Raw genomic sequence first — 72,089 nt, 5'->3', positions numbered from 1 at the left:
CCATATAAAAATTTTCAGTATTAAAATTAATGATTAAATTTATATTTTTGGTTTATAACATTTTAGACTTAAATGCAACGAATATGTATATTATGTTGAATGTTATGTTTTTTGGTATTTCAATAACTGAATATGTGTTTGGTTGCTTTCTGTGCGTAAAATGGATCCTTCAATAATTGAATTTGATCAGTTGTCAGAATATATATATATATATATATATTGTTCACTTAAAATTAATATTTATATATTAATTTAGTTCATATCTTACTAATCTTCCCACAAAAAATCATCACTTTCTTAATATGTATTGTTTGAAAATTGATTCGACTAATTAGATAAAGGCCAAAAGACTTTAAATTAAGAGGGCAACTCCAAAGATGATTTTTTTTTTTTTTTATCTTTAGGTTCAGGATTTTAAACTCCCATTTGTTCGACACATGTATTTTTTTTTTCTCAGAAAATTCACACTATTATAGTCAGTTAAATCTATGAAGTGACTTTTAAGTTAATTATTACAAAATCATTATAATAGCAGTGTGATATACCTTATAATAATTTTCTTGTGAAATATTGATAGTGCATGATTTGTGATGAGTAATAGCAATACTTTGTAATTTTCTCATACGGCACACTTTCCTTTTCAACATGCGTGTACAAAGTATTGTTAAGTGATGGTGTTTAAGATAATGCTCATATTTCCTATTTACATTGATGTTGTTGTTTAAACTTAACAGAAGACAAAACAAGTTAACACAACATGATGTTTTTAATAAACATGTCAAAAATCCTACATAAACTATAAATAAAATTAATTTATATATATATATATATATATTATATTACAAGTTGATTTTTAAAATTGAATTAAACTTAAAATTAGAATTTTAAATCATAATTTGTAATAAAGTGTAAATTACATCTTTTAAGTTAAATTTATAGAATTAAATTAAATTTAAAATCTACATTTTTGTATACATGTCCAAATTTAGGTGAGAGATAATCAAATAAAGAATAGATACACGATGTCATTAGGTGTACATGTTTCATTGGGTTGTTTTCTATATATGGTTAAAGAATGGTGCTAATAAAAATAATAATAACAAATAGGAATACATTAGTTTGAATTGAACACAAATTATGTATATATACATGCAAACTCTCGCAAACATAGGAGAGCGTTTTATGTTGGAAGAATTTTAACAAGTGTTCTAAGTATATTAGTTAAGAAATAATAAATCCACATAAATTTTATTATTTTTACATTAAAAATTAAAATAATTAATTTTATTAATTAAAATAATATAAATATATAATTGATTTTATAAAAACAAAAATATTTTTAAAATTTTTAAATTATAAACATAAGTATTTTATAAATTTAATTACATTTTAGATTGATACTTTAATTTTTATTTTATTTTGTTATAAATTTTTTAAATGTTTAATATTAATTTTTATTGATTTTTCTATTAATTTAAACTTGTCTATATTTAATTATATTTTGATTGTTAATAACATTAAAATATAATTATTTTAGTATTTAATTATTTTTTTAATTTTATCGATAAATATCAAATAAAATATTATAACAATCGTATAATATTTATGAATATTTTTGTCTTTTTAAAATGATAAAATTGTATTAGTTGTTATTAGATCAAATTTTATTTAATATTATAATTAATTATAAAATTTTATAGATTTTAATGTATATTTATTATTATTAACTAATGTTCTAAAACACGAGTTAACAAAATTCTTTATATTATACATGAATCATATGAGAAATGAAAGAGAAACAGAGTAGTATATATTATTCCAAAATGATTTTTTAACAAAATTATTAAATAAAATTGTTTTATTTTTTATAAAAATGTAATAAAATTTTAAGATTTCTTTTACCTTTGTTTTTTTTCAAGTTTGTTAAATATAACTTGGTCAAAGTATTCTGTATTCTTTATATTATTAGCAGGCATGGCGAACAATACTAAAGCAGACCCAATATTCGGAGCAAGTCACAATAAAGACACATGGAGACTTGTGCGTAATTAGTAGTTGAATTTTGTTTTGGATTTGTTTGGTTATTTCTTATCTCCCAATTTGTTTTTGTTCCTTATTCATTGGCAATGTTTGTACAGTGGTGATAATATTCAGAATCGATGCAATTGTGGTCGTTAAATTATTAAACTTTTCGAATGTTAACTTCTAAACCTTAGTTCTTGAATTTATGGTATTGAAAAATAGAAAAAAACAAAACACACATAAATGTTCAAATATATATAAAGATAATCAAAGTTTTACACTGATTATTGTTTGAGGTGACATCGCTCACCAAATTTTAAGTGTGAAGTTAGCGATTATGAAAATATTATTAGTTGTATGATTTATGATTGGGTTTCAAAAAACTTCATTAATAGTAACAAACACTTTCTGCCATGACCAATAACCCTAAACACGTTTTAGGACTATTACCAGTAACTATTCATTTCGTCATTTCTCCAATAATTACTAATTGGATTGGATTGCACAACTTTTTTTTATAATTTTTCTAAGAAATTATATTTATTTTATAAATTTAAAATTTGTCTATATTTATTTTAAATTCGGATTATTCAAATTTGATCTAGTTAAACGGTCTGAGTTTTAAATATTAATATTAGATTGTTCTATATTAATAACATTAAAACCGTGTCCAATCCAACCGTGCTTTGCCAAAATTGTGAAACTTTGAATATAAGAACCTGGTAATCTAAGATCAGATATCATTACTTGTGGGAAAATGATAGCTCCATTAAATTTATATTTGTTTAATTTGAGGTGAATTTGTTGCTACGATCGAGACTTTGGGGGTGGTAATGCTTTTAACTCTTTTGCTTTTCATTTATTTACTCTATTTTTTTTTCTCTTTACTTTTTGACTTTAGACTTTGTGAGGTAAAGTGACAAAGTGAAAACTAACAAATAAATGAAACTGAAGTAATTCAAATTAAAAGAAATAAAAACAAGAATAACCTTTTTAGTATGAATCATTTTACGAGATTTTTTATTATTCATACATTGTGATTTAATTTTGTTTCCTATATTATAAAGAAATTGATTTTATAATTAATTATGTGATTATTTTTAATATGAGTTGAGATTAAAAAAATACATGATAAATTATCTTGTGTTATTTTCATACATTTGTATGAAAAGATGTTTACACCACACCTTCTTTTATTTCCAAACTTTCATCTTCTTTTTATGGATTCAAACCTAACTTTTTATTCTCATTTTCTTTCTTGCTTGAAATCAATTAAGAAACAGTATGTGTAATTACACATAAAATAATATTTTTTTCATTTGACTTTTGACCTATTTTAATTAAATTTAATTACTTCTTTAATAAACTTAAAGTGAAGATAATACTTATAATAAATACATAAATAATATTCATATAATAAAAATAAATTGTTTTTATAATAGTTATTGGATAAATAACAAAATTTATTATGTGCTTATTATGCAATCAATTATTATAAAAATAAATAAACTTAACCTTGAAAAATATAATTAAACTTAGCAAATTGGTTTGCATCCAATGTTAATTTACATAATTATAGTTTAGAGAATATATATATACTTGTTATAACATTCCTCTCAAGGTATTTGTGTTCTCAACTCAATTGGGTTCCATCAAATATTTAAATAGATCATTGTCTACTAAAGTTAGTGCACTTTTATTATGAATGTTTACTGCACATTTCTTTATTGTACAGTTTCATACTTTTCTCCTTCTTATAAATATTGCTTGAATTGAATAAATACAGAAAATTATTTTTAGATTTTTTAAACCATATTATTAGTTTAAAATAACTAAATTTTTTATTAATGATCAGTTTTTATAAAAAGAGAATACTGGATGATAATATTTAATGAACTGTCATTTTTTAATTTACAAATTTTGAAAATTTGTATTTAAAAAGATTGAATCGCTTCTGCATATTAAAATTGGTTTAGCTCTAGCTTCTGTGTTTCTCTTTCTAATAACAAATTATGTATCTCAAGTTGTGATAATATTTTTTAATAAATTTTTTAACAAGAAAAATATTTTCTTATAAATTATATTAACTTCTTCAAATATTTTTATACAAAATCTCTCATATTCGAAATCATATTTTTTTATTTATAATTTGAATAATTATAAAATAATTTTCGTTACCAGTGTTTAACGTAAATAATATAACAACTATGTTATTTAATTAATTTATAAACATTAATTAAGACAAAAACAATTACTATATTAACTCAAAATAATTTATAAACTAATTTTAATATTACAAAAAAAAATTGCTTAACATATCCGTTAATAGTTTGTTCATTTAATATGAAGAAAAAAAAAATAGAAAGAAAGAGAGCTTTGGGATTATTAAAGGAAAACAAAATGAAATAGAAAGAAAGAAAGCTTTGGAGTGTAAAGAAAAAGGGGAAGGAGAGAAAGGAAGTGAAGAGAATCTTTGTATTGTGATACTGAAAAGGATGCAGAGAACAGTAAATTAGGAGTAATTATGAATAATATGATTTCCATTGTTAATACTTCAATATTTCAATTATGAATATCTTTTATCAACCTTCTATTAAATATTTAGTTTTATGTATGCTACAAGCTTTAATAAAGAGAATAATAAATTGTTTAAATATGAAAATAAAAAAGAGAAGAAAAGAAGAAATTGTTAACTGCTTGTAGGCTTTAGTATACAAATAGTTTCCTTTTGCATGAATATTCTCCCAGCCGACTTCAAAAGTGATGTGAATATCTGAAGCTGATTAAGTTTTTTTTTTAAATGATTTAAAAATAAGGAGTTTATTGTTTTCTATAAAAAGGGAAAAGTAGAGAAACGCGCGGCGTGAAATGAATCTCCCAATGTGCTATGTCAGGACTTACGAAGGAGTAAGCATCGATAGAGTGCATGTGTACTCTGTTCCGTACATTTTTTAACATTCTTTTTACTGTTTTATATTCTCTCTACTATCTTTTTTTTTTCTTTTTCTCTGTTTTTTTAATGGATAATAATATTTTAATTTATTATTTTAATTATTATTAAATTATCATATTATATTATTAAAAAATTAAAATAAATAATTTAACACTAATTACAATAATAAATTAAAATAAATAAAATAATATGGATCAAAATATCATTTTCTTTTTCTAATATTTGCACAACCACCGACAAAAAGTCCTTGCACACAAAAGCATATGGACACACTATTCTTCTACTAGCTTCTACCATATTTTCTTTATTCGTGCTTTCATGGATCACTACAAAGCTTGTTGGAAACTTTTTATAATCGGTTTTCTGTGACTATGCCCATCAAAACTAAGAATGATGAATGATCATATAAAAATACATTTTTATCTTAGATCTAATTCAACTCCATTTACTTTTTAGGAGGTTGAAATTATCTAGGTAAAGTAATAAGAGAATATTAAAAGTTTTAATTTTTAAATATTAATATGTTTGAGATCATATTGATTAAAGATATAATGAAATTTAGGATTATACGAGAGTCACTTCAAATCTATTAATTATACTTATAAAGTTAAACTTCAAAATATATATTTTTTAAAATCAACATAATTCATTACTTAACTTATATAACAATAAGTTAAATTTAGAAGGATCGGAATTAAATAAGTTATAACTAAAACCCAACCTAATCTTATTATTTGATTGAATTAAGTCAGATTAAGTTATTAAATAATTTGATTTAATAAATACTCTTAATTAAAACTAATATGATCCTTAAAAATATAATTTATTACAAACTATAAAACTGCAAGAGTTGAATGATTTAATAAAAAATTGAATAACCAAATGAATATAATTTAAATAATTATTAGGTGACATGACCTGAATTAATAAATTATTTCTAAGACCATCAAGTGACTAGCTGCTTGATATTTATTGGATGGCATTATAAACATGAACCTCGCGTATCAATTTATATTCAACCAATCATGCTAGAGCTTAACTTAAGAAAAAAAACATTGAACATAATATAAAACAAGGAAAACAAATGTGATAAGAAAAGATTCCAGGTACTTTTTTTATATTTTTATATTAGTTAATCTTAACAGTAAATTACATTTATTTTTTACCGACTTGTTAAATTTTATTAAAATGTGAGTACTTTTTTAATTGTATTTTTAATTAAGGATGTCAAAACGAATTGATCTAGTTTATAATTCATATCAAATTAAACTAAAAATAAGTTAATCCAACTCAATTTACTTTTTGATGAGTTAAATATTTTGTAACCGATTCAAATTATGTTAAGTTGATGGATTAATAGGTTAACTGTAACATCCCATTTAATAGTTTTTCACGCTATCAAATAAAACATTATATTATGATTATGCACAGTAGATAGTAAGAAGAACAATCATATAGAATATACAGTTGGTACAGTCATCCAAAACATATTCTATGAATTCCTTATGAAGAACATAGGTACTCAAACATACACCAAACATCTCAAAACTCCATGGTATCTAACTCACGAGAACTACCACAGAACCACTAAAGCACCAGTCAGCTCCTGTTAGGGAGAGGGGCATCTTCATCTGGACTCGGTCCTGCTCACACCAACAGCAGGTGATCATAGCAAGGAGAAAGCACAAGGAAAAACAAACATAAACAAGAAGGGTGAGCTAACTGAAATCAAGAGAAATCATACAATTCATATCATAATCATCAATCACACACATATCGCAATTATATATATAATTCTAGACTCAATATCTGGATCGTATAAGTGACATTGGAGCTCTTGGTGGCTTGCACCTGTGATGGTTCCCAAACTCTGTAGAGTTTGGACATAAGGGGTTTGATATCGCTGTCGTTAGGCGATCAAATTACCACTACTTTAGCAACTTCAGTATTGCCAGTTTGTAGTGAAGAAAATAGTTAAGGTTAAGATAACCCTGAGTCGTCTCACAACGAATACGGAATTGATCTCAAATATCTGATTCTCAAAAATGCAATTTAAAACTAGCAACTATAAAAATAGGGGGTTTTGATATGCAAAGAAAATGACACGGAAGATTGTAAACACAGTAATAGTAAATAGGTCAATTCCACTGCTTTTTCTAAATAAGATTCTTCATTGGTTATCTAGAGATTATTGTTAAATTAATTATTGTTGTTGATTTACAAATAAATCAATGTAAAGACTCAATTCATTTGTTGGCTTCCTCACTTTTAATCAAAGTACAGTCTCAATTAAAAGTGAGAATTGTTAGATTGTCCATAGTAAATTTAATCAAAGTACAGTCTCAATTAATTTTACTATGCCTAATCATGTCTATTCCTTTGTTTTTTTACCAAATAGAAAACTTAATTAATCAAAGTAAAGTCTTGACTAATTTTAGTTAAAGTAATTACCTCTAATCAAATTAAAGTCTCAATTATTGGCAAAAACTTATCTAATCAAATGAAAGTTTCTAAACAAAATCAAAGTAAAGTCTCAATTTAATTTAAAAACCTTTTAATTCATATGATTAGCATGCATGTAGATTTAAAATCATTATTTTCTATTCGATTAAGAAGCAAAGGACATAGATAAACAAAAACCACAACAATAATCAAAATAACAAAACATATAAATTCATCTAACCTCAGAATCCATTTAAGAAATTACAGTGGAATCAACCCTAAAAGCTTAGCCCTCCATGGCTTTGATGGAATACATGATGATATGAAAGAAAGAAAATAAAAGAAAGAATGAGAGATGTGGTGGAAACGGTATCTGCCAAAACCAGAGAGTTCTAAGTGTCTAAGCTGTAAGTTGTCAATTGTCCGTCGTCAGTCCCCTAAGTCTCTTTATATAGGTTTCCACTGGACTTTGGGCTTTATCTGTCAGTTGCTAAAATCTTTTATTTTTATTTAATTAATTAGCAACTTAATTGTTGTCCAATTTCCAATTCTGCCCCTCTCTTTTAACAATATTTGCAGTTTTGACCAGAGTTGACTGCTGACTTTGACCAGTTGACAAGAGTTGACCAGTTGACCAGTTTGACTGTCCAATAGCAGCTTGACACGTGGCGCGTCTCTCTCCAGAACTAGGGTTTCTCTCTCACACTCTTCCTTGGCTGCGCGGCTGACGGCGGCTGCTGTGTGAGGGTGGAAGGAGAGGAGAAAATTAGGGTTAGGGTTTTGGGAGATGAAGGTGATGACGTGGCAGAATCTGATTGGTTAATTTGGTGAGGGTAGGATTATGACACGTGGCTTGTTCTGGTTGAGTGGAGTTTAAGTGGTAGGAGGGGTGCAACTTAGTGAAAACTGAGGGTGCAGAACAGGTTTTTGTGGTCCACTTGAGGGAGGAGTGTGCAAATAAAATCTGGGGGTGCATTTAGCTCCTGTTTTATTCTTTTTCAGAATTTCTTGATTTTGGACTTATTTTGTAACTTTGAATATTTTAAAATCACACTATTAATTGACCAAAAATAAATTCCAGCTGCATTAACAAACGTTAGAATATCCAATAATATTTTATGCAACTAAAATCAATTTTTACGCCACTTTTACCAAACTTACTCAATAAATCCAATAATCACAAATCCTAATTAAATCAATCTTTAAGCACAGAAAATTCAATTAAATCCCCAAATTTAAATATTAAATGAGGGCAAAAATTTGAACTCATCAGGGTTATCACCCAATCACTCATAGGGTAAGTCCCCTTCGCGTCTAAGACTCGATCGAGTCCAAAGACTAGGACCTCCTACTACTCCTCACGACATAATCCATTCTACTCTATATGAGCGTGAATGATTATTGGAGTTTTAGGATGCCATCCAATACAGATTCCTCATGTCCTTACACACACTAACAAGCTCACATGAATTTCCCTTGAAATTCCATTCCAAACACAACATCTCATAATTCATATTCATCAACTTATCAATACTCACTACATTTAAATAACATTTCAAACATACAGGAGATTAACTGCACCAAATTACAATACTACAAATCACTTCACTCTTTAGAACATGGCTCTAAGCAATCCACTGCAGTGGCCCTCGCTCAAGCTAGAAAATCTAGCCTAGGCGAGAGGCTGTCTCGCTTAGGCGAGTCAATCTCGCTTGGACGAGGCTCTAATAGTGGCAAAATTAAAAACCTGGGCGAACTCTCGCTCAGGCTAGGCTGGTTCGCTTAGACGAGGGTAGCTCTCACTTAAGCGACCCCAGCTCGCCTAGTCGAGACTTCGCGCAGGAACATGGGTGATTTTCCTGGTGTTCTCGCTCAGGCGAGAGCCACTCGCCCAGGCGAAAATACCAGATTGCAAGCCTGTTCCCGCATGCAAGAGTCCAGGTTTACCACAAGATCAACATACACAGAAATCATGCAATTCAATCATCAATTCAATACTTAAACATGCAGTTCAGACTCATCAAAACAGATTTTATACTATTTTGAGTAAAAATTAGCTAGCTCCCTTACCTTTGGAATTTCCACAAGCAAAGACTCTTCACCAAAGGGGACACCTCAATCTCCCAATCTAAGGCACTGAATTACAATTGCCAATGGTGAGAACAAATCCTACCACAACCCAGAATGATGGAATTACCTAAAATTCGAAAATTAGAAGACAAGGGAGGAATACAGGTTGACTTACGCGTAGGGAAGGAAGGCTCAGCTTGGGGAAGTGGTCCTAATCTATCTTCAATCCCGAATTCTGCAACAATGAAAAGGATTTTAGACCTTTGGATGTGAATTTAGGTGATTTCTGGTAGAGAGAAGGTAGAGAAGGAAATAGAGAAGAAGAGAATGTTAGGGGAAAGTGTGGGCTGTTTCAGTGAAGTGGATGGCAGAGAGGAAGGGTTCTCACATTAACCCAATTAAAAATGTTTTATTCTTTTTATTTATTTTATATATTTATAACAATATAATTGTAGTGGATTAAGGACTATTTTCTTATAACATTACAATTAAATTGTTCATCTATTTTATCTAACTATTATAAAGATAATAATTTAAAACTAAGTATTAACTTACTTGACAAAAATAAATAAATTAAACATTCAAATATTATTAAATATTATTCTATTATTTAGAAAGATCAAATTAATAATCTTCATAATCATAAATAATTATAATAAAAAACTTATAAAAAAATAATGAAAAGTTGTCAATTATTACACTCAACACACCTTAGTCTCTACTCTTAATATAATGAGTATTATTTTCTTAACTATGTTCAATATAGTATTAACAATAATAGTAATAACTTTTTTTTATTTTTTCCAAATCAATCATACAAACTTTTTCATGTTTTTGGCAATGTACGGATATTATTTTGTACATTCTTATCTTAGAAGCTGCTAAAGTGTTTACAAAGAAAAATATATAATTAATTAAGTATACAAAATCTCGGAATACAAAATCATTTCTAGTTATATGATTAAAATAAGGGAGAAAATGTTTAAAAAAAAACTATAACTAGTTTTTGTTCAAGACTTCTTCTATTTGTTTTCTTCTTCCTTTTAAGTCTTCCATCTATCTGCCTTAATGAATGTTAGAGGTACATTAGATATTCTACGTGAAACATTATGATGTATTAAAGGTTGTTGGAATGTGGAATTTCTTTTTCGAATACTTCATTTATCTTTTATTAAGCAACAAGATAGCTTCCTTTTTCGGTCTATGGTAATGCATTAAATACAATAATGATGTTTTCTTTTATAGAGTGCAAGTCTTTTGATGCTCTTTCACTTTGATATTTTGAATTTCAAACTTTAAAAGCAAACACAAATATCTTTTTAAATAATTATCTGTAGTAAATATTGCATTGACTGTTATAAAATCCATGTAACACAACAACAAACAAACAACTCATGGAATAAATAATTGCTTTTGTGGATTTTAATCCAGGTGATGGCTAATTATTGTTTGCATCAATTCAAACTTGTCTTGGAACTAAACTTAATAACTTAGTCCACATTAAAAAATTTAAAAATCAATTATAAAAGATTAGAATTAACTTAACACCAAAAAATAAAAATCTCACGAAAAGAAAATGAATCCACCAGAACGATAATGTGTTTGTCTGGATAACTTTTTTAAAGGAAAAAAAAGTAATTTTTTTAATAAAATAATAACTTATTAGTGAACGTTGAAAAAAAAAATTGCTTTATTATAATCACCTTTTTAGAAAAAGAGAAGCAAAGTGAGGAAATGATGGAGTGGTGAATCTTCAATTCCTTCAATCTTCAATAGATGGATATATTCTTAAAACAACTTGAAGAATCCCTTTAATTATGCCATTTCTTTAAATATTAAGTTTTATATAGAGAAACATATTTACAAATATTATTGAATATAGAGCTTCTTTTGGTTCAGATTTGGAATTGTGTATAGTTAGTTTGGCAAATGATTGATCACACAAATTATTTTCAGAATCAATTTTTTTTTATGTATATAATTATATTATTTTTTGGATTTTTTTTATTTCAGTTCAATCCTTTTGGGAGAGGGATAATTGGTCTCAGCAAAAAGACGAAATTTAGTACAATTATGAGACTAGAAACTAGAATGATGAATAAATAGATAGGTGCTATAATCACAATAAATGTGAAATTTAGATATTTTAGATTTAAAGAGTTAAAAATGTAATTAATTCATAAATCAATTAACCTAACTGCACAGAAACAAAAGCAATGTTGATATTAATTTAAGTCCTACCATACCAGATTGGTCTCCTTTATCAAACACTTTTCTTCACTGATGGAGACGCACATTTTGTCACTCATTCCTTCTCAATCATATCAATCCAATCCAGAAAAAATCAATGGTAGCATGAAAACAAATACAATTACGCCATAAAATGTTCAATAAATATACATAGAGGGTTAAAAAACTAAACTGCAACATCATTAAAAACTGTGTATCAAAAATATATTTTATTATTTAAGTTTTAAATATAATTTTATATAATTATGATTATTTATATTAAATTTTATTCATCTTAGCTACTATCTATTAATTGATTTATATGAATTGAGGTTGAGTAAACACTTACGTAACCTATGTTGGGAGAAGATAGATCTCCCTTTTGGTGTTGATGCATTTTTTCTCATAACCAATTATTATAGGACTAAATTTCATTACTTTGCTACCTAATACACTCAAAAGCAACCTTATCCATCTAATTATTGTACTTATGTCTCTAATAATGCCAAACAAAAAGAATTTAGAATTTTCACAATGGAACAATGACTCAAATATAATTAAAAATATTTAACTTTATACAATTGTAAAATCTTATTAATTAAATTCATTTGATTTTTTATTTCGTATAATTTTTTTTCTTTTTTAAAAATTCTTAATCAATAAGATTTACATAATGTAGAGTTGAATGGGTTAAAATAATAAAAAACATTTTTCATATTATATTCTTAGACAAACTCTTTTTTTTTTTACTTTCAAATCAAGAAAAAAATTATAACTTCAAAAACTATGTAACTTTTAGTATATCCAGAAAAAACTCTACTAACGAAAAAAATTATACATTAAAGAGTCAACAAAACATATAAAAATATTAAAATCAACAAAACTATGTAACTTCTTTTTCCTATTTAAAAATATTAAAATCAACAAAACATATAAAAAAAACACTCTTTCTAAAAAAAATTATATTTCAATTCATAAAACTCTTTTTTCTTACATTAGAATCCCGAAAAATCTTTCTCATTTTCTTTTCAGATTTTCTCCGACAAACTAGCCATAACAGTAAACTATATTCTTTCTTAATTTGTAGATAATTTGTTGTCAAATTGAACTCATGTTATAGATATTTTCTTCATAGTTATTTAAATTATATAAATTATTTTCATATTTAAGTAAAATTATGCATAAATATTGTTGTTAACTAGAAGGAGATATTTGAACCACATTATGATTCTTAAATATTAGTATACAATTTTGTCACTATATTTTCTTTTCCACGATATGAAATTGTGAATTTAGAAAAAAAAAAAGCCTAAATATCATAGCGTTCACTATATGTGCAACATTGTCATGGAACATGTTTAACTTGTTCTTGATGTGATGTTACATTGTTTTTTGTTTGGGGCGTGATACTTGTGCTTACTACTGCTTCAATTTGTCCCGGTGCAAGTCTCAGATTAAGAAGGTTCCAGCTTCATACTAATGGAGCAGTTTGGCAAACCTAACACAAAATTATCATTACATTTACCTCTTTTTCTCATACATTATCATCATTATATGAATGTAGAAAATGCAAACTTGGTTTTGATGCATCCATCATATAACATTGTTTCATTGTCTAATTTGGTATTGATGTGATGTTACATTGTTTTGTATACGACAGCACATGTTCTCACTACTGTAAATGTACATATGCAATTGCAAGTCTTCAGAAGGCTACAGCTTCTTCAATCTCTGTTTTTGAGTAAAAACCATTATAATATTTAGACAAACCCCGCGTACACAACTTCCTTCTATGATAGAATTGGGCACTTTCTTCTTACACCCTATCAAATTTCTTCCGGAATAGGCTTGAGTGGGTTTTCGGAAAGATGAATGTCTTATAGAAAATTATTTTCAGATTTGGTCCAATGTTTTTCGGAAATAAAATCTGAAAATTCACATATAGATGGGTGCTTGTAGAAATTTGATAGATGCAATAACAAACAGCTATTAAGTTAAGTGTTAACTCTACTTTTTTTCATGAGTTTAATTTGAATCCATTAACAATGTAAATTACTTTCATAACTTATTACATATTCTATGAAAGAAGTTTTCTAGTTTTATAATAAATATCTTAGAAGTTATCTAAAATTTATTTTTATTTATTTGAGCATGTAAAGAAGATTACACTTACATTAAACTCTTTGTTTACATTTACGTCTATTCCCCTCTTATCCAATCTCTTATCCAATAGGATAGTGAAATTATCTTTATCTTTACGTTCATAATTGTTGAATGTGTGCATTAACGTGCATCAGATATTTATTTAATAATTTTTTATTTCATGCTATTTAGCCTGCTTTTTAAGTTATGTTAGTAGTTATTGTTTGTCTAAGAATTTATTATTGTATTTCAGATACAATTTGTTAATAGGTTGTTGTTACAATATTTGTATTTAAAACAGATCATTATTAAATAAAAATATATCTTTCCTACTCCTGTGCTTTCACCAATAAATTGGTATTAAGAGTTTTTTTTTGTTTAGAGGGACCTGTGAGTAACCCACCACAAAAAAGCCCAAAACACCTTGTTTTAATCCATCAGTTAGATAGATTCTGAAACACCATACACAACACTAGCACCCCCAGTGTTTAATGGTGATGATTATTATATCTGGGCAGCAAAAATGAGGGCACATCTAGAGTCAAATGATGTCTGAGAAGCTGTTGAAGAGGACTATGAAGTTCCACCCTTACCGGACAATCCAACATTGACACAGATGAAAAATCACAAGGAGAATAGAGGAAGAAAGTCAAAGGCAAAAGCCTCTTTGTTGGGTGTTGTATAAAAAGACATTTTCATTAGAATTATGACATTTGATTCAACATTTAAAATCCAGAATTTCCTGAAGGGTGATTATGAAGGAGATGATAAAATTAAGGGAATGCAATCCCTAAATTTGATTTGAGAATTTGAGATGCAGAAAATGAAGGAGTTTGAAACAATTAAAGAGTATCCTAATAAATCCTTTTGGTGGCATTGCTAATAGAGTAAGATTGTTTGGCTCTCAATTTCTCCACTCACAAATCTTTTAGAAAATATTGGTGACTGTTCCTGGAAAATTTGAGGCTACTATTATTTCCTTGGAGAATACAAAGGATCTTTCAAAACTTACTTTGACACAACTAATAAATGCTTTGCAAGCCCAAGAACAAAGAAGGGTGATAAGAGACGAGGGTTATGTGGAAGAAGCATTACAGGCTAAATTGCAAGTTAACCAAGAAGAGAAAAACAAGTGGAAGAAATACAAGAAGAAGAACTTCAGCACCCAAGACGCAACATGTAACAATAATGGAGACAAAAATAAAAGATTTCCTCCTTGTAAGCACTGTAGCAAATTGGGTCATCCACCTTTCAAATGTTGGAGAAGACCTGATGTTAAGTGTGAAAAATGCAACAAGTTAGGACATTATGTTCAAATTTGTAAAGGCAATACTTAACCAAAGGATGAGGCTCAAGTTGTAGATCAATAAGAGGAGGAACAATTGTTTATAGCAACATGTTTCTCAAGCAGCAGCTCAAGTGAATGTTGGTTAGTGGATAGTGGCTATACTAACCACATGACTCGTGGTGAATAGCTTTTCAAAGAGTTGGATAGATCACAGGTGTCAAAAGTTAGAATGGGCAATGGTGATCTGATTGTTGTTGAAGGAAAGGACACTACAGCCATTGAAAGTTGTGCAGGTACAAAATTAATTCATGATGTTTTTTGTATATACCTGAGATTGATCAAAACTTGTTAAGTGTTGGTAAACTGGTTGAGAAAGGATTTAAAGTCTTCTTTGAAAATAAGGATTGTTTGACTAAAGATGCCATTGACAAAGACATTTTTTAGTATCAAAATGAGAGGAAAAAGTTTCTCATTTGACCCAATGCAGAAAATAGTACAAAAATTTGACACAAGAGGTTAGGTCATTTTCACCATGTCGCTGTGTTGAATTTGAAGCAAAAGGAGTTGGCTTATGGCTTACCTCACTTGGATTATGTGTTACCAAGTTGTGAGGCCTGTCAATATGGGAAGCATACAAGATTACCATTTAAACAAGCAACCTGGAGAGCAACAGAAAAGTTACGGTTGATCCACACAGACTTGGCTGGACCTCAAAGGATTCCTTCACTCAAGGAGAGTAAATATTATACATCTTTATTTATGATTTCACTCGAATGTGCTGGATTCACTTTCTCAAGTCTAAATCAGAAGTTGCAAGTGTCTTTTGGAGATTCAAGCAATGGATTGAAAAGCAAAGTGGTTGCATGATTAAGCTCTAGGGTCTTATAATGGGAAGGACTACACTTCAGGATAATTCACCATGTTTTTGTGAGGAAGCAGACATTGAGCATCAATTAACAGCACCTTACACTCCTCAACAAAATGAGGTTAGTGAAAGGAAGAATCAGACAATAATGGAAATGATGAGATGTATACTTCATGAGAAAGGACTACCAAAGGAATATTGGGCAAAGGCTGCAAACACTGCAGTATTTTTGTTAATAGACTTCCTACCAAAGCAGTTGATGGGGAAGACTCCATTTGAAGTTTGGTATGGCTATAAACCCTTCTTGAAAAATTTTAAAGTGTTTGGATGCTTGTGTTTCACTTATGTGCCACATATTAAGAAGAGACAAGCTAGACAAGAAAGCTGAACCTGGGATTTTTTTTGGGATACAGTTCAGTATCCAAGGCTTATAGAGTTTTTCAACCTTCTACAAGAAAATTTCTAATAAGCAAGGATGTATACTTCATGGAGGAGATCAATGGAATTGGAATGATGCTAAAAATATGTCAATAGTTGACCCTTCATTAAATCAATATGAGCTAGATGATGATGCACCGGTAAGACATACTAGATTTCTTTTAAATATCTAGGGTTAAATATGTTTTTGGTCCCTCAAGTTTCAGTGAATTTTGGAATCGGTCCCTTTTCGAAAGTTTGACCAATTTAGTCCTTCATCTTTAGAAATGTATGCATTTAGTCCTTTTAACTAGATTTTGTTAAGTTTATTTAACGTTTCAAGTGCATCTCATGATAGTATTTGAATTGTTTACATCGTTTGACGCATTTTCGCTTAAATGCTAACTCAAATATTATCATAAAACGCGTTTGAAACTTCAAATAAACTTAACAAATTTTGATTAAAATAACTAAATCCACGCATTTCTACAGACGAATGACTAAATTGGTCAAAAGTTTCGATGAGGGACTAATTCCAAACTTTACTAAAACTTAAGGGACCAAAAACATATTTAACCCAAATATCTATGACAGATGCAATGTAGCAGTTTTAGAACCTGGAGGTTATCGTGAAGCAATGAAGGATCCCAAATGGATAACTGCGATGCAGAAAGAGCTTTCCATGATAAAAAAAGAATCAAACTTGGGAGCTTGTTGAAAGGCCTAAAAGCAAAAAAAATCATAGGAGTGAAATGGGTGTTCAAAACAAAGTTGAATGCAAATGGTTCAATCAACAAGTATAAAACAAGGCTAGTCGTGAAAGGCTATGCTAAAATTTTTGGAGTAGATTACTTTGACACATTTGCACTAGTTGCAAGACAAGATACCATCCGGATGTTGCTAGCTATTGCAGCATAAAATGGATGAAAAATCTACCAACTTGATGTCATGTCAGCCTTTGTTGAGCAACCTAAAGGGTTCTTGGTGAAAGGGCATGAAGACAAAGTTTATTTATTATAGAAAACTTTATATGGTTTGAAACAGGTCCCAAGAGCCTAGTATAGCAAAATTGATAAATTATTATCAAAACTAGACTTTGTTAAAAGTCTTAGTGAATCCACTTGATATATCAAAGGTAACCAAACTAATTTTGCTGTGATTTCCTTGTATGTTGATGATCTCCTAGTTACTAGCAGCAACCCTGAACTTATTTAGCAGTTTAAAGATGATATGCAACAAGTTGTTAAGATGACAGACTTAGGAGAAATGTCATTTTTTCTTGGTATGGAGGTTAAGCAAAAGAATGGTGAAATTTTCATCAGTCAAAGGAAGTATTCAAAGGAGATCCTGAAGAAGTTTAGCATGGAAAACTGTAAAAGTATGAACAACTCCTATGTATCAAAAAAAGAAGTTATGCAAAGATGATTTTTCAGAACAAGTGGAGGAAGCACTCTATGAAAGCTTAATAGGTTGCTTAATGTATCTCACAACAACAAGACCTGACATATTATATGCAATAGGTGTACTTTCAAGATTTTTGAATTGTCCCAAACAATCTCTTTTGAAAGCAACAAAGAGGGTGCTAATATATGTCAAGGAGACTTTAAATGAATCACAAGATTTCAAGTTGCAAAGTTACTCTGATAGTAATTGGAGAGGATCTTTAGATGGCATGAAGAGCACCTCAAGCTATTGTTTCAATTTTGGATCGGAAATATTCTCTTGGAATTCAAAAAAGCAAGAAATTATTGCACAATCAACCGTTGAAGCTGAATTCATAGCAGCCACAGCAGCTGTAAAAGCCTTATTACTAAGAAAAATATTAAGTGATTCACACTTGGAACAAGAGATGACAACAGAAGTAATGGTGGACAACCAAGCAGTCATTGCCATCTTAAGAAATCTTGTCTTTCATGGAAAGAGAAAGATCAAGTTATTTTTCCTTAGAGATGTACAGAAAAATGATGCAGTGTGCTTGAAATACTGCAAGACCGAAGATCAATTGTGAAATATATTCACCAAAGCACTTTCAAGAAACAAGTTTGAGTCACTAAGAAAAAAGCTTGGACTCATTGATCACTAATGCAAGGAGGAGTGTGAAACGTATGCATCAATGTGCATCAGATTAACAAGAATACGGAAAATAAAAAATTTATTCTTTTACTTTCAACCAGAAATACTTCAAGTTCAGTTTGTCCAAAAATTATTGTCTTCTTAATAAGATGATGTTATATAGGCCAAACTTAGATAGAGAGAAAATGGGTACATGGAGTCCACACCAGTGTTGGACCACTATATTTGTGCACGGTCACATTAACACCGTCAACATGCAATATCAATATAAATTTGCATGGTTTCCACCAACTTACGCATAGAACAAAGGTGGTATTATAAGTTACAAGCCCAAACCTTTTCCTGAAATATAAATAACATTGTGATGAAAAACGTTTCAGGAAGACAGATTATGGCACATTAACACCGAGACTGTTGAACAAATGCCACAATGCTTACCAGTTACAACAATCAAAGACTTTGGTCAGACAAAATGAGGAAGTTTCAAAAGGTTTCTAGAACATCTATGTATGCTTCTATCTTGGACGATGAAGTAGTCACAACAAGGATGTACCTACAAGCCATCCCAACTCTTGCTTTCATCACATTCTATTCTATCCACTCTAATCCTCAACATGCTTGTAATATGGTCATTACATCAGTTACAGTGAGCACAGGAATGCTATGCATTAGAACTGTAGCTGTTAGCACTATTGCTAATTGGATGGACTATGTCTATGGCTAAATTAACCTAAGAGCTTTGTCAATCTCTGCATGCAGCATTATTTCTCTGTTCCCAAGTTTGCTTTTTTGAAGACACCCCACAAATAATATTTAGCTTCAAATCCTGCCCAAATGACAAACGAGTTAAAATGTAATCTCAAGTTAAACAGACAAAGCTATATACTGAAATGAACCCCTAAAGAGGTAGAATAAACGAAGCTCACTCCAATAAGAGATTGGGAGGTCGGTGGAAGGAAAAATTAAAAGCTCTGTATTTCTAGCCACAAATCTTATGGCATGTTCATGGCAAATGACATCATCAACCAGAGCGTCGAAGACCTTCTCAGTTCTGCCAAGGAAGAAATATTCAGGTACATCAAACTAAAGAAAAAAAATAGTAACGTTATGTAAAAAGTGTCTGAGAAAAATCACCCTTCACTGTCAGGAAAGAAAAAGAGAGCAATGTCCTGATCAGTTGGCTCCCTACTCTTGAAACTTTCAGGCCACACAATAGATCTTGGAACCAATTCTGCATGAAGCACTTCTGGGAAATGTCCTGTCTCCTCTACAGCTTTGGAGCATGCTAAATTGGACACATGAGCAAGAAGTCCACTGACAGCACCAATAGTTTCATTGCTGAAGTATATACTTCCCCTATTAACCAGAAAATTCAACTTCAAATGATATTCACCACAACAGCTATAGAAGTTCACCAATTTCAAATGAAGGTAGTAAAACAACTTTTGTACCTCCAGATCGGATCAATTAAAGGCTGTGCATAAACACGACCATCTAATTCTATACAACTTAAATCATTACAGGTAGCTCCTTCAGAAAATGGATCAGATTGGAGACCTAAATCAGAATTAGTTACATCCCTTGGAGCTGCTTCACACTCATTCGTTACCTCACATTCTTCTTCACTGCTGATCATGCGTTGAGGATGCTGAAGCTCGTGTGAACTGGATAGTACACCCTTTGTTTCATCCACGAAGGCAGAGTTGACTTTTCCTTTCTCATGTTTCCTTTTAATCTTCTTTTCTAGCAGTTTATTCCGTTTCTTCACTCTCTCTTTGCAATTTGCAAGTACTCTTGTAGTTTGGATTGCATTTTTTTCTAAAGTTGTATGGCTTCTTGTTAAAGATGAGAGAGGTGTAGATTGGTCAAGAGAAGGTGGTAAACTTAGCTTTTTTACACAATCATCACAAAACCATGTAACAGGATCAGTAAAAATCACAGGCCCCTTTAAACAGTACCTGATGAAAAAGGACAATTAAAGAACATGAAATCGCAGCTTTACAAATTGCAGTTTTTCTATTTTTGTAAGACATTGGGAGAACAAAAGATCCAATTAAAAAGGGAATTATTCAATGATGATGCATATCTATTCAATAATCCTTCGGTTTATCCAAACCAGCTATAATGGGAGCACTCCCTGGTCACACCTTCAATACCAATAGAAATTTCAAGATTGTGTATGGCAATAAAAAGAGAGGCACTATCAGCTATGTACCAATGCTAAAAGCTGGCTAAGAAAGTAAATCATAATCTTAAAAGCACTTACATTAAAATCCAAAAGCACATCTATGCTTTACAGAGATGTGATGGATAAAAAAAAATTGCTACACACTATAAAAAGGATCAGGGTATCAATACTAAGCAGTGAGTATCCTTCGAATTATTTTTTGGATTTTCAAGCTATAGAGAGTAGTCTTAAATCCTTCGATTTTACTCCAGAAGTGTTCTACAAATGTTCAAGCAGCATTCAGTAGTAGTGGCATTTCAGCTAAATATGATAAAATAAATTGCTATAAGTGCATCCAAGAAGACAGAAAGAGAGCACAGACAATAAGTACCTATGTAGCGCATAAACCTGACACCCAGAGCAAAAAACCAATGCAACTTCAAAGCCTTTATCACCACACAAGAGACAAACAGTTCCCTACAACAATGGTTAAAGATTTAACAGAAATGGTTCACAATATCACAAGTGCAATTCCTATCACGCCCTCTTCCATAAAATATTATAATAGATACATGCATACAAAAGCCAAATCATATATTATATTTATCTTCTGAGTCATGTATCTATGAGTTGATGTAAAGAACAATTCCAAAAACTAATAACACTTGCCCCTTTTCAACTCATGGTCCAATATCTTAGCTAGAGATCACAATACCATCATTTGCATTGCCTGTTCCACAAACCAACAACAGGAATCTCCAAAATGGTAACCAAATCAAAAATTCCCAGACTATAATCACAAGTATTCTACAGAGCCAGAATGCTATGACCTAGGAATTGCCATTTATAACACATTACTCTTACCAACCAAATTAACAGCACAATGAAACAAACAACGTCTCGGCGGAAGAAATTACATCACCAAAAACAAAAACCACTTACCTCGCACCTTCAAAGACAGAGACCCACTAAACAAACACAATAAATTTCAATTTTTATTCATAAGGGTAACGTTTTTTATAGCCCGCAGAACAGAAAACCTTAATCCATCATCGCATGGAAAAGGGAAAGAAAAAAACTGACCATTTTGATGACAATAAGTTAATGTTGGAGCTGCGCGAAGGGTTATAATGGGTTGTGGAAGAAAGATTGTTGATGTAAGAAGTGTTGTTCTGATGTGAGAGGGAAGTGTAGCTGAAAACTAAATCATAATGGTGGGTAGAACTGGAAAAGAAACCCACTCCTTTGGATTCCGCTTAACATGCAAAACATTTTCGTTTTGCGAACCTTTTTTTGCTCCTCTCTTCTCACACTTCTCATGCTGAAAAAATAAATAACATCTGCAGAATAAATTAGCACATTATCACAAAATTAAATTAAATTAAGCAATGTATTAAATGTATTAATTTTAAATTTAATGTAACATAACTCGAGTTCAAATATTAATTTGTTAAAGATTAATTTTGACCACCTATAATATTAATTTTTAACTTAAACATTATTATCTCTTCCCTGGAAGATACAGTAGTATTCATAGTAGTATTCATGTAGAAAAACAAATGAATTTAAGTTTAACAATATAATGAAAAATCCCTTTTCTATTAATATAAGGTATAAAAAATTAATAGCTATAATTACCTGTCATTTTAGAAGAGATAGTTGTCATCATGTTTTAATTTGAAAAACAATAACATGAAATTTAAACTCTTATTCATAAATGAAATTTATGTCATTTCTATTTTTTATTAGAGATTAGTCTTCATAGGCCAAATATTTTAACACATTTAATCAAACAAAAGTATGTTAAAAGTAATTTTTTTAAATGTTTATTATAAGAGTAAATAATATCCTATGTTATATCATCAATAAAGAGTGAATAACTTCCTGAAATCTAGTTTGTAACAAGTTTTTCTCATAAAAAAGAGCGAATTTTTTTCTTAATCTAGCATGTTAGTTAATTATTTTATATTTGTCCTAATATATTTAACTATTTAGCTCAATATATTTGTCCTAATTAGATTATTTAAAAATGAATATTAATAACAAAACATATAATAATAAAAAAAACTTCTAAATATAAAACGTTTAAATAATCAATTAATTCAAAGTTAGCGTACTGCATTAAAAAGCATTACAATATATTAATTAAAATTATACATCATTAAAAAAAAAATTGTTAAGACCCTCAATCAAATACTATCACAGCCTTTGCTCTTATTAAAAAAATAATATATAAATTTAAATAAAAGAAAATTAATATTATAATCATTAAAAACTTACAAAATAATTGGATAAAATCAAACATAAATATAAGCTAAAGATATTTGATCGATAAGAATTATAATACAGCATTATATATATACAAATATTCACAGTTAAATATTCTTACTAAGTAATATTATATTAATAAAAAAATATAAATGATAAAAATTACTATAAAATTTAAAAAAAAAATGCTAAAATAGAATATTATTACGTATATCATATTTATATTTAAATACTGACCACCTCTCTAATATGATCAATATTTTTCTTTTAAAACATCAATTATGATAGTTCAATCCATTTAACAATAAAAAAAGTATTGTGTATTGGATATTCATAATAAATAAATTGAAATTACTTTTGTAATAATTTTAAAAAAACTAATTTATTTATAATAATATAATTATATGAATTGATTAAAAATATAATTTTAATTTATGCACTCTTACAAAAAGTTATTCTGAGAAAATAACTACCGTATAAATACCTAGTATATCAAGAATACAAAAAACTGCAGTTAAATCAAAATTTGTTATGTGTGATAAACTGATAACTTTTCTTACATTTATTTAGTTATCTTAGTTTCCTTGTGAAGGTTGGATAACGGTATAGCCCACGATAGAATAAGGAATAACGGTACTTCTTTCTTCTTTGGTTTGGATAAACTAAATTAAAGGAAAATCCAAATTGAAATATGCTGAGAGGAGAGAGAAGAAAGTTACTTCTCCCAATATTAAATTATAGTTATAGTCGTTGATTTTAACTCTTGCTTTCGGCATTATGTGTTTTTTTTTTACTTTGTATGCCTGCATTAACGGCATATAAAAATTATCTGAACTAAATATTGGAGATTTTTTGAAACTTTTAATACACATTTAAAAACTCTTTGTTAAATTCATATATTAAGGTTGAAAATTGAAGTTGGTGATGCATTTAATTGTGTTTAGTGTTATACATATTTGTACCTGTACAATGCACTGATATTTTTATAACTGGATTTGATATTTGATAATAAAAATACATTTTGTAAAATAGATTAATTTATATATTATAATTTGAATAAAAAATATATATAAAAATAATTATAAAAATATTATATTTATACATATTAATTGTTATTTTTATTAAACATATTTTTTATTATAATTTGATATAATGTAATGTGTTAAGTTTGAAATAAAAATAAAAAATAAATGATTTTATTTGAAAAAAATTATATATTATTTATAATAAATCATTCATCATTTATTGGTAATAAATAATTAGAATTTTCAAATAAATTCAATAATTAAATATAATATATAAAACAATGTATATAAATTATTTTAACAAGTGATGATTTGAAATATTTTATTTGAAATTTGCGTTGTAAAACTAATACTTAAATTATAGATAACTTGTAAATATTTACAAAGCATTCAAATATATAGTTATGACGTTGATTTTAATCATGTTTTCACCTTTTTTACTATACATGTGATTTTTGTCACTTCGATAAATTTATGTATTAATTTATAAAAAAAATTATTGGTAGGTAAAATAGATTTTATTATGAATAAAAAATTATAATTTATCTTTAAATTAATAAATAAAATATATTTTATTATGAATTGGTTTTTAATTATAAAATTGATGTTTAAACATAATTTTAGTCATTAAAATTTGTCATTATTTATAAATTTTTTTTAATGATTATTAAATTAATCAATTGAAATGTTTTTTTGCAAAAGCTAGATCAAATTGTATTAATAGATTATGTTATTTACTTAATGGGATTAAATGATGACTTAATTAGTTTTGTTACTAAATAAATGAAACAAGGTTTAAAATTGCATTAACCAAATGGATTAAAGTTTGATTAAAATTAAGTAAGAGAGATTTTTTTGGCTTTACGCACTAACACTAATATGGATCTACCTAACACACCTCTTATATCACTTGCACATTATAAAAAGTAACTAATTAAATATTCTTCTTTGACATAATTAAGAATTGTGTCTCTTATGGATAAATGAACAATTTAATAATTAATTAACTATTAATTTTCTCAATTTTTCTTAATATAAAAAAAATACAATCGATTTAAATTAGGATGGCAAAACGGGCTGGGCCCAACGGTCCAGCTTGTCAACTCGTACTAAAAGGAACGGGTTGGGTTGAAGATTTCAACCCGTCAGCCTGTTCTGGCCCGTCCCGTCCAGTCTGTCAAATTTAAAAAATAAAACTAATTAAAAAATTTGAAAACTAATTAAATAAAAAAAACTAGATGGTCAGCCCGGCCCGGTCGTTAACCCTTCCTATACGGGACGGGTTGTGATTATTGGCCCATTTCTGTTTGACGGGTCAGTCCGACCCAGCCAATTTTTTGACGGGTCACATACGGGCCGGACCAAAACGGGTCGGACTGACCCGTTTGCCACCCGTAATTTAAATTATAATTGAATGCATTGTACACCTTATCACACTATTGTCTTGTATTTAACTTTTATAATATATTTCAAAGATAAAATGTTTCAAATCATAATTTATTTATTGTTAATTAATTTGATTTTCATCAAAAGTTAAAACTTAAATATTGTTAATGTAAATAACAATTTTAGAATGATATAATTAATCCATTTATAATAAAGCATACCAAATAAATAAAAAAACATGTATTCAAAAGTTCTTATTACTATATTGTTTAATCGAGTACTAAAAGTTACTGTTAACAAATATGATAAACATGTTTATTTTTAAAAGATAACATTTGTATGCAGACACATAATTTGACCATATACAATACTGAGATGATGTTTAACAAAGAAAATTTGTATTTAGTATGGATATTGTACCTGTATGTATCGCAAGTTAGTAAGATTAAAATTAAAACAATTCACGTATTAAACCAACTCTTCTCACATTAAACAATTGAAAAAAATACATGTTTTATTTTATTTTTCTAGTAAAAAAACATTAGTTTATATAAAAAAATGACAAACATTTTATTAACAAAATCACTAAATAGAATAAATTTTTATTTTTTATGAAAGTTACAAGAATATAATAAAAAATTTAAAGTTTTTTTAATAAAAAATAATTGTTTCTCAAAATTTATCAAACAAAACATTTTCAAAATATCATTTATTTTTTATTATACATAAAGGTTGGTATTAGTTCTTTTGGATTTAATTGAAATACACTGGTAATGTAAAACTTTTTACATTGTTATCTAATCAGGAATACTAACCATCTTATTTGCTAATTTTGTGATTACTCCAAACCAATTTTCAAACAATTAAAATTGGATCTCTAATTCCTTCATTTTATTCCACACATTGGATACCCAAATTCTGACATAGATTCTTCGTATGAAGAGAAGAACCTGTCATTTTTTTCTCTAGAGCTATCAGTTTTTGAGAGGTTATATGCAGTCATGTGAATGTCAGACTAAAAGCATATCCAATGGGTAGATTGTTAAAAAGAAACTACTGTCAATAAAAATATTATTTTAATTTGAATTTTATCAATATATTTTCTTAAAATTGAAGAGTGTAATTTATAGTTAACTCTTTTAAATTTTTAATAACAGGGTCAACAATAAAATAATTATGACTGTCCTTTTAGTTTAATTTTTTAATGTATAAAAGAGATAAATTGTAATGTAAAACGTTGAGAAGAGTGAAGTGGCAAATATTAAATACGACTCTACGACTTTACCTTTTTTTCAAACAAAATCGTGAATACAACTTAATAATTTCTGTAATACTTTAAAAATTGGAAAATTATGTTTTGGAAAATTTTTTTGAAAAACTTGACAAAGTTTCTATAAATAAAATTAAAATAGATTAATTTTGTAGTTTTTAATCAAAATAAAATAATTAAATAATACTTTTTTTATTTAAATTAGTAATTTGTTTGTTAAAAATTTACCCATTTCTTTAAATTTGAATCGAAACGTCCCCTAAAAAAAACCTCAATTCTCCCCAATCCTAAGTAAATATCTCGTTGCTCAGTTTCTTTCTCTCTCATTTTCTAGTTTCCTCCCATAAGCAATTTTTCTTTTCATTATTTCACTATTCACTAAATACACGTAATCTACTCTATAAAACCTAGGATCTGCTTTCCCTGGTCATAAAGGGTTTGAAACAAGTATAGTTTTGGGGAAATTTGAGTTGATTTCAAAGTCTAAGAATGGATATTGTTATTAAACAAAAAAACAAGTGCTTTTCCTTCTGACTCAGATTCCTGAACACAAAATGTTTTCTCAGAAATGAAGAATCTAAAATAATCTGACATGTACGTTGAAAATCCTAGTTAAACTGGCTTCTGGGGGTCAAATAAGGAGCCTCATCTGTGGTGATGCAATCTCCATCAACATGGTGTGTTTCAGGTGCAGTAGCATGATGATGAGGACAAATAGCCCTAATTCTCAACCTTGGTTTCATGGGAGGCAAAACAGCAAGTGGTGCTTCCTTCTTAAGCATTCTTGCTGCTTCTCTTACTGTTGGCCTCTTCTCATCATCAGGGTGCACACATAGAAGCCCCACCAATAGCATCCTTTCCATATCCACTGCATCAAATTTCCCCATCAATCTTGGATCACCACCCTCAATCAGTTTCCCCTTTTCCCACAAGCTCCACACATAATCCACAATCACACTGCCATCATCTTCCACAGGTTTCCTTCCAGTTCCCACTTCCAACACCACCACCCCAAAGCTGTACACATCGGTCTTCACAGTAGGAACACCAGAATAAACATACTCAGGAGCAAGATACCCCATTGTCCCTGCTGGTATAGTAGCCTCCCTCGTGCTGCAACTGTGCTCATACACTTCCGCAAGCCCAAAATCCCCAAGCTTTGCATTGAAATCGGCATCAAGCATTATGTTGCAGCTCTTCACATCCCTGTGAATGATTTGCCTCTCACACTCTTCATGAAGGTATGTCAGAGCAGCAGCAACCCCAAGAACGATATTCTCCCTTTGCCTCCACGAAAGAACAATGGAAGAATTGAAGTTCCTGTGTAGAACCTTGTTGAGACTCCCATTGGGAAGATACTCGTAAACCAGGACCAACTCTTTTCCCTCACAGCACCACCCCTTAAGCTGAACCAAATTCTTGTGCCGCAGGTAACCCACCATGGTGGCAAACTCAGTGGCAAAAGGGTTATGCAAACAATTCAAGTTCTTTTCCCTCTGAAATCTCTTCACTGCTACATCCCCTCCGAATGGAAGATACCCTTTATAAACCTTGGCAGATGCACCCTCCCCAACAAGCCTATCACGATTGAACCCCATTGTGGCAGACTTAATCTCCGAGAGTGATAACCTGGTCGGAACTTTACTCCTCTCAAACCCACAACTTCGCCTTTGCTCTATATTCTTCCGAACAACGCCTTTCTTCCTTGCCAAGAAAACACACACCACAATCATCGCCGCCAAAACCGACAGCACAAACGCCGTCAACCCTCCCAACCCAAGAGCCAACTCCGTAATCTTTTTCTTCCTCTCAATCTCTCTCATGTTTGAACCATGACCAAAACCCGTGGAATCCCCTTCGTAACACAAGAAACAGTCACCTTCATCGATCACGTCCATGGAGCGAGAGTCATGGCCGAAAGTCGTGAACTGCCAATGATGAACAAGGTAATCACTTGACCCTTCCCCATTGGAGGCTGTGAAACCAACGTGCATGAAGTCTTCAAGTCTCTCAGAGAGGTCTATTTGGGAAACAAGAATGGGAATGGAAGGTCTGGTGAAGGAATAAGCGAGCCAGACACGTACCATCTTGATTGCGTGACGGTACTCCACCCATGCAGTGATGAGTTTGCCACTCTTGAGGTCGATGCCGCGGGAGAAGGCGTCGACGGACGCGAAGGAGGAGGCGCTGTTGACGTCGAGGGCCACGTGGTTGTCGTTGATGTCGCCTAGGGAGGGGTCGAAGGTGGTATCGAACTCGACGGCGAAGAAGGAGGTTGAGCTGGGGGAGGGTTGGGGGAGACCCATGGAGATGGCGGGGAAGTGGGTGGAGGAGACGATGAGGAAGGCGAGGCCTTCGCCGGAGGGGCAGGAGGGAGAGGAGAGGATGGAGAAGGAGAAGCGGGAGGAGAAGGAGGCGGTGGAGTTGGTTTGGGGGTCAAGAAAACGGAGGGGGTAGATGAAGAAGGCTCTGCCGATGGAGGAGGAGGAGGAGCAGGTGGGTTGGTGGGTGGTGAGAGTGATGGCTTTGTGAGAGAAGAAGGCGTCACCGTAGAGGGTGAGGTTGTCGGAGGGGAAGAGAGGGAGTGAAACTACGGAGGGGAAGAGGAAGAAGAAGAAGAAGAAAAGTGGTGGGGGAGAGTAACAAGGCATTGCAAAAGAGAGGTTCTTGAAATACGGTGTTGCTTTTTGAAGAAGTTGCAGGTTTCATGGTAGTGCTACTTTGTTTTGGGGCTTTGGTTCTTGAAAGGTAACGAGTGGGGGATAAAATGGTGTGTGTGGGATTCATATCACAATATAATGCTTAAAGAGTTAAAAAAATACCATTTGCTAATTAGAACGTGAATTACAAGGTTATGAAGAAGGGTGAGTTCCATTAATTAATGGGTTGAGAATTTTGCGTAGTCCACATAGTTTATGGATCAGCAAAGTCCAAACAGTAACAAAGGTCCAATAAAATATAATTGGCCCAGTTTAATTATTTGTAGATGGGTCGGGCCATGTTTATAAATGGGTTTTTAGATTAAAAGGTCTAACAATTGTTGACACTTCTATTTTCATTTTAAACAAATAATATATGGGAGAAGCTCTTCCCTCATGGTCTCCACATGTTGGATCTATTATGTAACTGTACTTCCATTAAATTAACCATAATCTTTTAAAAAAAATTATCAGTCAATTTGTTCTTATTTTTGTCATGAACCCTCTTAAATCTTGCAGTGAAACTTCCATTTGCTATTGAGTATAATCTTTATAATTGTTAATAAGAAGTTCGGTCAATAATGTTCACATACATCACATGTTTTCTTATTTATTTACTCTAGTCATCATATTATTTTATACGAAAAATTTTAAAATAATTACTGAACCCATCCATGGAGGTTTTTTAAATTTAATATAATTATTCGTTGCTTATTCCCACATTTATGTGTTTTTCTTAGATAATTGGAAATGAAATGAAGAGTGGCATACGTTTTTTCAATAATAATATATTTAATGGAGATGTTTAATTAAAATATAAATTAAATTATTCAATACAAGCAATTACAGTGTAGTTGTATAAAATAATAGAATTGACAATGTATAACAGCTCATGATTGAGATAATTTCTCTTTTACACCCTTTTTTTTCTTTTTTGTTGTTGTCGAATTGGCCCATATTTTAAATTTAAATAATAAATTACATGCGAGAGGTGGAAACTATAACAATAAGAAAACAACATATAAAATGTGGGATTAAACATGATAAAATAGTCCGATAGTGTGGTTTGGATTAGTTCTAATAATAATAATAAAGTTGAATTTAAAAGCGAAAACATGAAATAGTTATTTATACTTTTTAAAAATGTTTCAGCATGATTTCATACACTAAATGGATACCGGTAGTTTCCGAAAGTTGAAACACACTATAAAAGTACTTGGTGTATGACTATTGAGTGAAATGTACATATAATTGTGTGTTTGAGTGGCGTGACAGATTGTACTATTTCTTTTTCTTTTTTTCGACTATGTTCATGGTTGATCCAAACATGGTAAAGGTAGGTCACATAAATGTTCCATCTATGTGGAAGCACGTTTACCACTTATTCCTACCCCACGTGCCCCACCATTAGACCCAATTTACACATAAGTTAAATTTAGGGTTCACGTAATAGATTTAGAATCTACTGAACAAGGAACAATGTGTTATTATTATTCTTGTTGTTGACTATGGCAACCGTGACCTATGATGAGTAAGACAAAGAATAGGCAAAACCTGCCAACTATTTGTTTGTTTTAAAGTAATAGGAACAAAGAAATTATAGGATTCATGTTAGGAATGTTGCAAGCACACTGGTTCGGTCCCTCAACGCAAAGTTAAGTTCTCTCTCTTTCTTTCTTTCTTATGTCTTTGTTCCAACTGGGTCATGGAAGCGAAGGTTTGGTTGAGGTGGGAGCTGAAATGCATCACAAAAGGAACAATCACTTATTATGCATAATGGTACTAAAGAGAAAAGGCAAGAGGGGAAATAGTATAAAGTGATTCACGTGACGTGATATTCTTGTTTTGGGTTTACACTCAAAATATAAATATACACATTTTTGCGATTCATGATAGAATCGAATATCTATCACTAAATTAAAAGTTATAGTTATTAGTCAGGACATAACTCTTTTTATTTAAGAGCATAACAGTCCAAACATTACAGTTTAATTATGACTTGGCTGACTTAAACAATTGATGTCACGTGAAACAATTCAAAAAAAACTTTTTGTATAAATTTTGAGAGAGGGGAAAAATGATTAGGTTATTGTTTGAAATTGAAAGAAAGTGGTAGGAGGAGCATAGCATAGCATGGAAAGAGAGGGAGGAAGGGTAGTTGGATAGTGTGATAGTGTTAAATGAAGTGGGGACCTTGGGCATATAATTTTGGGTTGTTGTCTCCAAAGAAAAGCCTTTGGATTTTGGAACCATCTTCATCTTCATTCTCTCAGTTTCTCTTTTTCATCATTCCAAGCTTTGCTTCTCTTGCATCGAGATTTTACTCACTTTTTCTCGCACCACAAATCATACCAAATCAACAAAGTCGGCTTTCAACCTCATCATCTTCTTATTATTGTAATTCTCTAATTATTTCCATTAACCACCTACTTCCCCACCCTCTTATTACACTCTATCAACCTTCACCATTTTCAAAATTATAAATAACAAAATTTTAAATCATCACCACATGCTACACACAAATTTGAATTTTCTACTTTATTATTTTTCTGATGTACTTTAAAAGTATACATGTAAACACTAAACAAACTTTAAAGACTTATTTTAAATTTTGGTTAAAAAAAATGAACTAATGGAATATTTTAACTTTTAAATTATATTAAACTATTTTTTAAAATATTAATATCAATGCGTTGTTAATCTAGACTCTAAATGAAATAAAACAAAAAAAAAACAATAGTTAAGCCTAAGAAAATGTATTATTTTGAAGAAAAAAAAAGGTTAAAAGTTTCGATTAAATCAACAAAAATTTGATCACTATTATTGAAACGTAGTGTTATTAATTTCGGGATACGACAACTTTTTCTTTTAAAAGTGACAATTTATCTTCAAAAGCGTCTTAATTATTTAGTAAAATCATATAACAATTAATTAATTTAAATAAAATTGAAATATAATTATCAATATAAGATCGAGACTGTAAGCAATATTATCAATAAGGTCATAAATATTATATTTACAAGATCTTTTTTTTAAAAAAGTCCCGCTCTTTGTTGAGTTTATTAGATTTAATGGCTTAATATAACTCAAATCAAGCATAATAAATTCAAACGAGTTTTCTTTCCAATTAACACAATCTTCTCCATGTTAGATAATAGATTTTGCAAGTTAACTAGATAAAAAAATATAAAATATTTATTATCCAATTTACTTCATTATCCTATTGGTTAAATTTATATTTTTTTAAATATTTAATAATTAATTAATATTCTAAACATGTAACATTTTTTTAAAATCCTACTTTTATAAAAAAAAAAATTACCAAAAGTGATATATATCTAATTGATCCAACTTGATTCAATCTAAGATTTCTTTTTATTAGATTAAGCGATAGGTTTGTCCAAAACTCAACCTTTGCATATCCCTACTTACTAGGTTGTAGGTGTGGTCAACTTACATTTACATAATTTTTTACAATTAAAATTACAAAAAAAAAATGATAGTGAAGGTAATACAAAGATATTAATGATGACAAACACAATAGCAAAAGTTGTATAATCAATAATGACAATAATAATGAGTGGTGACCCAGTAACAAAAAGAAAAGTATTATAAGAAAAACGATGATGATAAGAATAAGTCTGATGAAAATGGATGGTAAAAGAGTAGAATAAATAAGTTCACTATATTATTATGTTGTCTTCTAACTTAAACTTCTTATCGATATAGAAAATAAATAAATACGAACACCAAAAGAATACAATAATCAATAGAATAAAAAAAAAATATATATCATCATCAACTATGCCAAACAATTAATAACAATTGGTTATAATAATAATCATCCTTTCATATTATATCCTCATCTATAGAAAATAAGTATATTTAATATTTGATAATATATATGTTTTCTTAATGTGATTTCAACATAAAAAAAGTGTTCATAAAAAGTTACGTTGGGTTGAATTTTGTCTAAGCAACAACATATAAATATAGAGAAGAATATACATGAAAAAGGATAAAGAGTATGTGTTCATAAGTTAGAGTATTTCAAATCACCAATTCTTTTTATCGAATCTTTTAAACAAATATCACTTTAACTATGATCAAAATATTTCTTTAAAGAGCATTCATGAAAAAATTTACAACTGATTTGAAGTTGAAATATGATTTATTACACTAATACAAAAATATGTAATTCCTGTCAATTTTTTTCTTAAAAAACACTTGCAAATTTTATTATGAATAATGATTCATAAGAATTTTCTATCAACTTTTTTGTAAAATATTTTTCACAAAATATTTTTCATATAAAATTTTGTAAAAAATACTTGTAAATTTTATAACTTTGTATGAAATAATTATCCACTAAAAAATTACTTGTCAATTAAAATTTGTAGGACAATAAAAAAAAATCTTGTAAAATTTTATAATAAATTTACAAAAATAAGGGTTAAATATGTTTTTGGTTCCTTAAGTTTCAGCGAAATTTGAAATTAGTCCCTCATCAAAAAATTTGACCAATTTAGTCCTCCATCTCTCAAAATGTGTGAATTTAGTCCTTTTAACCAAATTTTGTTAAGTTTATCTGACGTTTCAAGCGCATCTCATGGTAGTATTTAAACTATTTAAATTGTTTGACACATTTTTGCTTCAATGTTAACTTAAATATTATCATGAAATGTGCTTGAAACATCAAATAAACTTAACAAAATTTGATTAAAAGGACTAAATTCACACATTTTAAAAGATGAATGACTAAATTGGTATAAAGTTTTGATGAGGGACAAATTTCAAAATTCACTGAAACTTGAGGGACCAAAAACATATTTAATCCCAAAAATAATTATAATGAAACATAAAAATTTATAATAGTGTTAGTCTATCTAATTAAAAAGCACTTCAGCTCTTCATGTCCTTGTGGCATCAAGTTTATCATTCAAAACACTAATTGTGCTAATGCTTAATCTCAGTAGAAACATTTAAAATAAAACATTGAATGGTTTCTTAAGCTTAATGAAAGGAGAAGCAAGAATTTTGATATGAGAAAACATATTTATCCAAACATCTAATCAGAATGTAGATATAAATAAAGGCTGTATATTCCTTTTCAGTGGCTAGTTCTCCCCAACCAACAATCATGGAAACATCGTCCACACATACGGTTGCTCACCTAACAAATCACAAAATTTGGTCATGTCTGGCTTCACAAAAAGCAAAGGAAGATGCATTGAACTTTGCTTCAATACGTAATAATTAAGGAAAACGGAATAAGTTTAATGATTTTGAGAGCCAATTAATTAATTAGTCTTAGGTTGCGTTTGGATTTGTGGAGTGAGAGAGGTAGCTATAGTTGTTGATTATGATCTGATATTGATATTGAGAAAGAGCATTTGTGATGACCTTACCCAAAAAGCATGGAACATTGTTGGCCATTGCAATGTCCATTGATGATCACACATTGTCGTTTGTTGTTAGATCTAAAACCTCTTCCCAAGTAACGTCGTTTCCAACAGTTTTTCTTTATCATTACTGTTCCTTCTTAATTTCACTCTTATATGACAAATAGTTTTATCGCTTCCTAATCTTTCTATTATTCTCCTCTCATTTCTTATAGGGATCTTCCAAAAACAAAATAAGGGTATTTTACATTTTAACTACCAATATTTTGGTGAAGTTTAGCTTTAACTCGTAATGGTTTTAGTGATCAGCTAAGGAAGTTTCACAATTTTTTTTTTTCAGATACAAATCATTGTTGGGTTTTATCGACCTCAGTGGACTTTTAGGAAATTTTTTTCACACACTAGATCTTTCATTGTTTTCTTTTTCTAAATAAAATTTCTTTTTCGAAAAACTAAATTTTCATAATTAATACTTTTTTTAAAATTTTCAAGTTTTTTCTGCTATAATCATATTTGTTGAGGCACAAATTCTTAATAACATTTTTTTTTGTAGTTTATAGATTTGTATATTTATTTATAATAAACTGTTCTATTAAAAATTTATAACTTTTTATAAACTCAAGTCAATGTAAATTTAAAAGATATATTAATTTAATATTTATAAATTAATCGAGAATTAAAATAATTGAAGAATGATTATAATAAATTTAGATAAATAGAAAATTTATCATAAAATATTGTAATTATGGTTACTTTTTGTAAAATTAATTTTGAGATAAATGTATAATTATTTGGTTAAAATAATTTGTAATATTTTTTGTGTATAATAAGTTAAAAAAATAAAATTAAATAATTATATGATTGGATGTGAAAATACTTGAAAAGAAGTTTAATGTAAAGTTAAAAATTAGTAATATGAATGTAAAATATTTATATTTATTTATAAAAATATTATTTAAAGTAAACAATAAAAAAATATAAAATTTATTTTTAAAGTTTTATTTACAAAATATATAGAAATTTAAAATACAACAAAATATAAAAGTTCTTAACAGAATTTCGTAAAAAAACTTAAAATACAAAGGGTGTAAAATAAATAATTTAAATTCAAATTAAATAATTATCTGTTGAAGTTATTAGTTATTTACATTAAATTTAATAATTAGAGAAAATAAATTAATTAGTACTGAAATTTGTAATTTTGAAAAAAATAATAATAATAGATATTTAGTAAGCAAAGGACGAAGAATAATATGAATTAAGAAATTTGACTTGAATTAAATTTGACAAATGTATATTTATATAGTTATCATTTAAGTATAAATCAAACTCATAAATAATTGAATGAAAGGAAAGATAAATATCAAATAAGTAAAAATGTATAAAATCATAATGGGTTAAGAATGTTTTTAGTTTTTGGACTTTGATCTAAAATTGAAATTCGTCCTTGCATGAAACTTCAATATATTTTGGTCCCTAAACTTAAAAAATGAATGAATATAGTTCTTTTAACTAAATTATGTTAACTTTTTTTAAGGTGTCGAACATATTTCTCAGTAGATCTTGAACCAAGAATGTGTCAAACAGTGTAAAAAACTTCAATACTAATATGAAAAGCGTTTGACACGTCAAAAAAAATTAACATAATTGGGTTAAAAGAACTATATTCATTTATTTCTAAAGTTTAGAGACCAAAATGTATTGAAGTTTCAGACAATGACGAATTCCAATTTTGGGTAAAAGTTCGGGGACTAAAAACATACTTAACCCAATCATAATTGATTACATCTTGGACAAAAGGAAGTTTAACTACTCATTGAATATTACAGTACAATTTCAGCAACATCTACACATAAGATTTACAATAAGAGCATCTCCCTCAAACCTCATTGGCCTTATTATCTCATACTACTATGTTTCTACACTTCACTCAATGCCTAGAATGAAAATATGACGTATTTATTTGTAGGAAATTTTGGACAGTGCTCAAACCAATTTTTGGTGCTCAGCCACAAGGGTTTTTTCATAAGTGTGTTTCCTTCTCAACTTAGTCCTTTGTCCTGACTCTTGATGCTTAACACTTGACATTTCCTTCTTATGAGAGTTTTTTTAGTTGCTCAGCCTCATGGATTCGTGCTCCAGGTTTTCTTGCAAAGAAAGTTTTCTCATGAAGTTTAGCTTCACTTGTTGTGCTCAACCAAAAAGTCAAAATATGTTGTCCTATATTTTCTACTCCCATGGCTCAGTACTAATGACTGTAACTTAGATGCATACTTGTTATTTTCTCTTATATTCATTGCAAAACAACAAAATATCCAAAATATCATTATAATTCGTACAACTCTAATTCTCACTACATCATTTTCTATCTTAAGTTAATGATGTTTGTTTTATACACAACTAGCACCATTTGATACAAAATAAGTGTCAATTTAAAATGGAAAATTTATTTATTTTTGACACTTATCACTTTTTCAAATGAAAAAACTTTATATCAATCTCTAAAGTTGGAACTATTTTGTTAATCAATTTAATTTATGTTATGCATTCGTAAAATCTATTTTCAAACTATGTTATTTTTAAACTAAATAAATAATTATTTTTTTAATGTGTTCCATTAAACGCATTTTAATCATCACTAAAAAAATCTAATGTATTTTCAATATATTTATTATTAAAGATTATCTTATAATTAAAATATGAACTCCTTTGTTCTGTACTATTTTTTAATTCTTAATTTTATCTTCTTATATTTTATTATCTATTATCATATATGAAAAGAATATCTACTATCTACTATAACCTATTATCAATTATCTTATTGACATGTATTTTAAAAATTAGTTTTTTATGATACCAACATGTCTATATACTTATTTGTATTTATAATGAATATATTTTACGAATTAATTTTTATATAATTTATCTTTGTATCTTTAAATAATTTTCTTTATATTTTTTATATGTTATATCTTTGTATATTTACAATATATATATATATATATATATATATATATATTCTAAACTTATAAATATTTTTCACGTTAATTCTATTTATAATTTAATTATAAACTTAAAATAATAATAATTTTCTTAAATATTTTATGTAATATGTTTTAAAATGTTTTTAATATAATATATATCTACTAACATAAACACACACACACAAAGAAACATAGCCCGCGCTTTAAAATGACTTAAAGTAAATTATGATTTTTTGTTTGTCTAATATTTTTTCACGATGTAAATGACTTAAAGTTAAACAAACTCGTAAATTTAGGGATCTATTAATTTTTACATAACAATAATTACTTTTTTTTAAATAAAATAAGATTATTTAAAACAAAATACATATATACATGTATGTATTAAAGCTTATATTTATTCATATATAAAATTGTTATACTTAAAGTTTAAATTTAAAATCAACTTATGACTCAAGTTTTAAAATATTTTTTGGATTTTTATTTTAAATTATTTTATTTAAAAAATAAATAAAAGAAGTCAAAATAAGCAGTTGGTTAACACAGGACTGAACGAAGTGGAAAATGTGGAAAATTACAGTCCATTTAAAAATAGACAGAATTAACATGATATAAATTTTTTATATGGCCAATCAGACAAGACTGTACCGACCAGTCAATTTAATATTTTGAATTAATTAAGTGAGAAAAATATTATAAGCATGAATATATTTCTTAAAAGGAAGATAAATGGGCAAAATAATTTATGTTTTAATTAAACCAAGAAAATATAACATTATTAAAAACAATGTGCAAGAATAGTTAATTTTAAGTGAAATCTCATTTTTAGGAACAAATATTTATCAATTAGATACTTAAATCACTTATATTAGGTTTATATGAAATAATTCATGGAAGTAGTTTATTTATTTGGTGAATTTAAACACTTGCATTCTACCCTACATGTAAATCATTAATTAAAGACATAAAAACATAAAGTTACACTTGCGTAGCCATCTATTGAATATAGTTATGTTCACTGAATAGTTTTTTTTTTTTTTTTTTTTTGCAAATAAAAGCTTTTCTTTAATAATTAAAATAATCATACATTGATAATTGAAATTCAAACATATTATAAAACTAAAACAAATTAATTTTTGTTGATGTCATGGTGATAAGAAACTCTCTATACGTTGTCTAGATGGATAACAAATATATTTTTCAGTCATTAAAGTTCTTCTCAAATTAATTATAAATGCTTCATAGCACATCATGCTGTCTCATTGACCATTTAATATGAACAAATTGATAGCTACGGTGACAGTGTTATTCAATAATATAATATATATATATATATATATATATATATATATATATTATTCTCTGTTATTAAATAAATATATAAATGGAGTAATAAGGTGGCTTGGTTTGTTAGATGTAAGTGAAGGAAGAAAAGATTGTGGTTCAAATCTTATGAATAATTTAGAAAGAAGAGTTAAAGAGGTTGTAGATTTAATTTTTTATAAACAAAAACATTTGCCAACATGAGTGTATATATGTGTGGCAGGTCTTTAACGTCTAGCGTAAAGTATTAATAAAAAATACTTAATTAAGTTAATTTTTTAAAAATTGATATTTGATTGAAAAAAAAAAGTGAGAATCTAGTTGTAACTTTTTAACCAAAATCAAAATCAAATGAGTAGTTAAGTCAAATATTTATTATTAAATATTTATTGCAATTTTATTTTTGTGTACATATTTTAGTGAATGACTTGTGTGATCCGATATTTATATTTTACTTAATGATTATTTAATATATGTAGATACAAAACGTCCTCTTATTTATTAGTGTAAATACAGACGCGATAGTTTGAATATGCATGATATTATATTAATAGTTGATGATATTGTAATGTTATTAAGTTAATAAACAAAATAAATTTATATTTATAAAAATAAAGTGAAATGTAAGGAGAAAATATGAGAAAATAACTATTAATGAATAGGAAAGAAAAAAAAAAGAAATGAGATAAATAAATAATTTTATAAAAACTTATAAAAGTAACAGTTAATTTTTAAAATTTTAATAAATAATTATATCGTAGAGGATAAAGTTAAAATTATGAAATATAGATAGAAAAGAATGAATCATCTCTTTATATATAGTTATAGATAAAAAATGATAACAATATATGAAAATTGATCAATGACATCCACCGGTTGGAAATTAAATTGATTATGCGAATCCGACATGCCTCAATTTGAAAGAAAAATAATTATCATGAAAATGCATCAATGACTTGCATCAGTTTGCAAAAAAATATCAATAGTAAGAGCCTTTCGATACCACACGTTGATTTGAAAAGAAATCAATAGTAAGATTGATTAATGGCATGCATCAACTTAAAAGAAGTATTTATATTAGAAATCGATCAATGACGTCCATTGATTTGGAAAAAATAAATATCATATGAAAAAAAAAAATCTAAACTACGAATTAGTCAAAGTTGAAATATACTATGCCACATCGAGTGTGGCTTGAATTCATTGAAAATATACGTCGGGAGGCACCGAATAAAATAAAAATGTTTTCAATAGATAAGAGTGTGAGATTGAAGGAAAGAAAAAAATTTACAATTGATAATAGAATTTTTTTTATGCCATATTTTGGTATTTTTATAGAGAATAAATATCAATGAGATACACGTTCAATATACATAAAATATTGACATCTTTTCCGATCCAAAACTTTGATTAAGATAATAAATTTTTGAGTTTTCTACCTTATAAGGTGCTCAACTTTCTTATTTTTATCCAAACACGTGCATGAAACTATTGTCAGGAAGATTTTTAATATAATGAATCCTCATATAAGATTCTTCATCCATATTGTATTTAGTCTCAATTTGTCACAAAGATGAACCATCGACTTTGATATTACTGATTGACATTTTGAGTAGAGAATTCATCAGGAAGATATGGTACAAATGAGACACAAATTCAATTCACATGAGAGATTGACACTACTTCTAACACAAAATTTTAAACAACGAATTTATGAGTTTTTTGTCTTATAATATGTTCAATTTTCTTATTTCTACGATTATATATACATGTAATAAGTTATGCATGTTAACATGACTAATTAATTGATTATGTATGTTAACATGATTGCTAATGCAAGTTTTTTTTTGTTTAAGGTTAAATATGTTTGTAATCTATAAATTTGGACACAAAATTAAAATTGGTCCATATCTCAAACATTGATACACATCCCGGAATTTTAAAATGAATGGATAAAGTCATTCTAACCCAATGATGTATTTTTTACGTGTTAAATGATGTTTTAGGTTTGCATGTGAAAGTGTCAACATTGTAAATATCTAAAATGTCAACGTGAAACATCTTTTAACAAGTCAAAATGTTTTAATACTATTGGGTTAAGATACTATATTTATTCATTTTTAGAGTTTGAGGATACACTATATATAATTTTGAGATATTAACAAATAATTTAAGGTAACATATTTAACCATTTAATTTAGAATTGGATATATTTTTAATTTCTAAACTTGAACGTAAAATTAGAATTTATCTTTGTCTCAAACTTTGATACATTCTGGTCTCCTAAATTTAAAAATTAAATAAATACAATATTTTTAACCTAATGATATTAATTTTTTTGAGATTGTTAAGCAATACTTCATGCTGATATTTGAGCTAAAATGTGTCAGAATGATATAAACAACTTAAACTTCAATAACAAGTGAAAACAATTTAATGTAATTGAGTTAGGATAATTATATTCATTTATTTCTAAAGTTTAATAATAAAAATATATCAAAGTTTGAGATAAAAATAAATTTCAATTTTTCATCAAATTTAAGAATTAAAAATATATTAAAGTTTCATTTAATTATATAATTAAGAAGGTTGGAATAAAGAATGAAATATAAGTTGATGTATATGCGGATGAGAGTGGGTTAGGTTTGGTCATTAATTAGAAGGACAAATCTTATTCAGAAGCAACACTTGCCATAGAATGTGCATTTGGTTTCACTCAAACACTACATTACATTCTCCTTCGTTACATCTTTCTATTCCCTCATATTGCAAACTCCCGCAAAAGCCGTCATCACCTTTTGCTTCTCTAATATTTTCTTTAATTCTTGTGTTTTTCCCCTAAAAAAAAAAAACTCTTTCATTTAAAAGATGAAAAAAGAGGAGGAGGAGTTTTAGGTAAAATGAAAAGGCATGAAAATAAGATTTATAGATATTGAAAAATAGGCCATTGAAATAAGATTCTCTTTTATTTTTATTCATATTCAACAGAATAGAGTGTACAAATGGACTTATTTTTTTTGTTAAAGTTAATGATTTATGAATATATGTATAACACAATTAACTTATACTAGAGTTGTAAAAATAGGTAGTCCGGTCCGACTCGACTCGACCCACTACAAGTTGATCACTTAGTGAGCCAATCCAACCGGTTCAATCTGGCTCACCACAGGTTGGTGGGTTAAAATGGGTTGGCTCACGGACTCACTTAATTGAAAAAAAATACAATTTTTTATTTTTTCGGTCAAAACTAAATTATAATTCTAATTAAAATCTAAATAACTTTAATACAATCCAAATACAAACCAAAATCACAAAAATACAAATTATTTATGTGTTGGCTAAAAAAATAACTTAGCATGATCCAAATACAAATCCCAACTTAACAAAAAACACTTGTGTGACCTTTTATTTGTGGGTTGATGAACCCGTGGTGAGTCAAGTTCTAGGTGAGCCGGATAAAAAATCAGCTCGTATTTAAATTTGTAAAAAATTTTCAACCCAATCCGACCCAAACCCGTGGTGAGCCAGATTGACTCGCGGATTCCAACTTATTTTTATAGCTCTAACTTATACTATTTATTTATTTATTTATTTATGTTAGGTTATTTTATTATATCTAAGGGCGTGTTTGAATTTATGGGAAATCATCCAAATCAAATTACAATACATTATTAACTTTTAATTCTATAGCTCAATTTAATTTATTCACAAAAATTCAAACAAAACCTTTTTTTCTTATTCTAGATGTTTAGTATAACACACTAATATATATTTTTGTCCTCTCTTTTTTCTCTTATGTGATACATTGATATGTCTGCCAGCCTAAAATGTAGTGTGTCTTTCTAAACAACTAAGTTATACCTGGTTTTTATTTTTATTTTTTTATTTTTATTATAGTTGTTCTGTTTCTAAATTATAACTAAAATGACTTTTTAATATCGAAAAATATTTTGTACACTGACAGGGTAAATAATTAAAGTTTTATTTATTGTTTGATTTCATAGCCTAAAAGCAAATGTGAATATGACAATAACCATTTAATTTTTTCCAAGATGTAATGACATATAAATATTGTCCTGGGTAGTGGATAAAAACTATAAGGAAATAATACAGAAAATTTAACACATTTTTTTTCGTAAGAAACTTATTTACTTTCCCCCTCGTTTTGAGTTAACTCCTCCAAAAGGCATAATATGCTCAATTAATAAGAAATATAATAATTTAAACATTCAAAGCTTTTTTCTTTTGTATATGACAACTTTAATTAATGATTACATTCTAATTAAAAAATATAATAATTATTCAATGTCATTTAGTTCTCACAGAGTGTACTTTTTAGGTTAAATATCTCAGCTATTAATAAAAAACATAATTAATTTTCATTAAAAGAGTACACACATTAAAAGGTAACTGATTTCCTCAGTAAAATAGATTCAGCATAAATAGAAATAGGTGATTGATGTAAATAATGCATAATTTTTTTTAAAGTCTTAAATTTATGGCACAAAAATGGAACAATTATTTCACTATATTTTAGATATTTTTAATTTTAATAAAATGTTTTGTATAAAGAAATAGCTCAGGGTAAATCTAGAAAAAAATGTCAGTAGCACCAATTTTTCTAACACAAATTATCAATTAAAATTCATGTAAATTTTATAACTCTTAAAATATACCTGCTAAATTTAAAATGAGACTCGTCATATTTAGTAAAATTTGCATATATTTTATCTTTTGAATAGAGACACAATCATGTTTCAAAATACTATTTAAGTTGAATAAACAAACGATAATTTTTCTTACTTTATGTTGAGACTATAATTTAAATTTAAATTTAATCAATCTTAGATGAATTGATTCGAGTGTTTTTGGTGGGTAATTTCATCTAACTGTACAATGCATTTTTTGCATAAAAAATAATTCATTTCCTTTTTTAGAGAAAAACCAAAACTCAAGTGAAGGGCCTTTTTGCCATTTTCACCTTCATTACAACCTTAACCAAACATTAATCTTTAATAACCCACCTTGTCCCCCGCCAAATTACCAAACCATCCTTCTTACCTACGTGCCTCTTTTCCAAACATAAAAAACAAACAAAAAATAAATAATTAAACCTTCATAATTAATTAGTTAATTTGTAATATTTTAATTAATTTTAAAAAATAGGAGTCAGGCTTTGGAAATGTCTTCTCATTTCTTTTCAGGAGAGTTTCTTTCTGCTTTTCCTTATTATTTAATTTAATATTCCCACATAATAAAGCGTTTGTTTTCAATTTTTTTTTTTTTTTTCTTCTCATTCTTTCTTCTTCTTTTGACTAGTTGTACTTTTGCAGGGTCGGATACTCTCTCTCTCTCTCTAAAACTCTTTCTCCCTCCTCTGCCCCTCCACCCCTGCTTCGGCGACGACGCCGTAACCCGCATTCTTCGCCGGAGATTATCTTCAGGCTCCAAGAAACACCTCTTCTGACGTTCCAACTGAACCGGGTTGATCGAACCCGTTTGTTTCCTCACCCGGTCCAAGTCTTTGCATGAGTTGAAAAGTTTGCGTCTTTGACTTGGAACTGCGAATGGGGCTAGCGGGGTTTCGGGTTCTGTGAAAAGGAATAGATCCGCGAAGGTTTTTTGGCATTTTGAGTGAGAATAAGAAGTGGGTTTTTATTCTCAGAGAAAGTGAAGAGAGAGAAAGCGAGAGACTGAGGTCGAGGTTTATGATGTACGGAACTTTGTGCAGCGATCGCAGAGGGTGGTGGCGTTTCGGTGAATCTCTCACATGGAATGGCAGATCTTGTTAGCTACAGGAATGCCGACCGTGACATCGACCAAGTCAGTTACTTGTTTAATATCAAAGTTTTGTTTTTTGAGTTAAAGTTTGATTCTTGCTTTAAATGTTTGGTAGAATTTTGGAACTGTTTTTTATAAGGTTTCTTTTATTTTTGGGGAATGTGATGATTGTGATCAGGTGCGCGCGCGTGTGTGTTTCTTTGTTGGAAGTGATTGGGAAATAGTGGGAGGTGAGGGTGCAGGAGTGAAGACATGGTGATGGAATTTATGTATAGAGACTATTTTGTTATGGGGATGCTGGAATTGGGATGAGATTTTGATTAGAGATTTTATATTGTTATTGTTGTGAATTGGGTCTGTGATCCATTTAAAGAGGTTAAGTGGAATTTGGTTGATTAGTGATTTGTTGCTTTTTCAACTGCCATGGAATACGGGTGTCTTGAAGAGGAAAGATAAGGGATGTTTGTCTGTGTTGGAATTAACATATGAGACTCGGGGTATTGTGGCCGACTTGGTTTAGGTTGTTATCACCAATAGGAGGTAAGTGCCAATAGGGTAGATGTTTTAGTGATAAAAGTTTGATTCAGCACCTTATGAAAATGTCTTGGATAGTTTGATATGGGATATCGAAGTTTGCGTTAGTGTTGTTGTATTGGTTGTAGTAACGACATGGAATATGCCTAAATTAGTGTTTGTCTAGTGAAATTGAGCATCCGATTATTGCTGTTTGCTTGGACAATAATGATAGTGGTCCCAGATATATCTGTGGCCTGTACAATATTTTCAAACTATCAATCTGGGTTAAAGTATTAAGAAGGCTGAGAGAGATGTTTCTTGGAGAAACCTAATGTTGTAAATCATTGCTGGATATTTTATGAAACTTTTACAACATTTATGCAACAAGATGGCCTTGATCATTGTTGTTTCTCATTTCTCCAAAGTTTTTGTATTTTTTATGTAAATAATTGTTTGTATGTTCAATCTTTTACCTTTTCATTCTGCAGGCATTGATTGTTTTGAAAAAGGGTGCTCAACTACTTAAATATGGTCGTAAGGGAAGGCCTAAGTTTTGTCCGTTTAGACTTTCCAATGTAAGTTAAATGAAATCATTTCAGGAGTTAGTGAATTCTCAAATTTTCTTGCTTCATTAACTTTCTAGATTGGACTGTACTAAACTGTTTATATGCTCAATTCAAATTACTCTCTGAAAGATAGGGGCTTTGGCATGGTACCTGATGTTATATGAAAAATATTGTACCGAAAACCTGTTAATTTGTACTTGTAATACTTATCAGAACTGATATTATACAGTCAAGCTATTTTCATTTGCCCTGCTTACTAGAAATTGTGTATTCGCTTATGATTACGTTCATTGATACAAGTAGCTGCCTCCCAACTTACAATAAGGGAAGTGTTGTACCAATGATATCAAATGTCAATGGGCCAAACAAGACACTATTCTTCTATTGGATTAAAGTTTGTCATGCTATGATGTTTTGTGTTTCTGTGTTAACTGGGAGTGACTATTTATTTGTAATCTCTGACCAAGTATTACTGTAGGGCTGGCTCGTAATCTCTTCATGTCCATTTCTTTCCTTTCTTTTCATTGGTACTATGTGTTAGCTGTGTTTGATTCCATTATAATTAGATGGTTCAATTGGATGCCTTCTAGTATGTCATATAAAAAGGTTTGATTGGCCAAAATCCATACTTTCTTAAATCCAGAGGATTCTTTGGTTCATTCTCAGAGGAAGGTTGCAGGTCATTATTATTATTATTATTATTATTATTTTTCAATACTATTTCTATTTCCACAATATGGTAATTTAGCACAGTCCTTTTAGTTTCTAAAGCTATGAGTTCAAGAGTTTATGTGGTCCAATGGCAGTTTGTTGGTTTTTGTTGCCACATTCTGGGTTTGGTATAACCAGTTGAGATGATCAGTAGTTAACTGAAAGTGAATAAAACCTCAAATCTTTTTTGTTTGATTTAGATTGGATTTACCGACTTGTTACTCAAGTGGTATTGTTTCCTCACTCTGGTGCTAACTACCAACCGATAGTGATTTTGTAGCTTCAATATTGGACATATGTCTCTTTGCATGATGCATGCTATTACGGTCATATTTATGATTGTTGATAAGAAGGCCTATTTTCTGTTGGCTCCTTTGCTGTACTTTGTAGACTGTAAACTTAACAGACGTGTATATAGTAGGCTTGGTTTTGACACTAATTTGAGTTATTTCTAATTATACTTATTCAAATATCTGAAAACCACAGGATGAATTGTCTTTAATCTGGATATCAAGCAGTGGAGAAAGAAATCTGAAACTATCTTCTGTCTCAAGAATTATTCCTGGACAAAGAACTGTGAGATTTCTACAGTACTGTTTTATATCATACTGATGATGGCGTAGCATTCTTTATTAACTCAATGATATCCCAAAAGAAATTGTTATATAAATTGTTTCTCCTCTTCTATGTTATTAATTTGCCTTCTCTTCTGTCAGGCTGTTTTCCAAAGATTTCTGCGTCCTGAGAAGGATTATCTTTCTTTTTCACTTATTTATAACAACGGGAAGCGATCCCTTGATCTGGTTGGTGATGAATTTTGAAGTTTCTTGGATGACTACACCATTGTTTTGTTTCTATTTTCTGCATTTATCATTGTTATAAAATGTTTTATGTTGTGTTTCAGATTTGCAAGGATAAAGTTGAGGCAGAAGTGTGGATTACTGGTCTCAAGGCACTGATATCTTCCGGTCAAGGTGGGCGTTCCAAAATTGATGGATGGAGTGATGGAGGCCTCTATCTTGATGTAAAAATACCTACTTGTTGTCTTTTAATTGCCATTTTACTCGTGTCATGTTTCCTGTACTATGGTATACTGAGAAGGATAATAGATCATTGATCTTACTCTTGATCCAGTAGTGGTGTGTTTATCATTTTCATTGAAATAAATATTTTGGATGAATCATGGTAAGGGGAGCTCATTGGTTTTGTGCTTCAATAAAAGAATATAATTGTTTCCTCTAAGGATGGTTATCTTGATTCTATGGATTAGCTCTTATCCTGGAAAGATTATTCTGCAGTTTTGTAAAACAAAATGGCATTCACCGATGTTCTTCTTTGGACACAATTTAGGATTTGTTGATTATGGTATTTGGGAATTATGGACTGAAATATAAGTTTTCTAGAATGTATCTATTTTCCCTCATACTATTATTATTATTATACTGTATAATAGCTTCATTGGTAAAATACATGGACAGCTTCATATAATTCTTTCTGGCTCAATTATTTTCAGGACAGCAGAGATTTGACATCAAATAGTCCTAGTGAAAGTTCAGTTAGTGCTTCACGAGACATCAGTTCTCCTGACATTTCTGTTAGTCTGGCAAATACTTCTCCACAATCCTTTCACTCTGAAAATACTGTAAATTTTGATAGGTCACATGCACTATCAAACCCATCAAATATGCAAGTGAAAGGATCTAGTTCAGATGTTTTTCGTGTTAGTGTCTCAAGTGCCCCCAGTACATCTAGTCATGGGTCTGCTCCTGACGATTACGATGCTCTTGGGGATGTATACATATGGGGGGAGGTTATCTGTGAGAATGTTGTGAAAGTTGGCGCTGATAAAAGTGCTAGTTATTTCAGTCCAAGGACAGATATTCTCCTCCCCAGGCCACTGGAATCGAATGTGGTTTTAGATGTGCTTCAAATATCATGTGGTGTTAAGCATGCTGCTCTAGTCACAAGGCAGGGTGAACTTTTCACATGGGGTGAAGAATCTGGTGGACGCCTTGGCCATGGTGTTGGGAAGAATGTGATTCAACCTCGTCTAGTTGAGGCTATGACTTCTGCAACTGTTGATTTTGTTGCCTGTGGGGAGTTCCATACCTGTGCTGTTACGATGTTTGGGGAACTATATACATGGGGTGATGGTACTCATAATGCTGGGCTTCTTGGTCATGGCACTGATGTTAGTCATTGGATACCAAAGAGAATTGCAGGTCCGCTAGAGGGGCTTCAAGTTGCGTTAGTCACCTGTGGTCCATGGCATACAGCCTTGATAACCTCAACCGGTCAGCTCTTTACATTCGGTGATGGAACGTTTGGTGTCCTCGGCCATGGAGATAGGGAAAATGTTCCGTATCCAAGAGAAGTAGAATCCTTGTCTGGGTTGAGGACAATAGCTGTTGCATGTGGAGTGTGGCACACTGCAGCTGTTGTAGAGGTTATTGTGACTCAATCAAGTGCTAGTGTATCATCTGGTAAATTGTTTACCTGGGGTGATGGAGATAAAAATCGCCTCGGACATGGAGACAAGGATGCTCGGCTTGAACCAACTTGCGTACCTTCACTTATTGATTACAATTTTCATAGAATTGCTTGTGGGCACAGTTTGACAGTAGGGCTGACAACATCAGGTCAAGTTTTTACAATGGGAAGCACGGTTTATGGTCAGCTTGGGAATCCCCAGGCTGATGGAAAGCTGCCATGTTTGGTTGAAGACAAGCTTGCAGGAGAATCTGTTGAAGAAATTGCATGCGGGGCTTATCATGTTGCTGTTTTAACGTGCAAAAATGAGGTTTACACTTGGGGAAAGGGAGCAAATGGGAGATTGGGTCATGGAGATGTTGAAGATCGAAAAACACCAACTTTGGTCGAAGCCTTGAAAGATAGACATGTGAAATATATTGCCTGTGGTTCAAACTACTCTGCAGCCATATGCCTCCATAAGTGGGTATCCGGTGCTGAGCAGTCTCAGTGCTCTGCTTGCAGACAAGCGTTTGGGTTCACCAGAAAGAGGCACAACTGTTATAATTGTGGACTAGTGCACTGCCATTCGTGTAGTTCTCGAAAAGCATTAAGAGCTGCACTGGCTCCAAATCCTGGAAAACCATATCGCGTATGTGATTCGTGTTTTGTAAAATTGAACAAGGTTGCAGAATCAGGCAATAATAATCGGAGGAATGCTCTGCCTCGTTTGTCGGGTGAAAACAAGGACAGATTAGAGAAGTCTGACCTAAGATTAACCAAAACAGCTGTCCCTTCTAATATGGATTTGATAAAGCAGCTTGATAGCAAGGCAGCCAAACAGGGGAAGAAGGCTGATACATTCTCTCTGGTTCGCAACCCACAACCTCAATCTTTGCTACAGCTAAAAGATGTTGTCCTGTCTACAGCTGTTGATTTGAAACGAACGGCTCCAAGACCTGTTCTGACGCCATCTGGAGTGAGTTCCAGGTCTGTGTCTCCATTCTCTAGAAGACCAAGCCCCCCTCGTTCAGCTACACCTATTCCAACAACATCAGGGCTTTCCTTCTCAAAAAGTATTGCTGATAGCTTGAAGAAAACAAATGAACTTTTGAATCAGGAAGTATTGAAGTTACGTGCTCAGGTATATTATTCTTCCCCCATTTTTCTCATCTCAATCAAGTACAATTTTGCTTTGATAGCATAGATTTTGTCCTTTTAAAATTTTCTTCCCTGTTACTGGTTTGATATTTACTTGTTATGGTATCAAGAGAAATCTGACATAATTTTTGTTAGGTTGAGACCCTGAGACAGAGATGTGAAATGCAAGAATTAGAGCTTCAAAGGTCATCGAAAAAGACTCAGGAGGCTATGGCTCTGGCTGCTGAGGAATCTGCCAAATCTAAGGCTGCAAAAGAAGTTATAAAGTCACTTACAGCACAGGTTAAATTTGTTGGTTAATTTACTTCTCTTGGAGCTATTACTCCTCCATACTCATGCTTATCAACCTGCCACATTGTTTCCCTTTCAGCTCAAAGATCTGGCTGAGAGGCTTCCTCCCGGCGCTTATGATGCAGAGAACATCAGACCAGCTTACCTGCCAAATGGTATGGAGCCAAATGGAATTCACCATCCAGACGTAAACGGGGAGCGTCACGCCAGGGCCGAGTCAATCAGTGGCTCTAGTTTGGCTTCCATTGCAATTGAATCATCCCTGCCAAGCAGAACCGAAGGCACTCTGACCGGAAACTATGGAGCTAATCTTTACCAGCAAAACCGGGGATCTGTTATCCCTAATGGGACAGATGATTACCCAGATGTTAAATTGCCAAATGGCAGCAGCAGCATGATCCAGACAAGTGGTAGTACTGCATCAGATACTGTTGATGGTAGGGATTCTGGAAATTTTCAAGATGATGAGAGTGGTTTGAGATCAAGGAATGCCATAATACCTGCTAATAGTAGTCAAGTTGAGGCAGAATGGATTGAACAATACGAGCCTGGTGTTTATATAACACTCGTCGCCCTGCGTGATGGAACAAGAGATCTGAAAAGAGTGCGGTTCAGGTAATAGAAAAAATTCTCTTTGTTTCCTGGTTATGTTTATATTGTTCTACCATTATATGTGACCGCCAAGTGTAGACACCCTCCAATAGTATACCAGTGATAATTTTCAATATGGTGCTTGGGATTCAAAGACTTTGTATAGCTGTTAGGTTAATTTCTGGCTCTTGAAACACTAAGTGTGTGTTTGGTTTATCGTTTGGAAGCTCAAACCTAAGTTTGTTTTGCATTGAAAGTCACAGATGATGTTTGGTAAATCTTTGTTTTGTTTCATTGAGCTTCAAACATGGATTTCTTTCAAAGCAAAACTATAAAACTTTTCCGTTAGATGGTACTTTCTGTTTCATTCAACCAAATTTAATCCAAATACATACTAATACTCAATACATGATTGGTGTTTGTTTAAGGTAGAAGTTTTGATTAATTTGCTTATGTCTAACATGTTTGGTGGTGAATGTGTGCAGCCGGCGAAGATTCGGAGAGCACCAAGCTGAGACTTGGTGGTCGGAGAACCGCGATAGGGTATACGAAAGGTACAACGTTCGAAGCAGCGACAAATCTTCCGGCCAAGGGGCCCGTAGGGCGGATGGTGGTGGTTCACCTGTTTTATAATGTTAGGGAAATAGATGGAGGGAAGTTCTCCATTAACACTTTTTGTTGCAGTGAGGTTTGTAGGAATCAAAAATCAATATGAAGGAACCAGGCACCCCCTTTTGAGTTTTATTGTCTATCCTTTTTCTCTTCAAATCTTTTTGTTCCCTCTCAAGTGAAATGTCTTCCATTTTATTTGGGCAAGTGCCCTTTACATATATCAGTTGTATTGTAGTGTATATAAAATCATCAGTTCAGATAACCTTCCTATTTTCTTGGTTTTTTCTCCCTGTTCCACCTTTTTTCTTACCTCAATATGTATACCTCAGGAATAAAATTAATGCTTGCTGATATTTGTTGTAAATTATTATTTAATTATTTCTACAGCGAGTTCATTTTGTACTCCTTGTTGCATAATTGATTGTGACATAAAAGGGTTCCTGGTTAATATAAGTTTAATTTTCATGCTGTATAATAAATATATTATCAATTAATAACAGGCTCGTAAGAACGAAGTTTAAAATAATTATTATAAAAATAAAAAAAAAAACTAATCCTATTTAATATATCTTAATGACAATATTAATGACCTGTTTACACCATCAGCACAGTATAATTAAATCCATCCAAATTAAATTTTGTGTTGAAAGATAGACCGGATATAATGTTAATTTAGAGTATATTCGTATGTGTAAATTTTATCTTATAAATTGATTTTGTGAGGTTGAATTAAGCTTAAAGTTTACTTCTTAGCATGGAGTGAGAGTCATTGTTAGAGTTTATATTATTAAGACTTCTTAGGTATATTGTTTCGTCCGCTATCAGATCATTTATTAATGTTTAATTTCATGTTCAAAATGTATATATCTCGGTATGAATGGAATGTGGTGAAAGTTTCATATCGATTATAGATCAATTTTGAAAATATATACGAATATAAGCCTTATCTTATAAACCAATTTTTTAAGATTGAGTTAAGTTTAAAATTCGGTTTCGCCGTTTTTCAAATAAAAAGCCTGAAATTATTATACGTGAACGTGGAGTTGTGACTTTTGCACAACTTTCTTTAAAAGGAAAAAAAAGAAAAAAAAGAAAAACTATAGACACGTACACCCTATAACTAGTTGTGTACTCTTATACAGGCACTGCCGTTATATTGTAATGAGTGTGAAATCCTCTTCTGATAACAAATATAATTTCTTAATTCATCGTTCATAGCGATATCAAATCTTTGGAGAATCGTATATTATTTGTCTCCTCTGTTTGGAACATTGCCTTACTAACTACACCTCTTAGCTCTCCATCAGAGGACATAATTCATACAGAATAAACTAAGTTACATCAATACATGTGTTAGAAACGTTCTGATTGGAAGCCAAAAAAACAGAGAATATACACTAAAAAAATACAAAATAAAGACATGAGCAACAAAACAAAACTTCTCTGCATAGGTGCACATTTATAGTTTAATATTACCATGTATTCTTGTCATTTTTTTGCATGAAATTCAGAAAAGAGGTTGTTATAATGAACAAGAGACACCTTTATGAATCATGAATGAAGTCAACTTATTAGTTCAATGACGGTAAACAAGATTCTTGACTTTATCAGTTTTCATTTCATTGTTAGGTGTAGGGTGGATTCAAATAAATAGATGAATTCAATGAAATATCTGAAAATTAAGGTATATATATATATATATATATATATATATAAAGTAATTAAAAATAGGGTAGATATATGTCATCTTAGTTAATGTTTTCAATATGCATGTTCAGTATGTCAAGAAAGTAAAACTACCCAAAGAAAACGAGATTTTATGACATTTCAAAACTTGGTTTTGTTTTTCTTTAAGGTAGTCATTAGGAGTCGTATGAATAGGTCAATGGGTCAAAGTAGTTTTAACTTAAACAATGGTTTTTAATTTAAATTATATGTCATACTTATATTAATTTAAACCTTTATATCTATGTTTATATTTAATTATTCATTTTTTAGATGTAATCTGGTTAGTAGTTAATGGACACTGTTGTATTTTATTAAAATTTAAACATGACTACTATAACATATTTGATTTACATTTTTATTTATTCTTTGAATGCAAAAAAATATTAAAAAATAATAATTTATTTTAGTTTTAATACTATAAAGTTTCCTTTTGTATTTATTTAACAAAATTTTATGTATTTTATCTGGTTTGAACATTAAAGGGTATAGATTAGTTGAGTAATTCTAACAGAATAAAACAATTTGTAATATTTTGTTTTATCACTTTTCTATTTTTGAAAAAGTACAATTATAAGTATCTTTGAACTGAGCCATTGTTGTAACTTACACGGAAAATATTAACGTTATCATATGTATAATATTCAAAGGGAGAAACTGGAAATATATTTATTAATATATAAAATATTAAAGATAACAAATTTTTTATTTCTTTATTTATAATGTTTTATTATTATTATTATTTATAATGTAAAGTTTCAACTCACATTAAATACGGATAAAAAGAATCTCAATTCGATTTATATGTTTTATCAAATTATTAGTATACTTTTTAAAAGGTTATTGAATATATTTATATTATCATTATCTTTTTCTTATTTTTAATTTGCTTATCGCACAAATTTAAAAGTGTATAAATATTTTTTTAGGTTTAATTAATAATTTGTTTTCTATATTTAAAATTCTGATTCAATTTAATCTTTTTATTTATTTTTATCTCAATTGAATATCAATATTTGTTAAATAAAAACAATATTGCCCTCTCATTAAATTATTTTTTATTGGAAGATGATTACATGTACGTCAATAAAATGCTTAATTAGTAATTTAGTCTATCTTTATGATATTAACCTTAATTTCAGGAAATGATCATATTATCTCAATTTAAACAATATAAGTATTTAATTGAATCCATTAAGATATAGTAACAGAAATAAAATATAAATATAAATATAATAACCAAATTATTAACTATATCTTTTATTAAATTCACACATTATCATCATCTAAACAACATTAACAGTATTTTCTATTTAATAAATATTAAGATTTAATTGAGTCAAAACAAACACATATATCGATATAAAAAATAAATTACTAATTAAGCCTATTTTTCATTTTACTGTAAGCTTAAAAGAAAATAAATTTTAACATTGTTTGCATAGAACTACGGAACATTAAAAACTTCTGTTTTGGTACCGAAAATGAAACTAGCTTTTGCATGAAGTCACCCTTTCACTTTTCACTGCAAGTCACTACCATAGCTGAAACAAGAACCCTTTTGTTTGACCAACAAACAAACACCCTGAAAAATTGTCATCCTAAATTGTAATACTTAACAACAACTTTTTATTTAATTATATTCAAACAATTGAAGTATGACTCGTTTTATATTTATACTGTTATCTTATTACAGTTATCTTAGTTAATTAATCACGCAAGGAATGTTAAAAGTTTTAGTTTCTAGACATTAATAAATCTGATATATTTCTTGTATTTTTAGTTTTAAGAAAATAAGTCGTGCATTGAGAGTATAAAACATTTTTAGAATATATTTATTTAATAACGAATTGTCACATATGATAAGTTTGCTGATATTTATAATAATAATTTTCGATTGCCTTAGAAAGTAAACAAAATTATATCCACAAAACGTAACAATTAAATCCTTACTCTAAAATAAAAGTGCAATTTAGTTTAAGACATATTATTAGATAATGTTTGCTCCACTTTTATTTTCGACTTCTCATTCAATAAGCCAGGTCAAACAAAATGTTAAGATAACAATATTTTTTAAAAAATAATCAATTTTAGTAAAATAATAGAAGTTAATTTTAATATATTTCGACTTTTTCCTTTAATTTTAACAAATGCCAATATTCAAAAACAGACTATTAAAAAAGTTAACTTATTTATAAAAACATCAAGCATAGAAAATAATAAGACTATGGAACGTATTTTTAACGTTAACTTAAAAAAAATGACTTTTAAAGCACATTTATTAAATTGATATAGTTTCTTAACTTATCAATTCTTTGACAACATTTTTTATATTGTTTTTTATGTACGATTTCTATTTCGATCTTTTAACTTATGTTAACAAAATCTAGAAAACATATTTACATCATTTTGATCATATTTAAATTACTAGGACAATTTTTTTCTGGGATACATAAAGTGGCTCATGTTAAAAAAAAATATATTTTCACTTATGGTTGAATTCTGCATTTAATTGATCAGAATTGTTAAAGAATTTTCCTTAAAACGCCGAAGAAAAAGTCGAAACAATTTCCACATTAAGACAGAGTTCAAAATTTGACTTGCCATCCTTATAATAATGGCTTTCACATGGCTTCAAAGCTAGGTCTGAAATCACGATATGATGATTTGACATGATTTGAAACAGCTTACCCACCCTACACAATTAACATTTTATGGGACTAACTTTCAATTGGCTTTTATCTCCAGAAAAACACAACAAAAACAAACCATCAGTGATTAGTTTTTTCTTAACTTCAACATGTATATTTTTGTTTTGTCCTATATAGTTGCAATCATGAGACTTGTTGATGTTATGTTATCCACACGAACTTAGACATAATTACATTCACCCTGTACAATTCCATCATCATATTAATCATCGTACAATTTTTCCAAGCTCCTAAAACTTTCACCACACAAGATTACGAAACTTTTAACAAATAAGTTTTGCAATTACAAATAAACCAGACTTTAAGTAATCCTTGATTGTTTTTAATTATCCAAAATGTGACACAAATCAGACGTTAAATTTTGAAGCAGTGCAGGGTGTAGGGTGGCTAAGAAATGCAGTCCTCGTACGAGCATTTATTATAGCTACTAACTAAAACCAAATCAAAACGCAAAAAATGGACGATTCTCACGTCACTTCCCTGAAGTTTATGAGAATGTATGGTCACTCCTAGCTACAGTAGTTATGAGTTTTGCACGCATCGAAACTCCAGAACGATTCAAAGAAAGAACTTCCCAAGTTTAGAAGAACAAGCATGGTTTTGAAGCCATATAGGAATGAAAGATGCAACTTTTTTTCCAACTCTTAATCTAATCACAGACATGATACACGTCGACGTACATATCCATTCATTGAATTGAATCCTTCAAAAACAATATTAATTGAAAGTAAGTTTCACTTTTCTTCCCCCCAGAGGAAGAATAATGCCAGCTTGCATGCGTTTTTATCAAACCAAAAGCTTACGTGAAAGAAACAGAAGCAGAAGAAGATACACATCAACCTTCAGAGGTTTGCCACCTTTTTTCTCTTTGCTTTCAAGTACAAGCCAAGCCACAAAACATTTCTTGCTTTGAACCCTCAATGGATCTATTCTACATAAAGTATATGAAACTAGCTAAAGCTTTATACATACACAAGATATGTGTGGAGAAGGTGGTAATAATCACCTAATTAATCTACATATATATACTTTAACAGTTCATTTTGGAACTGTTTTGACCCTTGAAAATGTTCTAAAAAATAGTAGCAACAAAAGAGGGAAAAAGGCAAAATATAAATAATTAAGGCATCATATCATATACATTAATACCCTTAAATTTTTCTTGACAAGAGATTGAATGGTGAAGAAGGAACACATAAAATACATATCCCTCTATGGTTTTCCCGTTGAGCTTTGTAATCCAATGTCGTTGTGCTTCCGAGAAGGCCCTGAAGGTGGGATCGGCATTGCTTTTGGCAAGAAACCAAAGAAGTTTGGAGGCAAAGTCTGAGCCTTGGGCTGCACTTTGAAAACTTGGTACGTGTGTCTGGAACCATAACTATGGCCAACAAAATATATAACGAAAAGCATGAGCGTGAGTAGAACCAAGTTGAGATATCTTCTATCCATTAAATTTATGGCAAGAGAACAAAGAGAGAGAGAGAGAGAGAGAGAGGAAGGGAAATGGTGAAACAGAAACAGAAAAGGGAATTAGGTAATGAATGGAGGGTATGAAATGGTATGAGAGATTGTTAATAAATGAAGGAATTTATGGGGTGATTGAAGTGGCAAGAGAGGGTTGGTTGTGAAGTATGTGTGTGAAAGCGTGGAAATGGCAGTATGGGAAGTATGAATAACGATGAGGACGGTGTGTGCGGAAACATGGGGGGAGTAAATGCAGTGTCATGTGCTTCAAGATTTGGCTGTTGGGAGTGATGATATTTGTGTTAGGCTTTTGGTGGCTTGTAGCAATAAATGAGACAACATGAACAAATAGTACTACTTTTGTTCAAGATAAATAATTCTTTCTGAGACCTTGGAACTGGTTCTCAGGGGAGGGAGTGAAAGATGTTGGGAGCCACACAAGCTGGGATATATAGAATAGAAAGGAGGCAAATGAAGTAGCAATAAAAAGAATTCATAATTTTTATAATGTTTATGTATGAGGGTACATTATATAGGGAGCAAAGTAGGCTTAGTGTTGTCTGGTTAGGTGAAGGTGTGGGCCTTCATGGAAATTAATGGCCGACTATGGAACTCAAAGTCCGAAACTGTTGTGCCAAGTCTCACACATCGCAACATGGAAACACATGTCCCTCATCAATGACCTCATGTCATAAAAATCAAAGTAATTAAGTGTGAAACACAAGATTAGACCTTTTCTTGAAAAAAGGAAAAATTGGAAAGGGTTGAAGTGAGATCGTAGAATAGGGTTTGGTTAGAGATAATAGAGTTGGAGAATGCAGCGAAATAAATAAGAGGGGATAAAGTTGGACCCACACGTTGTGAAGGGAAACAAACAGGGACATAAGTTAGGGACAAATTGATGAGGGGTTGATTGTGTTGTAAATTGTAATCAGTGGTCGTAAGTTCTGTACACAAGGAATGGTCTGTGGTCGTAGGAGAAAAGAAATTAATTTAGTTGGACTCAAAGTTGTGTGGTGGGGGAGATGTTAGTGTGTCTTTAAAGACAGTATTATACATCATTTCCTTGTATTTGATCATTATTGTTGTTGCCAACAACAATTTATTGGTGTGACCATAAAATATTTGCTTACGTAGTTTGTCCTTCCATGGATATGGGAAGCTCTTTCATTATTCAACTCCTTGTTTCCATAGTAACATTTTATGTATAAACCTTGTTTTGGTTTTATCCTTTATTTGCATATCATGCGAAAACAAATACTAAAAATAATAGGCACCATTTTAGTTCTTTAGCTTTTGTTTCCCAAAGGCAAACAAGGTTGAAGAACTTGCTAACACCATTAGTGAAGTAAAGAAAAGAACAAAAATAGTGGAAGTATACTATATCTACTTTGTTTTGAGGCAAAAAGTTGGAACTACAGTTATACCCGATTCAATAATGATCCTATCTTGAATCATCTACTGAACCTAAGGCGGTGAGAGTGTTCTGAATCAATAAGACACCACTGTAGTTACTTTGATAATAATGGAGAATATATTCCATCCAAAAGAAGATAGAGGGAGAAAAGGTTAATGGGAATTTTTCTTTTCCTGTTTATTTCATTTGTATTTCTCTGCTGAAATCTGTTCAAATCACACTTGTTTGTTTCTTCCCATAATTTTTTGGTATTTTACGTGTGGCATAACTCCATATTCCTCATAGGCTTGTCACTTTTCCAACACATTTCACAGTAATTTTCACCATATATTGGTATAGGGGAAGAACATTTATACACTTTCCAGTACTTCAAAACATGCACTAGTACTAAATGTGGAATAATATCACAGTAAAAGATCATAAGGATATCGTTGGTATAAGAGCATGTGAGTTGATGATCATGATCATTGAAAAGTAGTTTTTGTTCAATTAAGTATGAATGCATGAAATACTAGTGAAGGTGATGATTCTTGATTGTAGCAGTGTAGAAACACACGAAAGAAACAAGCGATTCACTTGAAGAGGGAAAAAACAGATACACAAAAATCACACTCTGTAAGCAAGTTGCAACCGACAACTGTGAATCTTTCTCTTTGCATAACTGTGAACAGTAACATATGAAAGATTTAATTTTTACCGTGATAAATAATCTTGGAGTGACGTCAATTATTCCGTAATAAGAATAAATAAATCGATTTATAATCAAATATTAGCGTTTAGACTTATATTTTTAATTAAGAAAATATATATTCTAACTAATAATTATAATTTTTATGATGAAAATTTAAACCATTCGTCAAGATAATAAAAAATTTTAATCATGTAAAGATATTTACATTTATGTCATTAAAAAATAACCAAACAGAAGCTCGAGTCTAAAACTTATCCCAATGAGTTTTTGAGGGAGAATTACCCTTATACTGCTGTAAAACTTTTAACATAGATATTGGTCTGAGTTACCAAGATTAGTTATCCATTCTGATACAACATATAAGTCGTTCAAAGAATTAACGATGCTTTCAATCTAAACTTTTAAACAGTGAATTTATAGATTTTTTTTATTAATTATTTAACTTTTTTTATTTTTTTAATATAAAACTTAAACTCATACTAAATTTTTTACTATTTATTTCACATTGAAACCATCAACAAATAAAGAAAGGCAGATAAAACTTTTGGCACATTCACTCTTATACCCAAAATAATAAAATAATTTTTAAAATACAAATATTACATTATAATGAAAAAAGTGTCAAAATAAAAATGTCCTAAAATCTTGATAGAGAGGTTAGTAGGAAATTTCTTCCTGCAGCTCTATATTTTCTTTTTGCACCCTGTACTTTCTAAATTCTAATTATATATTTTCTGAAATTAATAGAAAAAATATGTACGAATATTTTTGTGTTTTGATTATTGTTTTAAGTCGTACAATCTGTAAATATTTTAAATTGAATATTTTATAATACAAATTTAAAAAAGAATTTGAAATACAAATTATATTTCGGATTCTATGATACATAATATAAATTTATATTATAAATTACACTATTTTTATATTGTAAATTACACAATCTTAATATAAATTTAAAAAATTGATTTGAAATTTAAATTACATTCTAAAATATACTATCTGTGTTGTAAATTTACATTCGTCCTTAATATAAATTTGGAAGACAAAAGAGTACAAATTTTTTAATAAAGGTAACTAAGTCAAGGGTCTTTCTATCTACACCTCCAAGCATTTTTTCTGCACCTCCAAAATTTCTTTAAATTTCCAAAATATCCTTTGACCATTTAAGAAAACTCACAGACATCACACACCCCAAAAATACTTTCGGATATCGACTTCCGAAAGTCAAAATATATGACTTCCAAAAGTCAAAACATATCAGTCGACTTCCGAAAGTCAAAATATATCATCGGAAGTCGACTTTCGGAAGTCAAAAATCATTACCGAAAATCGACGAAAATAAAAAATCATTACCAGAAATCGATTTCCAAAAATAAAAAACATAACCGAAAGTCGACTTCTGAAGATAAAAAGGTTAAATCAATTTTAAATATTTTTAATTCTTTCTAAAATTTATATTTTCTAACTTTTATTTTATTTTATTTTTCAAAAATTGTAATAAAAATTATAAAACATATAAATTTAAAGAAAATTACTTTAAAAAATAAAAAAAAGTTATAAAAATACTAAATAAAAATTTAATATATATATATAGATAGATTTTGACTTCTGTTTATATGTATGGAAGTGCGACTTCCGTTTATATATATATATTCCGTGTATATATATAAACAGAAATCAAAATATATATATTCCATATATATATATAAAAAGTCGACTTCATATATATATATATATATATATATATATATATATATTTATATATTTTAAGTTTTTTCATTTTAATATAAATTATTTTTTTAATTTTATTTTTAGTTTTATTTATTTTATTGATATTGTTATATCTATTTTATTTATATATTTTATGTGTATTGTATTTTATATTTTATTTGAATTTTTTGATTTGTTTAAAATTTAAATATTTAATTTTAGTCAAATTTTTGAAAAATTTTTCATTATATAATTTTTTATATTTTTAAATTTAAATTTATTTTTAAATAATTTATTAAAAATTTAATAAAAATAAAAAAAGAATTAATATATATATATATATATATTTGTGTATATATTTTCTTTTTTATTTTTTTTTATATTTAAAGTTTAATTATTTTAAAATAAATTTAAATATTAAATATAATTAAATGAAGCAATAAATTTTTAATTTTTTTTGTTTTTTATTTAAAGTTTAATATTATTTTAATTTTACTTATTTTTATATTTATATTTATTTTTTACTATATTAAATAAAAATAAAATTATATATATAGATATTAATATTTTAAAAAAAAATATATATTAAGAAATATGAAAACATAAAAATAAATAAAGTAATAAATTTAAAAAATCATTAAAAGTTAAAAAATTTAAATTTTTAAAAAGATTAAAAATATTCAAAATAAAATTTATTTTCTAACTTACGGAAGTCAATTTCCGGAGAATGTTTTTTGATTTCCGGAAGTCGACTTTCCGGAATATTTTTTGATTTCCGGAAGTTGATTTTTGGAAATATTTTTTAACTTCCGGAAGTCGATTTTCGGTGATAATTTTTAACTTCCGGAAGTTGACTTCCGATGATACATTTTTACTTTCGAAAATTGACTTCCGGTGATATATTTTGACTTCCGGAAATCATATATTTTGACTTCCGAAAGTCGACATAATTTTGGGGGTGCGGTGTCTGCGGGATTTCTTAAATGGTCAAAGGGTCTTTTAGGAATTTAAAGAAAGTTTGGAGGTGTAGAAAAAATTTTGGAGGTGCAAGAAGGAAGATCCTAAGTCAATGGAGATACAGGAAGCCCAATTCATGCAACTAGTAAGAAAAAAAACTTATGTATAGAAATGAAGTGTTGGGCTTGTTTTGAGGTGGGTACTTCCATCCTACTCCATTAAAGCCCTTTCGGTTCAATGCAAAAAAAGATAGTGAGTGTTTCGGATTGCATAAAAATGGGTAGAAAGAGAAGAAAACTTGTTTTCAAAGAAATTCCAAGGGGGTGTGATCCGATCATGCAATGTTTACAAAAATTGAGTAATGTATATATATTGAATTATTTTAACACTTTATTAATTGCTTGACATATTATATGATCAACTATTTAATTAATAAAAATAATTTTAAAAAAATATAAAACTAACTTATCTCATCGTACTTAAAGAGATAGACTAGAGATTAAAAAAAATCACATTAAAAAATAAAATTACTATTATTATTATTATTATAAAATTAAATTAAATAATTTTTATAATTTTATTATAAAAATCTTTTATTTATTTTAATAATTAAAAATAATAATAAAATTCAGAAAAAATGTTAAAATCACAATAACAATTAAAGTTAAAGATTTGGTCACTTAAATAATAAAATTAATAAAATTATTATTTTAATTTTAAATTTTTTATTTAAAGAATAATATCAGAATAGAATACAAATGTGAATATAAAAATAAGAAAACTTCTTTATCCATAGTAATGATAACACATTTACCCATGTGTTATTTTTCTATGATAATAAAATTAATAGAATTATCATTATTATTATTATAATTATGAAATTAAATATAAATAATTTTTTTAATTTTTTTAATTTTATTGTAAATGATTTTTATTTATTTTATAAATAATTTTTTAATTAAAACAATTTTTAATTTTGAAAAGTATTTAATATATGTACCAACACATGTGTCAACTTTTTTATTATCATAAAATAATTATTACTAAAAATAATTAAGAAAATAAATTATTTATACAATTTTTTATTATTACATATTTTGTTGTTATTGATAATTTTTTTAATTGAAAAAATAATTATTTGAAAAGATAAAATGACAAAATAATTAAATTCAAATTAACTGTCATTAAAATGGTAAAAATAAAAATGTAATTATTTTAGTTTAAAATAATAATTTTTTAAAAATTTAAATTAGTATATATATATATATATATATATATATATAAATAAAGTGATCTTTATATAAATATAGATTTGATTATAAAATAATTAAATTAAAATTAACGGACAGTAAAATTATAAAAATGAAAATATAATTATTTTAACATCAAATAATAATTATTTAAAGAATAAAATTAGAAGAAGAATGCATATAAAAAAATAAATCATTTTTATCTGTAACAATATATATATAAAAGATACTGTATTTTGTGTTCAAATTTCATTGTTTCAGTTTTATCTTTAATTATTTTATAAATAATTTATTTTAAATTTTTATTTTAAAAATAATTTTTGTCTTATTTTTAAAAAGATTTTGTACACGTTTTATATTTTAATTTTTATAACAATATATTTTATATCCATATTTCATTATTTCTGTTTTATTTTAAATTATTTTATAAATAATTTATTTTTAATCGTAATTAGAAAAACTTGTTATTTATTTTTTTTTGTACATATTTTATTTTCTAAATGATGGTGGAAACATTATTGTTTAATATGATTCTCTTATCTCTAATTTTGTACAAATTAATCTTACATTCTTTATCATATTTATTACAATGATACTTCCTTCAATTATTTATATACAAATATTACATTAAATAAAATTAAAAAAAATTAAAATATGATTGAAAAATACAATTTCTCTTAAAAATATATTTTTTTAATTTTTTGTGTATGATAAAGATAATATAACTAAAATGATATATTAATTTAAATTCATCTAATCTTATGTTATACTGTTCATTTTATATGTGTAGATGCTAATCAAAATTTGGGAAAAACTCAATCCTACCCCACATCCCGTCTATTTAAAAAAGAAAAAAAAAAAAAAAGAAACTGAGTTCTCTTAATTGGTCTCTTTTGTACAGAGAAGTGCAAAGGCTTAGGGTTTGGTATTGAGCAAATTAGGGTTTGTAATTGGATCTTCATCAATCTCCACTGCGGTAGTCTTCACCATAACCATTGTTCATCAGATCTGCTTATTCCATCTTATATCTCGTCATGACTGATGGCTCTTGGAATCGGCAGCAGCAACAGCCGCTTCTGTCCTCTTCCGCAATGCTCAAACGACCTCGTACTGAATATGGTTATCTTCCTTCTCCCCTTCACTTTCCTATTTAAAATTTAAAATTTAGGGTTTGAAGTCACTTTTTTTAGTTATTTTGGTAACAATTTTCATTGGTTTAGAATTTGGTCAATTTTTTGATGGTGTATTGTTTCTAAATCTTTGTAATTCGATTTTTGAGGTGATGACAAAGTGAAGTGATATGATATTGAGTTTGAATGTTATTTGGACAAATTTAGAATATCTGTGTTGTTGGTATTTAAGGTATAATACCCTGAAAGAAGTGTTTTTTATGATTTGAAGCTCTTCTTGATTAAATTTTTATGGGACTCAATTTGTGTCAAGGGAGGAGTATCATTCTTTACACTTTTGGGCTGGGATGTTCAAGTAGGTGCAACAGTGATTTGTGATAGCATTCATGGAGTTCATCTATAAAATGGTCCTTGATATTTTATTTAATCAATTTACTTTTATACCATTTGTGGTAATGATTATTGCAACCTGCCGGTAGTTATGAAAATTCTTTGGATAACATGTGTTTTGTAGCCATATAATAATACTCAGGATCATATGATCCTAGGTGTATCTGGCCATTTCCAAAATCCATTAACATAAACTGTGAGAAAAGGAGGATTACTGGGTGTACCTGTAAATTTGTGGATGCAGGAGTGTTTTTTGTTCCAGATCATAGTGTTGTTTCTAAACATAACTTCTACTAATCTGCTTATAGTTGACTATTCAAATCAATATCACCTTTCCTTTCAAAGCTCAGCATCCCATTTTGACTGTGTTCTCAATTTTGAACTTCTAATCCATTTCCCCTGATTTCTGTTTGTCTTCTTGAAAATTCTATTAGCCGATGTCAATGCTTTGTTCCTAGCTTGATTGAGCTTTCAAGTTTTGTTTTGTTCGAATTATTATCTCATGTCTTTCTCTGTTCACATTTGTTTTTTGTTCAAACATAACATCTTACATGCTGTACCTCAACATTACCTTGTACGGTGCATGTTTGCTATGGTCCATCATTGTTGTCGTCATCATGATGGGAAGCCTTTGTATAACATTGAGCTGTAATGATGTGTATATGTTGTTATAGAAAACAAGAAGCCTTGAAAGAATTAAATCTTGATGATTAATTTGGTTGTAGTAAAAGACAATCTATTCACAGAAGATGTGCTATGTACTCTAACCATTCATTCTACAAGGATATGACTTTTATTGTTAGTATTACTTTTATTGTTAGTACTAGAATGATTCATTTGCTAACGTATTTATCAATGTGTAAGGAGATTCATATACAAGAACTTGAGGGATTGATGTGATAATGATTTGTGCATGCAATTGTGCTGACTTGGATTTTTTTTTCTTTCTCTACAACAAAAATCTCTTCTGTGAAACATGAAATTCTTTTCTTTTGCCATTTTCATAAATCCATAACATTTCCTAAGGAGCATAACTATGGAACTCAGCCCACTAGCTGTTATATTTCACATTCTAGACATGGTGACATATACATGTTTCACTCTCCTTCTTTGAAGAAGTCAATACAACATGTCATTATGCAGGACAGTTAGATTCCTCTTTTTGCTGCTGCACCTTCCATCTCTGAAGGATCCTTACTTCCATTGTTGGGTTTTGACTTTTTGGTCTTTCTACTGTTAACCCATTAGTGATCATTCTGAATAAGAGTGATTGCTGTTTCATTTTGCAGCCTTTACATTTATTATTCTGTATTAAGTATATAGTAGAAAAACATAATTGAAAAATATAAATTGTAATGAGACTTGAGGAAAAGGGAAAAATCCTTTGTTGTCTGCGTCTAATATGTTTTCTCTTGTAGTACAAGACAAAGTAAGTTACATATTGTGAAATTGATAGAGCCCATATGAACCAAGAATACCTTCAGAATTGGACAAAAGAAGTGAGATGGAAGGATGGAAGTCAAAGTAAGCAGAGTTGTCCCTTGTCCATTGTGTGTAAAAATCTTATCTAGGTCTGATAAGACTAGTTTCTGAGCAAATTCTGCAGATCCTGTAGTTAGATGGTGAGTGACTTGATTCTGGAAACTATATTTGAATGGAAAACCTTTCCAGTTTGAGTAAAGGTGGAAGTGTGTACCTTTGTTAGGAAATGCTTGGAGTTGAATGGGTTGGAATGACTTTATACTGTTGGATTTGTTAATTAGTGTAAACAGGATTTTTAAGTGCTCCCAAAGGTGGTGCACCATGGAACCAAGAGTAGGTGAGTTGTACTTTTTGTTGAGGCAAAGCTGGATTGTATCCCAATGGCTGTTACGGCAATACAGAGTAGTATGTAGTGGTTGGGTGAAAGTAAATAAACAAGTTATTTGAACAATTTATTATCAAATTAGTGATAGCCAATTGTGGCATCGCGACCAAACTTAATTGACCAGAAATCGAGCATCACCAATCTGTGTAACCTTCACGACCTCTGAAACAGCCTAATGAAGTACAGCTCCCTCTTAAAAATTAACCTTGGAAACTGTAAGAGGAAACCATAGGGCAGAGTAAATCAAACTCCATTGACCACATAACCAAGTGATGGTGAGAACTGCTGAGTTGATGTACAGGGGCAACATTTTGAATATGAGGTGACAAGGCCTACTGGTGCTGTGATGAATACCTGAAACTGCAGCACTCTCTCTTTGAAAACTTGAGCTACATTCGAAAGAGTGCATTGCTGATGCTTATCAGTTTGTGCTTCCTGAACAAGATGATATACTTCAATACTGTGGATCAGTTATTCTGTTTATTGAGGTAACAAAAGTATTAGAAGTCCATCAAGGATGATATCTGTGTGATTCAGAGATGAAAGTGGATCACTGATGGATAGATCAAGGAATTAATGATGGCTGTAATCAAGACAGATGCTCTGAAATTGATTGCTCATTTTCTTGTTTGAATTGAGATTTGAGTTGGCGCACCTTAGCACACACGCAAATAAATGTAATTTCTAGATTTTTTCAAATCTGCTAGGAATGTTTGCATCCATGGACTTTCTGGTCACAGGAGATTCTTTTGGTGAAATAGCCATGGAACAGTGCATTTGATCCTCCCACTCTTGCTGCAAGCAACTCTAGCTTTCACGTCAGAAAGCACAATTTTCCTAAATTATTATATTATATGGGAATTTGTGGTCATAAAAATACTTAGTTAGCCTGTGCTTATTGTTGCCAACGTAGGAAACTTTTTTCATCAAGTTATGTTGAAATTTGGTGTGAGAATGAGATATGTGAAGGAGAGTGGGTTGAGTAGATGATCCTCGGAGAGATGCTGTTGGATCTTAAGACTGGAAAGGGTTAAGTGGTGATGTCTTGGAGTGGAAATAGATTCAAGAAAAGCTCTCAATCCCATGACAAAAGTCAGTAGTGAAGCTATAGAGATAGAAAGACAATGACAGAGAATATTAACTAAATGAATTGACTTCTGTTGCATGGAAGAAGACCAGAGATACTCATGGTTGAGAGTGCATGTCTGTTAGCAGTCTCCAGGATCTGTAATTTTAGTGGTTAAACTAATACAACTAGTCAAGTAACTATGGTTGACTTTTTATGCTACTTGGTGTGTAAGGATCTGACTACTTATAGCTTGATAGGTGATAAAAAGCATGTTTGTGTGTGCACTCTGCTCTTTGTATTATTATGATCACTAAATATTGGGCATGTGCTGTTTAGTAACCTCTGTTTTGCCAGCATCTGGCATATTTGCTGCTAGATGCTTTTTATATACTGTTAGTGGTTACCATTGGAGGGATGGCTATGGTATCCAACATTGCATATGTTCAAAACTTCTCTTATTCATTTCATTCAGCTTCTATTTGTTTTGCTAGAGTTATAAAGGCTAAATTCTGTTACATTGCAGATATGTCACCGTCTGGTCTGACTTCAGGAGGCAACGAGATGCATAATTATATTGCTCGGAATGATGACCATACTGGTCACCGAATGCTAAAGGACACTAAAACACTTGGATCTGCTTATGACCGCTACCTTCAAAATGCAGGGGTATCTTAGCCTGTTTTATTTACATAATATGTGATGATGTGCTTTCAAAGCTTGTTTGATTAAAACCTCTTTTTGGTTAATAAAAGCAGCTTACTTCGTTTAATTCTGGGGAAGCCAGTGCCATTGGTGGTGTTGGATTGGCAAGGGGTGTTGGTGGATTGCCAGGCCATTCGCTAACTGATCCTGCTGTTATGGGGCATCCTGGTGGTGGTCATGATCTTGCACGAAATGGACGGAATGTCAATTATGGTGGTCAGTTACCAGTAGACACAGCTTCCATGCCTGGACCAGAGACTGTACCTCTACCGCCAGATGCATCTAGTACTTTATATGTTGAAGGTCTCCCATCTGATAGCACGAGAAGGGAAGTGGCTCGTATCCTTTTTTCCTCCCATAATGTTTAATAATTGTATCATCATAATGTCATCTGTCTTGTAAGCTTCCTTTTCCTATTTTAGCTTTTCAAATTCTTTAACGCCATTTTAAGATATTTTTCGCCCTTTTGTTGGATATAGAGAAGTAAGACTTGTGAGCAAAGAATCCAAACATGTAAGTTTGTGTCGTTTGTAACAGTTTTCTGGTTTCGATCTACTATTTTGGTATCTCGTCGTTCTGCTTATTGAATGAAATATCCATATCCTTTATGCTAAAATGCATGCTTCTTGCAGCGTGGAGGAGATCCTCTAATCCTTTGTTTTGTGGATTTTGCAAATCCGGCTTGTGCAGCAACTGCTCTGAGTGCATTGCAAGGTATCACTTCTTGTTACTTGCTGAGATAAAATGAAATTAATTTCATGTTTGATTGTCGAACCATCTCATACGAAATTATCTCTTCATAAGGGGGGACTTGATGGAAGTTGTGAAAATTGTAGAATTAACTTGTATTTTGACCTTCTGAACCAATATGTGGCTATTATGTTCCTGAATTCTGTGTCAGTGTTTGGGAGCTCATGGAATAGGAGGAGGAATGACATTTAGAATTTGGAAGCTATAACCGTTAGCTTCTGAAAATAGTGAAAAATGCAAAAAGTCACATTTGAAAATGTAACCAAATAAACTTGATGTTTTGTTATAAATTTTTGAATTGTAACGGGGTAAAACATTTTATAGTTGCACTAAATTTATCAGTAAAATTCCATATGAACAAGTGTCAGAGTATGATGTGCTTGTCTAATTATGATATTACTGTATTTTGTATTTAACTAAAAGGATTTAAAATGGGAAATTGGTAAATCACTGTTAGATTGAATATCTTTATGAAAGTTATATGTGACGTAGTTTATTCAAACTAGTTACTTTATAGAACTGAAGTGGTGAACACGTTATAAACGATTTCCAACTTCCATGTTCGCGTTTATTATATTTGTTATCTTTCATTCCCAAAGTACATAAAAAGAACACATACGAAATTATATTTGTTTTCATTTTGTTATCTTCACTTTGGAAATTACAATCGTGTGTCTAATTTTAAAAAATGAAGATATCATTTTTTTTATGCCACATATGCACCAAGTCCTAAAGTTCTGCCACATAGTATGTTCCTGTGGTCAGCAAACTTGTGTACATAATTTACTAACGTTTCTTCCATCATTGTCATTAAGTTCTCCAATTAAATGTTGACATGTTGAACTATTAAAAAATTCTTCCACACAATTTATGGAAGTTGATCATTATTGGAAAGGAGAATTTAATGGTAAATAAAGATATACTAGAAGCTTGATCTGAGTTTAGGTTATGTTTTCAAGCAAATGGCTGTGTTCTTTATGATCTTACTTGGTCGGTATTGTAGGATTTGAACTCAGTAGTCAAATCATTATGTACCCAAATTTCAGTGTTTGCTGACATTGTGATGTGAATACAGGTTACAAAGTTGATGAACTCAATCCTGAGTCTAGCCACTTGCGGCTTCAGTTTTCTCGGTTTCCCGGTCCCAGATCCGGACCTGGACCTCGTGGCAAGAGGTGATGAGCTGGTTCACCCAGGTTTTATGCTGCTCAGAATGTCCTATTTTCCTTTATCCCATACTACTGTTTTGAGGTGAGAATGTTCAGAGTCGATGTTCACCTGCAAATTTAATGTCTCCCCCTCCTGGCTACAATCCTAATTAATTGAGCTCCCTAGGTGCACATAGTATTTTAACTGACTGAGATCAAATTACAGTTGCATTTTGAGCAAATCTAACATGGAGATTTTTGGGATGGGCCTAGTCAATTTACTGTGTTGTATAAATATTATTGATAATCTTAGTATGAACCTGATTAGCGTTTTTCTTTTTGCTCAAATAAAGGTTTTTATTTTTAATATTATTTGCTATATACTGGTCGTGTGCATGTGAGAACTGTTATTAGCTTCAGGCATATGGTGCCAAGGCTCTAACTCAGAAGACTGGGAATATGATAGCTACTTGGATTATCTTGAAATGGATTATGTAGATGTGGCAAGAGTTTAATTATATGCTGTTAAATGGTTAAAATATTTTTATACATCGAAACTGCCATGATGAATATGCTATATTAATGATTTTTTTTTACGGAACTATTGTACTGAAGGGTTATTTACTCTTAAAAGAAAAACCCCTTTGATACAACTACATAAAAGGTAGAAGAAGCCGTGGCCATCATTTTGTAGATGATGAGCCATAATTGTTTTTACAGTATATGATTTAAATGGTAAGAGGTTTTTAATTCACCCGTTAATTTTGTTAAAGTAGCATCTGGTGTTAAGTTATTGAATTGGTTGTGATTAATATATACTGGAATAAATTTTTGCATTTATAAGAAATACTTGATTTTTGGATATTGCAACAATACAAATATTCAATTAAAACTATTTTTTTTCTTATGTTTCTGCAATCCGCCAAGTATATAAATTATGTGTTTTATCTTGCTATCTCTTTTGATTTCTACATCTAAAGTGTGTTTTAACTTCAATGACATAAATAACTCATGAGATATTTTAACTGACTTGTAAAGAAGCAGCAGATTATAAACTTTAAGCTATATTATATTACATTCTATCTTATAATGTGTAAATTTGAGTTAGCTTTCGCCTTTCCGGCAGAATTTCGATTGCGACAATTGTGAATTAGTTTTAAGAATACGTCAACGATAATAAAAGGAAGAAAATAGAAGTTAAATGAATTATTAAATTGTTTGGTTGAAGAAAAATAAAGATAAATGTTCAATATCGTTTAATTAATCATATTTCTTTTAATTCACTGATAGAGGAAAGGTTTTATCATACAAATTGTATACTAAAAAATTTATTATTAGTTTAAAATTATTTAATATATTTTTATGCATATTAAAATTAAAGTAAT

The 72,089-nt window shown here is 29.6% G+C and overlaps 4 protein-coding genes across 5 annotated transcripts; 2 read left to right on the top strand and 2 right to left on the bottom strand.

Moving 5' to 3' along the window:
* Positions 1–18,763: 18,763 nt before the first annotated feature.
* Positions 18,764–21,969, bottom strand: LOC114190536. Its single transcript, XM_028079462.1, has 6 exons — positions 21,752–21,969; positions 21,060–21,145; positions 19,953–20,459; positions 19,636–19,857; positions 19,428–19,552; positions 18,764–19,327 (listed from the first exon to the last, which is right to left on the bottom strand). Exons 1-6 carry the CDS (start codon positions 21,752–21,754, stop codon positions 19,263–19,265), a joined length of 1,008 nt encoding a protein of 335 aa, XP_027935263.1. The 5' UTR covers positions 21,755–21,969; the 3' UTR covers positions 18,764–19,262.
* Positions 21,970–27,210: 5,241 nt separating this feature from the next.
* LOC114189499 (L-type lectin-domain containing receptor kinase S.6) lies at positions 27,211–29,299 on the bottom strand. Its single transcript, XM_028078074.1, has one exon. The coding sequence runs from the start codon at positions 29,266–29,268 to the stop codon at positions 27,226–27,228; it is 2,043 nt and encodes a 680-aa protein (XP_027933875.1). The 5' UTR covers positions 29,269–29,299; the 3' UTR covers positions 27,211–27,225.
* Positions 29,300–44,315: 15,016 nt separating this feature from the next.
* On the top strand, positions 44,316–51,985 carry LOC114190944 (PH, RCC1 and FYVE domains-containing protein 1-like). The gene is made up of 9 exons (XM_028080034.1): positions 44,316–44,848; positions 45,811–45,897; positions 47,086–47,175; positions 47,316–47,402; positions 47,504–47,623; positions 48,113–50,212; positions 50,365–50,511; positions 50,600–51,135; positions 51,597–51,985. Exons 1-9 carry the CDS (start codon positions 44,801–44,803, stop codon positions 51,742–51,744), a joined length of 3,363 nt encoding a protein of 1,120 aa, XP_027935835.1. The 5' UTR covers positions 44,316–44,800; the 3' UTR covers positions 51,745–51,985.
* Positions 51,986–64,507: 12,522 nt separating this feature from the next.
* LOC114189492 (RNA-binding protein 2-like) lies at positions 64,508–71,085 on the top strand. 2 transcript variants are annotated; one of them, XM_028078067.1, is made up of 6 exons: positions 64,508–64,767; positions 68,628–68,770; positions 68,860–69,145; positions 69,258–69,319; positions 69,439–69,520; positions 70,632–71,085. In XM_028078067.1, exons 1-6 carry the CDS (start codon positions 64,683–64,685, stop codon positions 70,733–70,735), a joined length of 762 nt encoding a protein of 253 aa, XP_027933868.1. In that variant the 5' UTR covers positions 64,508–64,682; the 3' UTR covers positions 70,736–71,085. The 2 variants fall into 2 exon arrangements, with proteins under 2 accessions (XP_027933868.1, XP_027933867.1); XM_028078066.1 differs by having other exon boundaries at positions 68,857–69,145.
* Positions 71,086–72,089: the final 1,004 nt, after the last annotated feature.

The sequence above is a fragment of the Vigna unguiculata genome, chromosome 7 (assembly GCF_004118075.2).
Source record: "Vigna unguiculata cultivar IT97K-499-35 chromosome 7, ASM411807v1, whole genome shotgun sequence".
In the NCBI taxonomy this organism is placed as follows: domain Eukaryota; kingdom Viridiplantae; phylum Streptophyta; class Magnoliopsida; order Fabales; family Fabaceae; genus Vigna; species Vigna unguiculata.
Note: the sequence above shows the minus strand (reverse complement) of the source record. Positions and strands in the feature narration are given on the sequence as shown.

Bases quoted from the DNA above. Each gene is read 5' to 3' on its own strand.
- LOC114190536 (XM_028079462.1), bottom strand. The intron at 20,460-21,059 runs GTACTTATTGTC...CTTTTTCATCAG, and splicing joins CAGGTTTATGCGCTACATAG to GTACTGTTTAAAGGGGCCTG. The intron at 19,328-19,427 runs GTGAGCTTCGTT...TCATTTGGGCAG, and splicing joins CCTCCCAATCTCTTATTGGA to GATTTGAAGCTAAATATTAT.
- LOC114189492 (XM_028078066.1), top strand. From the start codon at position 64,683: ATGACTGATGGCTCTTGGAATCGGCAGCAGCAACAGCCGCTTCTGTCC. The intron at 69,146-69,257 runs GTATCCTTTTTT...CGCCATTTTAAG, and splicing joins CACGAGAAGGGAAGTGGCTC to ATATTTTTCGCCCTTTTGTT. The intron at 69,320-69,438 runs GTAAGTTTGTGT...TGCTTCTTGCAG, and splicing joins TGAGCAAAGAATCCAAACAT to CGTGGAGGAGATCCTCTAAT.
- LOC114189499 (XM_028078074.1), bottom strand. From the start codon at position 29,268: ATGCCTTGTTACTCTCCCCCACCACTTTTCTTCTTCTTCTTCTTCCTC.
- LOC114190944 (XM_028080034.1), top strand. From the start codon at position 44,801: ATGGCAGATCTTGTTAGCTACAGGAATGCCGACCGTGACATCGACCAA. The intron at 47,176-47,315 runs GTGAGATTTCTA...CTCTTCTGTCAG, and splicing joins TTATTCCTGGACAAAGAACT to GCTGTTTTCCAAAGATTTCT. The intron at 50,213-50,364 runs GTATATTATTCT...AATTTTTGTTAG, and splicing joins TATTGAAGTTACGTGCTCAG to GTTGAGACCCTGAGACAGAG.